The 60,948-nt window shown below is 42.7% G+C and overlaps 4 protein-coding genes across 5 annotated transcripts in view; 3 read left to right on the top strand and 1 right to left on the bottom strand.

Annotated features, from left to right (window-relative positions):
• Positions 1 to 404: 404 nt before the first annotated feature.
• Positions 405 to 20,937, bottom strand: LOC135507658 (zinc finger protein 579-like). Its single transcript, XM_064927247.1, has 6 exons — positions 20,652 to 20,937; positions 20,159 to 20,289; positions 19,865 to 20,029; positions 16,216 to 16,380; positions 4,048 to 4,159; positions 405 to 1,724 (listed from the first exon to the last, which is right to left on the bottom strand). Exons 1-6 carry the CDS (start codon positions 20,935 to 20,937, stop codon positions 766 to 768), a joined length of 1,818 nt encoding a protein of 605 aa, XP_064783319.1. The 3' UTR covers positions 405 to 765.
• Positions 20,938 to 27,895: 6,958 nt separating this feature from the next.
• Positions 27,896 to 42,029, top strand: LOC135507673 (uncharacterized). Its single transcript, XM_064927268.1, has 6 exons — positions 27,896 to 28,422; positions 34,139 to 34,266; positions 34,469 to 34,642; positions 39,112 to 39,273; positions 39,534 to 39,645; positions 39,844 to 42,029. The coding sequence occupies exons 1-6, from the start codon at positions 28,134 to 28,136 to the stop codon at positions 40,698 to 40,700; spliced, it is 1,722 nt and encodes a 573-aa protein (XP_064783340.1). The 5' UTR covers positions 27,896 to 28,133; the 3' UTR covers positions 40,701 to 42,029.
• A 4,935-nt stretch (positions 42,030 to 46,964) lies between these two features.
• On the top strand, positions 46,965 to 58,166 carry LOC135507638 (neurotrophin receptor-interacting factor homolog). 2 transcript variants are annotated; one of them, XM_064927214.1, is made up of 7 exons: positions 46,965 to 47,477; positions 47,889 to 48,019; positions 48,222 to 48,401; positions 53,143 to 53,307; positions 53,730 to 53,841; positions 54,082 to 54,209; positions 55,659 to 58,166. In XM_064927214.1, the coding sequence occupies exons 1-7, from the start codon at positions 47,195 to 47,197 to the stop codon at positions 56,598 to 56,600; spliced, it is 1,941 nt and encodes a 646-aa protein (XP_064783286.1). In that variant the 5' UTR covers positions 46,965 to 47,194; the 3' UTR covers positions 56,601 to 58,166. The 2 variants fall into 2 exon arrangements, with proteins under 2 accessions (XP_064783286.1, XP_064783287.1); XM_064927215.1 differs by lacking the exon at positions 55,659 to 58,166 and having other exon boundaries at positions 54,082 to 55,435.
• Positions 58,167 to 58,556: 390 nt separating this feature from the next.
• LOC135507675 (gastrula zinc finger protein 5-1-like) overlaps positions 58,557 to 60,948 on the top strand; it is a 6,929-nt gene continuing 4,537 nt past the window's right edge. Inside the window, exons 1-2 of the mRNA XM_064927271.1 lie at positions 58,557 to 58,940; positions 60,034 to 60,158. Of these exons, the coding sequence (XP_064783343.1) occupies positions 58,676 to 58,940; positions 60,034 to 60,158 (390 nt within the window). The 5' untranslated portion in view covers positions 58,557 to 58,675. The remainder of the gene's footprint in view (positions 58,941 to 60,033; positions 60,159 to 60,948) is intronic.

The raw sequence follows: 60,948 nt of genomic DNA, 5'->3' as shown, positions 1-60,948 counted from the left end.
AGGGTTTGTGATCATCTGCCTCAAGGGTCTGGTCTCTTCCGCCAGTAACACCAATTATCAGCAGGTGCTCATGAACTGCAGACTGTAAAATACATTTTACATAAGATAATGTAAAGGTTTATGTAAGAAACTCTTTGCTGTAAATACAGAAACATGACATTATAAAATGTTAGGGACAGTCAAGCTCATCTCTAACATTGTGATTCAAGTACCAAAAAATATGGAGCCATTGGAGTTTATTATAAACAAAAATAAAAATGTCCATATGTGTTGATTCATGTAGTATACTGTTTTGGTTGAACTGAGAGAAGGGAAACTCAGTCCCTGCAATGATACAAAAATAACCAAGTCAATCAGCACAGAGTCAATTTTGTATTTAATTTGAACAAAATGGTCATACACTCACATAATGTGAAGCACAGTACTTTTATTGCACAAAACGATATGTGACGAGAAGAAGAACTTTTCTCAATATGGTAACTAGAATACTTTGGGAAAGGTTCAACCTAACATTACACACATTTTCACTACTTCCTGTCAAGTAAACATGAATTAAGGCACTATAATTTCCTCATTATAAAACACCATATCAAACAACATGATAAGGTTGTCACTCTTCATCAGTGAAGCATTTTTACAGACACCATCACACCAAACATCACCATATCGTCTACTCTGCCTCATCATACTCATTCTTTCCTCAGTTCACCTCATCCAGTTCCAAACTACATATACAAACAACATAATTAACTTCATGACATGTCACTATACTCGGGCCGTGTGCATTTTCCGCTGGTGTATCCTGAGGTAGCTCCTTTCTGAGAACCTCTTCCCGCAGTGCATACAGGCAAATGGCCTCTCTCCTGTGTGGACCTTCAGGTGCATCTTCAGCTGGTGCTGGCGGGAGAACCTCTTCTCACACTGGGTACAGCTGTAGGGTTTCTCCCCTGTATGGACTCTCTGGTGCCTATTCAGGCTAGACGATTGAGAAAAACTGGCCCGGCACAGAAGGCAGCCGAATGGTTTCTCCCCTGTGTGCATCCTCTGGTGGATCTCCACCTGTTTGGGGAAACTGAAGGCTTTCCCACAGAACGAACACAGAAAGCGCTTCTCTTTGGCGCTGCCACCTTTACTCATTCCATCTCTACTACTGTCATTTATCAATGGGCTTGTGTAGCCATTTAGTGTTGAGGCACTGGCATTGTCTGAGGTCTGGTTTAACATTAGGAGAGTGTGAGGAGGATGAAGGCCATGGAGTGTCTGTGTTGTCACAGGGTCCATGTTCCAGTTGATAGATCCCATAGAAGGCAGGCTGAAGGAAGCATCTGTCAGGGGGTTAACCTGAGGCGCCATCAGTCTCTCTGAATCACAACTATAGGAGCAGGAAGGAGCATCGCTAGCCGAGTCTGTGTCTGTTCTCATACGGACACCTCCCTGTCCCTGCAGACCAAATCTATGCCTCATCCTGGTTTTGTCCATTTTGTTGTCACGAAGACTAAGTTCGGTTGTGGTTTTGTGTTCGACTGTCTGTTTCTGGTTGCGGTTAACAGTGTTGTTCCCCAGCCCAGAGTTGAGGTCGCTGTCCCATCCACTGACCTCCACTATCTCGGCTCTGGTCCTGGCCTGCTCAGTGATGTTGTCCCCTGGGCCCTTGGTTGCAGCAGTCTGGGTCTGGGAATCCAAGATGGCCGCCCAGTCTCCTCTGTTATCCTCCAACCAATCACCTTCAGGAAAAGGATAAAAAATAGTCTTTACAAACATGGCAGAGAACTCTACATATGGAGTTTTTTGAGTCAATTACATCATCAAGTTTATACATTGTTTGTTGTAATCGTACACTAAGTATACAAAACATTAAGAACACCTGCTCTTTTCATGACAGATTGGCCAGGAGAATCCAGGTGAAATCTATGATTCCTTATTGATGTCACTTGTTAAATCCACTTCAATCATTGTAACTGAAGGGGAGGAGACAGGTTAAATAAGGATTTTTAAACCTTGAGACATGACTTGTGTGCCATTCAGAGGGTGAATGGACAAGACAAAAAAATTGAAGGAGGTATGGTAGTAGGTGCCAGGCGCACCGGTTTGTGTCAAGAACTGCAACGCTACTGTTTTTTTCCAACTCTCAACAGTTTCCCGTCTATATCAACAAAGGTTCACCACCCAAAGGACATCCAGCCAACTTAACACAAGTATGGGAAGCATTGGAGTCAACATGGGCCAGCATCCCTGTGGAACGATTTCGACACCTTGTGGAGTCCATACCATGACGAATTGTGGCAGTTCTGAGGGCAAAAGTGTGTGGGTGGTGCAACTCAATATTAGGAAGGTGTTCCTAATGTTTGGTATACTCAGTTTTATTGATTTAATTTTATGTAGATGCATCACTATTCCTTTTGAAGTATATGTATTATGTTCTGTATACAGTGCCTTGCGAAAGTATTCGGCCCCCTTGAACTTTGCGACCTTTTGCCACATTTCAGGCTTCAAACATAAAGATATAAAACTATTTTTTGTGAAGAATCAACAACAAGTGGGACACAATCATGAAGTGGAACAACATTTATTGGATATTTCAAACTTTTTTAACAAATCAAAAACTGAAAAATTGGGTGTGAGAAATTATTCAGCCCCCTTAAGTTAATACTTTGTAGCGCCACCTTTTGCTGCGATTGCAGCTGTAAGTCGCTTGGGGTATGTCTCTATCAGTTTTGCACATCGAGAGACTGAAATTTTTTCCCATTCCTCCTTGCAAAACAGCTCGAGCTCAGTGAGGTTGGATGGAGAGCATTTGTGAACAGCAGTTTTCAGTTCTTTCCACAGATTCTCGATTGGATTCAGGTCTGGACTTTGACTTGGCCATTCTAACACCTGGATATGTTTATATTTGAACCATTCCATTGTAGATTTTGCTTTATGTTTTGGATCATTGTCTTGTTGGAAGAAAAATCTCCGTCCCAGTCTCAGGTCTTTTGCAGACTCCATCAGGTTTTCTTCCAGATTGGTCCTGTATTTGGCTCCATCCATCTTCCCATCAATTTTAACCATCTTCCCTGTCTCTGCTGAAGAAAAGCAGGCCCAAACCATGATGCTGCCACCACCATGTTTGACAGTGGGGACGGTGTGTTCAGGGTGATAAGCTGTGTTGCTTTTACGCCAAACATAACGTTTTGCATTGTTGCCAAAAAGTTACATTTTGGTTTCATCTGACCAGGGCACCTTCTTCCACATGTTTGGTGTGTCTCCCAGGTGGCTTGTGGCAAACTTTAAATGACACTTTTTATGGATATCTTTAAGAAATGGCTTTCTTCTTGACACTCTTCCATAAAGGCCAGATTTGTGCAATATACGACTGATTGTTGTCCTATGGACAGTCTCCCACCTCAGCTGTAGATCTCTGCAGTTCATCCAGAGTGATCATGGGCCTCTTGGTTGCATCTCTGATCAGTCTTCTCCTTGTATGAGCTGGTCTTGGTAGATTTGCAGTGGTCTGATACTCCTTCCATTTCAATATTATCGCTTGCACAGTGCTCCTTGGGATGTTTAAAGCTTGGGAAATCTTTTTGTATCCAAATCCGGCTTTAAACTTCTTCACAGCAGTATCTCGGACCTGCCTGGTGTGTTCCTTGTTCTTCATGATGCTCTCTGGGCTTTTAACGGACCTATGAGTCTATCATAGTGCAGGTGCATTTATACGGAGACTTGATTACACACAGGTGGATTGTATTTATCATCATTAGTCATTTCGGTCAACATTGGATCATTCAGAGATCCTCACTGAACTTCTGGAGAGAGTTTGCTGCACTGAAAGTAAAGGGGCTGAATAATTTTGCACGCCCAATTTTTCAGTTTTTGATTTGTTAAAAAAGTTTGAAATATCCAATAAATGTCGTTCCACTTCATGATTGTGTCCAACTTGTTGTTGATTCTTCACAAAAAAATAGTTTTATATCTTTATGTTTGAAGCCTGAAATGTGGCAAAAGGTCACAAAGTTCAAGGGGGCCGAATACTTTCGCAAGGCACTGTATGTATGTCTCTCTTACCTTGCTCCCCCATCTTTAGTCCACTCAGCAGGTCAATGCTCTCTGGTCCGTCTTCTATTGTCTCCTCTTTGACCAGCAGCAGGTCAGGCTTCCCATCCTCCATGTCTACTGACTGTAAGAGATACAGAGTGAGATGATGTTGGATCAAGAAATCTTATATGAGCACCCTGCTATGGATCATCTTCTGATTGGGCAATGAGGAATTGCTATGAGTACCATGCAAACATGTTAGGTGATTTGAAATGATGCAAACATGTTTGGTGAATTGCTTACTTGACACTCTTTAAAAGGATAGTTCGGGATTTTGGGAATGAAGCCCTTATCTACTCCCCCAGAGTCAGATTAACTGCTGTATACCATTATTATGTCTCTGCATCCAGTATGCAGGCAGTTAGAGGTAATTTGGAGAGCCTGTGCTAGCTTGCTTAGCGCAAAGAATCAAAGTCTTCGGGTACACCTAGTATGCTAGCTGTACCCAAATACTTCCAGTGTTTACGCTGAGCTAGTTAGCACTTGCTTGCAAAGTTACCTCGAACTTCCTACATACAGAGATGTAAAATGGTTTCCACAACATCATCTGTATCTGGGGAAGTAGATAAAGAGCTTAATTGCCAAAATCTCAAATAAAATCTTTAATGGTTTAATAATTCAAAGTCATGGTCCGAGACTTAAAGGTCCAATGCAGCCATTTTTATCTCAATATAAAATCATTTCTGGGTAACAATTAAGTATCTTACTGCGATTGATTTAAATTAAATAGCTTCTCAGCAAAGAGCAATTTTTCAAGCAAGAATTCAGCTAGGACTGTCTGGGCGTGGTCTGATTGGGGAGGGGAAAATGAAAACTAGCTGTTATTGGTAGAGAGGTTTGGAACGCTATTTCGTATTGGTCTATTAAAGGGATACTTTGGTATTTGGAAATTTCCTACTTAACCAGAGTAAGACGAACTCATGGATACCATTTATTTGTCTCTGCGTGCAATTTGAAGGAAGTTGAAGGTAGCATATCGTTAGCTTAGAGCAATTGCTGGAAATCTATGGGTATCTACTAGCCAGCTCCTCTCAAACGCAGGGAAATAGACCTTCTGACTTCTCCAAAGCTGGGTGGTTGGTAATTTATAGTCTTCCATAGTAATCAATATTTATAAATTTGTTAAAATTACTGATAATCATAAGCAATGAGATTCTATCAACTTCCTGATTTTACGGACTACTTTGGGTTCTGCCAGCGCTTTCTTCCTATGAGACTTGGTGTCGTTTTGAAAACAAAACTCCCGGGGGCAGTCAGCTGTTGTGTACTCTCGTAGCTAAAGTAGCTAACTTGCTTATTGGCAAGTCATCATTAACATTAGATAAATCATGTCAGACTTGGAGGTAGAAGAAGAAGACCATTTTTATTCAGAGACATCTTTATTCGAGACAGAATTTACTGAGGAAGAACATGCGCAGTTGGACGCTGAGCATGCACAGAGGGAGGCTAGACCAGGGGTAGACCAGGGGTTACCAAATTGTTTCACTCGGGGGCCCACATTCCAGCATTGGGGAACATACCGCATATACGTCACGTCTATTTCTATGGGCACAAGCACTGTTCATGACAAACTGCTCACACCCCTCTTGTTGGTGGAGAGAATTGTATAGAATTGCAACAAAATTTATTTTAAAACTGCAACATTTTCTTTGCTCCCCATGACAAAATGTGTAGAATTGCAGGAAATATGCTTTAAACCTGCAAAATTATCTCCACATCTCAATCCTTTCCTTTATTTTCTTTGCATATGACATGAATTCATCCATGAAAAATAAATAAACAATAATGTTGCATACATGGGAGGGCTGCAACCAATTTTCAAAAACAAGAAACAAATAAATAGGTAATTGATCGTATGAATAATGATACATTTGCAGTCACGGAGAAAGAAATGCCAGCATTTCAGTTTCTCATTGTTTACATGATTTGTATGAATTATATTTTATTGATTGGTATAATGATTTGGTATCAATACACGTTTGGTATTAATTACATAGTGTAAATGACATACATTTCCCCCTGTTTTTGTTCACTCTAAGACAGGAGCTTCAAAGCCCAGCATCATCTGATTTACATCTCCAACATTTGCTGACAGTTGTCATTTTTCACTTTATTTATTTATTTCACCTTTATTTAACCAGGTAGGCAAGTTGAGAACAAGTTCTCATTTACAATTGCGACCTGGCCAGGATAAAGCAAAGCAGTTCGACACTTACAACGACACAGAGTTACACATGGAGTAAAACAAACATACAGTCAATAATACAGTATAAACAAGTCTATATACGATGTGAGCAAATGAGGTGAGATAAGGGAGGTAAAGGCAAAAAAAGGCCATGGGGGCAAAATAAATACAATATAGCAAGTAAAACACTGGAATGGTAGATTTGCAATGGAAGAATGTGCAAAGTAGAAATAAAAATAATGGGGTGCAAAGGAGAAAAATAAATAAATAAATTAAATACAGTAGGGAAAGAGGTAGTTGTTTGGGCTAAAATATAGGTGGGCTATGTACAGGTGCAGTAATCTGTGAGCTGCTCTGACAGTTGGTGCTTAAAGCTAGTGAGGGACATAAGTGTTTCCAGTTTCAGTGCTTTTTGTAGTTCGTTCAAGTCATTGGCAGCAGAGAACTGGAAGGAGAGGCGGCCAAAGAAAGAATTGGTTTTGAACCCAAAATATAACTTTTTGGTAAAACCTCAACTCGTCGTGTTGGAGGACAAAGAATGCTGAGTTGCATCCAAAGAACACCATACCTACTGTGAAGCATGGGGGTGGAAACATCATGCTTTGGGGCTGTTTTTCTGCAAAGGGACCAGGACGACTGATCCGTGTAAACTAAAGAATGAATGGGGCCATGTATCGTGAGATTTTGAGTGAAAACCTCCTTCCATCAGCAAGGGCATTGAAGATGAAACGTGGCTGGGTCTCTCAGCATGACAATGATCCCAAACACACTGCCCGGGCAACGAAGGAGTGGCTTCGTAAGAAGCATTTCAAGGTCCTGGAGTGGCCTAGCCAGTCTCCAGATCTCAACCCCATAGAAAATCTTTGGAGGGAGTTGAAAGTCTGTGTTGCCCAGCAACAGCCCCAAAACATCACTGCTCTAGAGGATATTTGCATTGAGGAATGGGCCAAAATACCAGCAACAGTGTGTGAAAACCTTGTGAAGACTTACAGAAAACGTTTGACCTCTGTCATTGCCAACAAAGGGTATATAACAAAGTATTGAGAAACTTTTGTTATTGACCAAATACTTATTTTCCACCATAATTTGAAAATAAATTCATAAAAAATCCTACAATGTGATTTTCTGGATTTTTTTTCTAATTTTGTCTTTCATTGTTGAAGTGTACCTTTGATGAAAACTACAGGCCTCTCTCATCTTTTTAAGTGGGAGAACTTGCACAATTGGTGGCTGACTAAATACTTTTTTTGCCCCACTGTATGTGGGAACTCCTTCAAGACTGTTGGAAAAGCATTCCTCATGAAGCTGGTTGAGAGAATGCCAAGAGTGTGCAAGGCTGTCAAGGCAAAGGGTTGCTACTTTGAAGGTAACTCTGGGTCTTCCTTTCCTGTGGTGGTCCTCATGAGAGCCAGTTTCATCATAGCGGTGGATGGTTTTTGCGACTGCACTTGAAGAAACTTTCAAAGTTCTTGACATTTTCCGCAATTGACTGACCTTCATGTCTTAAATGAATTGATGGCCTGTCAATTCACTTTGCTTATTTGAGCTGTTCTTGCCATAATATGGACTTGGTCTTTAACCAAATAGGACTATATTCTCTATACCACCCCTACCTTGCCACAATACAACTGATTGGCTCAAATGCAAGGAACGAAATTCCACAAATTAACTTTTAACAAGGCACACCTGTTAATTGAAATGCATTCCAGGTGACTGGAATGAAGGAAGCTGGTTGAGAGAATGCCAAGAGTGTGCAAAGCTGTCATCAAGGCAAAGGGTAGCTACTTCGAAGAATCTCAAATATAAAATATATTTGGATTTGTTTCACACTTTTTTGGTTACTACATGATTCCATATGTTTATTTCATAGTTCTGATGTCTTCACTATTATTCTGCAATGTAGAAAACAGTACAAAATTAAAGAAAAACTCTGTAATGAGTTGGTGTGTCCAAACTTATGACAGATAATTTAATTGATCTTCTTAAAGATGGATTGTGGTAGATTGAGAAGCAGCATGCTTAGTTTGTAATTGATTGTTGGAGCCACTGTAATGTGTATTATTTAAATTCTTGTTTAGAACATTCAAAAAAGGGAGGACCATCTCACAAAGTCGGCTTTCAAGGATTTCAAAATAGCTTCCAAGTTCTTTTCAAGCATGAACTTATTATTTGATGATAGGAAAATAGCAAGATAATTCAGACCTTGGTGCCCAAGCTAAATTGAAAACTGAAATTTGGTCTTCAGTGCATCGATAATTTGAGTACTTCTGACTTTTTCTGAAGCCAGCAATCTCTGTATATTCATTGACCAAATTGAGTAGCCCATAATTGACATTTCAGGATTCCTAACAAACATGTCATCTGTGTACATTGCCAGTTGATGCTCATGATTTTCCACCACAATACCTTCAATATCACTTTGTCGTCTTATGGATTCTGCTAATGTTTCTAACGCTAAAACAAAGAGCAAGGGAGTCATCGGACATCCCTACCTTGTGCCCCTCTCCAACATAAAGGAGATATAGAATTTGTTATAACTTCTGCTCTAGGGCTATTTTATATACTGCAGACCCATCTTATACCACTACCAAATCACCCTATACCACCCACCACTGCGACCTGTATGCTCTAGTCGGCTGGCCCTCGTTATATATTCGTCGCCAGACCCACTGGCTCCAGGTAATCTATAAGTCTATGCTAGGTAAAGCTCCCCCTTATCTCAGTTGTACCTTGTCAGCTCGGGGTTTTGCTTCTTGTAAAGCAGATTAATGTGCTTAATTTTAACAAGTTATGTGGCCACTTTTTAGTTGTGATACAAACCTTATTAAAACATATAGGCCTATGGGCTTGACTACATGAGGTGTGTGACTGAATCAAAAAAAGTTGTTAAAAAATGCATTGTTTCTTATGCTAAGGCATCATTCACAAGTGATAGGCTAATATTGTCACCCATCAGACTATTCTTAATTGAATCTTGTCTTTACATATACTAACATCTACATTTAAGTCATTTAGCAGACGCTCTTATCCAGAGCGACTTACAAATTGGTGAATTCACCTTCTGACATCCAGTGGAACAGCCACTTTACAATAGTGCATCTAAATCATTTAAGGGGGGGGGTGAGAAGGATTACTTTATCCTATCCTAGGTATTCCTTGAAGAGGTGGGGTTTCAGGTGTCTCCGGAAGGTGGTGATTGACTCCGCTGTCCTGGCGTCGTGAGGGAGTTTGTTCCACCATTGGGGGGCCAGAGCAGCGAACAGTTTTGACTGGGCTGAGCGGGAACTGTACTTCCTCAGTGGTAGGGAGGCGAGCAGGCCAGAGGTGGATGAACGCAGTGCCCTTGTTTGGGTGTAGGGACTGATCAGAGCCTGGAGGTACTGTGGTGCCGTTCCCCTCACAGCTCCGTAGGCAAGCACCATGGTCTTGTAGCGGATGCGAGCTTCAACTGGAAGCCAGTGGAGAGAGCGGAGGAGCGGGGTGACATGAGAGAACTTGGGAAGGTTGAACACCAGACGGGCTGCGGCGTTCTGGATGAGTTGTAGGGGTTTAATGGCACAGGCAGGGAGCCCAGCCAACAGCGAGTTGCAGTAATCCAGACGGGAGATGACAAGTGCCTGGATTAGGACCTGCGCCGCTTCCTGTGTGAGGCAGGGTCGTACTCTGCGGATGTTGTAGAGCATGAACCTACAGGAACGGGCCACCGCCTTGATGTTAGTTGAGAACGACAGGGTGTTGTCCAGGATCACGCCAAGGTTCTTAGCGCTCTGGGAGGAGGACACAATGGAGTTGTCAACCGTGATGGCGAGATCATGGAACGGGCAGTCCTTCCCCGGGAGGAAGAGCAGCTCCGTCTTGCCGAGGTTCAGCTTGAGGTGGTGATCCGTCATCCACACTGATATGTCTGCCAGACATGCAGAGATGCGATTCGCCACCTGGTCATCAGAAGGGGGAAAGGAGAAGATTAATTGTGTGTCGTCTGCATAGCAATGATAGGAGAGACCATGTGAGGTTATGACAGAGCCAAGTGACTTGGTGTATAGCGAGAATAGGAGAGGGCCTAGAACAGAGCCCTGGGGGACACCAGTGGTGAGAGCGCGTGGCGAGGAGACAGATTCTCGCCACGCCACATGGTAGGAGCGACCTGTCAGGTAGGACGCAATCCAAGCGTGGGCCGCGCCGGAGATGCCCAACTCGGAGAGGGTGGAGAGGAGGATATGATGGTTCACAGTATCGAAGGCAGCCGATAGGTCTAGAAGGATGAGAGCAGAGGAGAGAGAGTTAGCTTTAGCAGTGCGGAGCGCCTCCGTGATACAGAGAAGAGCAGTCTCAGTTGAATGACTAGTCTTGAAACCTGACTGATTTGGATCAAGAAGGTCATTCTGAGAGAGATAGCGGGAGAGCTGGCCAAGGACGGCACGTTCAAGAGTTTTGGAGAGAAAAGAAAGAAGGGATACTGGTCTGTAGTTGTTGACATCGGAGGGATCGAGTGTAGGTGTTTTCAGAAGGGGTGCAAATCTCGTTCTCTTGAAGACGGAAGGGACGTAGACAGCGGTCAGGGATGAGTTGATGAGCGAGGTGAGGTAAGGGAGAAGGTCTCCGGAAATGGTCTGGAGAAGAGAGGAGGGGATAGGGTCAAGCGGGCAGGTTGTTGGGCGGCCGGCCGTCACAAGAAGCGAGATTTCATCTGGAGAGAGAGGGGAGAAAGAGGTCAGAGCACAGGGTAGGGCAGTGTGAGCAGAACCAGCGGTTTCGTTTGACTTAGCAAACGAGGATCGGATGTCGTCGACCTTCTTTTCAAAATGGTTGACGAAGTCATCTGCAGAGAGGGAGGAGGGGGGGAGGGGGAGGAGGATTCAGGAGGGAGGAGAAGGTGGCAAAGAGCTTCCCAGGGTTAGAGGCAGATGCTTGGAATTTAGAGTGGAAGAAAGTGGCTTTAGCAGCAGAGACAGAGGAGGAAAATGTAGAGAGGGGGGAGTGAAAGGATGCCAGGTCCGCAGGGAGGCGAGTTTTCCTCCATTTCCGCTCGGCTGCCCGGAGCACTGTTCTGTGAGCTCGCAATGAGTCGTCGAGCCACGGAGCGGGAGGGGAGGACCGAGCCGGCCTGGAGGATAGGGGACATAGAGAGTCAAAGGATGCAGAAAGGGAAGAGAGGAGGGTTGAGGAGGCAGAATCAGGAGATAGGTTGGAGAAGGTTTGAGCAGAGGGAAGAGATGAGGTTAGTGGAAGAACAGCATCTAGTAAAGATGAGGTCGAGCGTATTGCCTGCCTTGTGAGTAGGGGGGGAAGGTGAGAGGGTGAGGTCAAAAGAGGAGAGGAGTGGAAAGAAGGAGGCAGAGAGGAATGAGTCAAAGGTAGACGTGGGGAGGTTAAAGTCGCCCAGGACTGTGAGAGGTGAGCCGTCCTCAGGAAAGGAGCTTATCAAGGCATCAAGCTCATTGATGAACTCTCCGAGGGAACCTGGAGGGTGATAAATGATAAGGATGTTAAGCTTGAAAGGGCTGGTAACTGTGACAGCATGGAATTCAAATGAGGCGATAGACAGATGGGTAAGGGGAGAAAGAGAGAATGACCACTTGGGAGAGATGAGGTTCCCGGTGCCACCACCCCGCTGACCAGAAGCTCTCGGGGTGTGCGAGAACACGTGGGCGGACGAAGAGAGAGCAGTAGGAGTAGCAGTGTTATCTGTGGTGATCCATGTTTCCGTCATAATAATATATGTGTGAAATTTTGATTTATTAAAATTTTTGTTTTGATTTAGAATGGACCATTATCATGCACCTGTATCAAAACAGGGTCAGCGGGGAAAAATATGTCATCTATACACTTAAAAAGCGAATGGAGGACGCTTTTCCCCGTGGTTTATTTTCATGTCAGCCAGGTAGGCTATACTCCTGTTGTAAATATAAGCAATGTGCTTAATATTAGGAAAGTTGAGAAATAGATATAGTAGGCCGAGCCTATATAAAACTGATCCTCCTCTTTTCAGTAGAGGCCCTCACTCTGTTTTCTCATGCAATTGCAAAGCCTTTTGAAATGTTGCACAACATGAGCTCATGGGCTCTCATGAAGTGGTTTGATTAGATTTTCGAAAAACATTTGCATTGTTTTCAGTGTGATTAGAGGGACAATAGAGTGCTGAGTACAAGGCAGTTAGCAAGTTTGGTAGGCTACTAATGACCATCAGCAGCAGCAGAGCTTGGATTACTGTGACTAAAAGATCACATGGAATTTGACTGCCTTCGTGACTCGTGATTGCCGGTGTGACGGTAATACTGCAACAGTTCTAGGCTTACCTCTATTTCTACAACCAACTTTACCTGAATGTGATCAGATAAAATGTTATCTATTGTCACTGATTGTAAGTTGGACCGAAAAAACTGGAGTAGACCTTGTGGACTGGAGAGTAAAATGTATACTGTCTACTGGATGGAGTATTCACCAGATGTCTACAAGCCCATTGTTATTGATCATATCTAATAGTAATGTTATAGATTTTGTAGCTGGAAAGGCTTTCTTACTTGATCTGTCCTCCAAATTCAATATTTGATTAAAATCTCCTCCTATAATACATGGTATTTCTGGGAAATTGTGTAGTCGACACTGAATATCAGGAAAAAAAGCAAAGACATATCCTCATTATTTTATTTTATATTTTATTTACCTTTATTTATCTCGGCAAGTCAGTTAAAAACAAATTCTTATTTACAATGACGGCCTACCCCGGCCAAATCCTAACCTGGACGACACTGGGTCAATTGTGTGCCGCCCTATGGGACTCCCAATCACGGCCCGTTGTGATACAGTCCAGGATCGAACCAGGGTCTGTAGTGACGCCTCTAGTACTGAGATGCAATGTCTTAGACCGTTGCGCCACTCAGGAGCCCATAAATATTCACAATAAGCACTTCTGCATTGCCCAATATAACATGTTGGAAAATAAACCAACTGTTGAGCTCAACATTCCCAAGACTTTATCTTGTGTTTAATAGTATTCAAAAACTGATTTAGACCAGGATGAGAGAGAACAATGTAATGTGTTGAAATGTGGTGTGTTTTGTTGTTGGTAGAGTGTGGTGTGTTGTAAAAAAAAAGGCTTTTCTCTGAGTAGAAATGCTGATGGAGGATCAGGGCCCAGATTCACAAAACCTTCTTAAGAATAAATGTATTCTTAAAACCTCTACAGGATCGGTGGGTTCCACGTGGGACGTTTGAGCTAATGTAGGCTAATGTGATTAGCATGAAGTTGTAAGTAACAAGAAAATTTCCCATAGACATATCTGATATTTGCAGAAAGTTTAAATTATTTTTAATGTAACTGCACTGCCCAATTTACAGTAGCAATTACAGTGAAAAAATACAATGCTATTGTTTGAGGAGAGTGCACAGTTATTAACTTGAAAAGGTATTTATAAACCAATTATGCACATGTGGGCCGTCTTGATACAACATTTTGAACAGATATGCAATGGTTAATTTGATCACACTAATACTTTGCACATACACTGCTTCTATCTAGTGGCCAAAATCTAAATTGTGCCAGGGCTGGAATAATACATTATGGCCTTTTTCTTGCATTTCAAAGATGACGGTACAAATAAAATACAAAGAAAACATGTTTTTTTCTTTGTATTATCTTTTACCAGATCTAATGTGTTATATTATCCTACATTAATTTAAAATTTCCACAAACTTCAAAGTGTTTCCTTTCAAATGGTATCAAGAATATGCATATCCTGGCATCAGGTCCTGAGCTATAGACAGTTAGATTTGGGTATGTCATTTTAGGAAAACATTTTAAAAAAGGGGCGGATCCTTAAGTTAACTGCCATTTTTTCCTTAACTATAGACTTAAGAAGAAAGTTAAGCAAAGTTTCTATTCCTCAAAAAGGTTATTGGAAATGTTTTTGTGCTATTTCTTATGTTTCTCCTAAGAAGAAAATAGATTTTTGAAAATAAACTTATTGCAAACGTTATTAACTTCTTTGGGACTGGGGGGCAGTATTAAGTAGCTTGAATAAAAAGGTGCCCAGAGTAAACTGCCTGCTACTCAGGCCCAAAAGCAAGAATATGCATATAATTAGTAGATTTGGACAGAAAACACTCTGAAGTTCCTAAAACAGTTTCAATGATGTCTGTGAGTATAACAGAACTCATATGGCAGGCTAAAACCTGAGAAAAAAATAATCCAACCAGGAAGTGGGAAATCTGAGGTTTGTAGTTTTTCAAGTTATTGCCTATCGAATATACAGTGTCTATGGGGTCATATTGCACTTCCTAAGGCTTCCACTAGATGTCATCAGTCTTTAGAACCTTGTTTAAGGCTTCTACTGTGAATGGGGAGAGAAAGAGAGCTGATTCAAGCAGGTGTCTGGCAGAGTGCCATGAGCTGATCACGTGTGCGCCCATGAGCTGATCACGAATGCGCCCGTGAGAGGTAGCTGCATTCCATTGCATTTCTAAAGACAAAGGAATTCTCCGGTTGGAACATTATTGAAGATTTATGTTAAAAACATCCTAAAGATTGATTATATACATCGCTTGACAAGTTTCCATGAACTGTAATAGAACTTTTTTGACATTTCGTCTGAACAAGTGATCGCGCATTATGCATTTGGATTACTGGGCTAAACGCGCGAACAAAAAGGAGGTATTTGGACATAAATTATGGACTTTATCAAACAAAACAAACATTTATTGTGGAACTGGGATGCCTGGGAGTGCATTCCGATCAAGATCATAAAAGGTAAGTGAATATTTATAATGCTATTTCTGACTTTTCTGACACGTCTCCTTCTTTGGAAATGGCTGGATGTATTTCTGTGACTAGCGCTGACCTAACATAATCGCAAGGTGTGCTTTCGCCGTAAAGCCATTTTGAAATCTGACACAGCGGTTGCATTAAGGAGAAGTTTATCTATATTTCCATGTGTAACACTTGTATCTTTTATCAATGTTTATTATGAGTATTTCTGTAATTTGATGTGGCTCTCTGCACTTTCACCGGATGTTTGTTTGAGACAATGCATTTCTGATCATAACACAATTTCAAATGAGGTTTTTGGACATAAAGATGAACTTTATCGAACAAAACACACATCTATTGTGTAACATGAAGTCCTGTGAGTGCCAGCTGATGAAGATCATCAAAGGTTAGTGATGAATTTAATTGCTATTTCTGATTTTTGTGAGCCCTCTCCTTGGCTGGAAAATGGCTGTATGGTTTTCCGTGACTAGGTGCTAACCTAACATAATCATTTGATGTGCTTTCGCCATAAAGCCTATTTGAAATTGGAAACTGTGGCTGGATTTACTAGAAGTTCATCTTTAAAATGGTGTAAAATACTTGTATGTTTGAGGAATTTCAATTATTGGATTTCTGTTGTTTTGAATTTGGCACCCTGAAATTTCACTGGCTGTTGGCGAGGTGGGACCCACATATCGCAGAGAAGTTAATTCCAAGATAGCTAAACCCTTGTCTTAAACTCAGGGCAGTGAGAGAAAAAACTAATGAAAGCAATTGAACATGTTTAATTCACTCAAACTTCATCGGAAAGTGAATATTTAAACCAAAGAACATGTTTTGGTGATCTCAGTACAAAATATGCTAACATGATTGCCACTAAAATGGTTGCCTAGCAACAAACATCTTAAGAGGATTCCTAAGAAGATATTTGAGAAACTCGTCAGAACATCGTGATTTCTTAAGATATTGTTGAGGAATTGCACCTACTATCTTATGAACTTTAATTATTTTTTCTTAATAAGACAGTTCTTAAGTTTTGGTAAGTGTTTTGTGAATCTGGGCCCAGGTCCCCACCAGTCTATATATTAATATTCATTATGATCTAAAAGGCACAACTGATCTTAGACCAGGACTACTACTCTAAGAGGTTTTGTGGATAGGGGCACTTACCTAATAGCATTCAGGCATTAATTCACAGTGGACTCACCTCAGTGTGACTGTGTGTGGTCATATGCTGCTCAGCTGGTTCCTCTGTGGGTTCAGGAGGTGGTGTAGTCTGGTTGTCCTCCATGACCATGGTCCCCTCAGGGTTCCCCAGACCCTCCTCATACCCCTCCTCCTTCACCAGCAGCACCTCTGGACTCTCCTCCTCCTGGAAGAGACAGGTGATACAGATTACACAGACATACACTCCCTCAGGTACATACACAAAGATAATAAACACACTTTCAACATGGTGTTTACCCATCCCAACGTTGTTTGAGTCCTATACTGTAGAATGACTTCATTGTTTTTAAACCCATCTTCTTGAACTGCACTGTTGGTTAAAAACTTCTTATGGCTGAAATCCCGCTACCGGGATCGATATGACAACAGCCAGTGAAAGTACAGGGCGCCAAATTCAAACGACAGAAATCTCATATTTAAAATTCCTCAAACATCCAAGTATTTTACACCATTTTAAAGGTAAACTTGTTGTTAATACCACCACAGTGTCCGATTTCAAAAGTGCTTTACAGCGACAGCACACCAAACGATTATGTTGGGTCACCACCTCGTCACAGAAAAACACAGCCATTTTTCCAGCCAAAGAGAGGAGTCACAAAAAGCAGAAATAGAGAGAAAAATTAATAACTAACCTTTGATGATCTTCATCAGATGACACTCATAGGACTTCATGTTACACAATACATGTATGTTTTGTTCGATAAAGTTCATATATATATCCAAAAATCTCAGTTTACATTGGCACATTATGTTCAGTAGTTCCAAAACATCCAGTGATTTTGCAGAGAGCCACATCAATTTACAGAAAAACTCATAATAAACATTGATAAATGATACAACTGTTATGCATAGAATTATAGATACACTTCTCCTAAATGCAACCGCTGTGTCAGATTCCAAAATTATTTTACGGCGAAAGCACACCATGCAATAATCTGAGTTCATCGCTCAGACAACAAAACAAGCCAAACAGTCACCCGCCATGTTGTGGAGTCAACAGAAGTCAGAAATAGCATTATAAATATTCACTTACCTTTGATGATCTACATCAGAATGCATTCCCAGGAATCCCAGTTCCACAATAAATGTTTGTTTTGTTCGATAAAGTCCATCATTTATGTCCAAATACCTCCTTTTGTTAGCGCGCTTAGTAAACAAATCCAAACTCACGAGGCGTGGGCAAGTCCAGGCGAAAGTTCAGATGAAAAGTTATATTACAGTTCGTAGAAACTTGCCAAACGATGTATACAATCAATCTTTAGGATGTTTTTAACATAAATCTTCAATATTGTTCCAACCGGAGAATTCCTTTGTCTTTAGAATTGCAATGGAATGCAGGTCGCTCTCACGTGAGCGCACGTGATCAGCTCCTTACTCAATCAGCTCTCATTCGCCCCCACTTCACAGTAGAAGCCTCAAACAAGGTTCTAAATACTGTTAACATCTAGTGGAAGCCTTAGGAAGTGCAATATGACCCCATAGACACTGTATATTTGATAGGTAATGACTTGAAAAACTACAAACCTCAGATTTCCCACTTCCTGGTTGGATTATTTTTTTCTCAGGTTTTAGCCTGCCATATGAGTTCTGTTATACTCACAGACATCATTCAAACAGTTTTAGAAACTTCAGAATGTTTTCTATCCAAATCTACTAATTATATGCATATTCTAGCTTTTGGGCCTAAGTAGTGGGCAGTTTACTCTGGGCACCTTTTTATCCAAGCTACTTAATTCTGCCCCCAGCCATAAACTTTGTTTATGTATTAAGGGCTTGTAAGTAAGCATTTCACAGTAAAGTCTACAACTGTTGTATTTGACACGTGACAAATAAAGTTTGATTAAATTTGAAATATGTTGAGGGTAAATATGATAAGCTATGATTAGTCAAAAGGCATCATCAGACAAACCTGACAACTCTTTTGATGTGTAGAAGTGTTCGGTATTGGTTGTCCCTAATTAACTCAGCCACACAATAAGAATTGGCTATATAGTAAACGTTAATGAAAACAAAAATGCGCTTTTTGGTTTTATTTCAAGATTAGGGTTAGGCATAAGGTATATCAGTGTAGTTAAGTTTAGTTTTAAAATCACATTTTAAGAAGATACATTTTTGAAATAGGCAGGGTTTAGTCATAATAATGAAAGTCTTAGAATGAAATGTCCCATTTTGTGTTTATTAAACATAAACAAGTTTTAAATACACCATATGAAAACCACACATACACACAATTGCATTCAATTTCTCATTACAAGTGTCTTAAGAAAAACATTAAGTAGTTGAATAGAAGTAATGAAACAGGCATTTGTGAAAATTATATAGGCTACACAGTACAAACACAACATCTAACAGATTTTTTTAGGCTGAAATATGCCATATATAACACAATATTCAACCCAGAAATATTCAACACTGAAATCTATTACTCTTGTTATCTTTATGCTGACAACAATGAAAATGAATCTGTCTTTAATGAAGAGTTTGATCTAAACGTCAGAAGCTATCGAGTGGAAGGGTTACTTTCTATGCTATTGAGTGGAATGGTTTTTCTGCTGGTGTATCCTGAGGTAGCTCCTCTCTGAGAACCTCTTCCTGCAGTGCGTACAGGCGAATGGCCTCTCTTCCGTGTGAACCTTAAGGTGCATCTTCAGCTGGTGCTGGCGGGAAAACCTCTTCTCACAGTGGGGGCAACTGAATGGTTTCTCCCCTGTGTGGACCCTCTGGTGCCTCTTCAGGTCACCAGCCTGAGCGAAGCGCATTTGACACTGGGTACAGCTGAAGGGTTTCACCCCTGTGTGGACCCTCTGGTGCCTCTTCAGGTTGCCAGCCTCGGCAAAGCACATATGACACTGGGTACAGCTGAAGGGTTTCTCTCCTGTGTGGACCCTCTGGTGGATCTCCACCTTCTGGGGGCAGCTGAAACCTTTGTTACAGAACATGCAGAGGAACCGTTTCTCTTTATTATTGCCAGATGTGCCCCCCCCTCCCTGAGCCAGGGCTATAACCCTGTCATTTGAGTTCAATGCCTGATCGAAAAGAACGCTGCCATGTGAATCGGAAAGTGCCTTCGACGTGAATACGGCATTGTGATCCCTGAACGAGTGTAAAGGAGAGTGGGTCGCGACATTTAGACATTTTGTATCTAAGCTTCCCCTGTAATCAAAGAAATCCCTGTTCTGTGAGTGTCCATCTTCTAAGTGACTATCTGCATTCCATGTGGGAGGAGCGTCGCCCTCCACTTTCACAGTCACCTCATCTACCACTATAACCTCCCCTTTCTTATCTAGACACCCTTCAGAGTATACACTACTACTGTCCCGGTTCAAGTCCCCTCTAGACAGATCAGTCTGTGTCTCTAAACCCAAGAGCATGTTGCCAGGGTCCATCTCTGTAGCGTAAGAACAAGATGGATCACCGCCAGTGTCTAACGTGTCACCATCTCCACGGGAATTAACTGTCCCCTGGCTCTGGTGAAATACCAGAAAGTATTCTGAGCCGGGAACAGGTGGACAGCCCAGTCTCTCTGGGTCTGATCTGTGGTCAGATCCTGGTTTTAAGGGCCTTTGTGTTACAGTTAAAGTCTCGGTGTCTGACTCTGACTTGAGGACGGCGTTCAGCGTTCCACTGACCTCCGTGATTCTGCGTCGGGTCTTGGCCTTCGGCGCAGCGGCGAGTTCCTCACAGGCTACAGAAGGCGACACTCCAAACATTGCTCCAGTCTGGTGCCGTGGGTCCTTCTCTCGTTCAGTCCTCTCCAGCTTGACCCCAGGACCTGCTGCATTTTCATCTGCAGACTGACAAGAAAAGGAGTGGTTATTAATGTTGTTGGGATGTGAGCAAATGAATAGCTGAGGGAAGCATTTCTGAAATAAACAGGCCACATTTGATGTACTGTAATTTTTATGTAATACTATGACACTTACCTCTATCACAATAACATGCTGGGTTGAGGTTCCACTCCCCTCATCAATGGTGATTGGTTGGTCATCTCTCCATGTATTATGTCCCGCTGGTTTCACAGAACTCCTGTAGCCTCCTGTGAGATGGGCTTCACCTGAGAGGGATTGGGGGAAAGGGGATGGTTAGCTACTGTTAATGCTGAATGCTATATTATACACTATTGACATTTTTGACACTGTCTACAATTGGCAAGGATGTGAGGTAACACTTCTTGATTTACTATGTATTGATCATTGTATTAAGTTCCATGCCTCATATTGTTTTCAATTAGTAAATAATAGGAAATGCCAGTAAATCAAGAATCTGGATAGAATATGATAGTGTCTTTCTGCAAGTTTGCTAAGTAACCTGGGGAATTATTGCATACAATTCCAAAACTGACCAAGACTCAATTCTGGTTAACCATATGTGATCGGGACGACAGGCCCCGTAGCCTCCGCCTTCTGCAAAATGTACCTCTTGCCATTCCTTTGTATCGGTCGAGAATCTTGACACTACTGGGACGACTGGCGAGTGCGCGCTCTCGCGTTCTCTCTGCGCGCTCCCGTGTCACCTTCATTTCAAGTAGCTGTAGTTTCCTCCGCAATGCCCTGCTTTCATTCTGGCTTTGAGTTATTTCCAAACGAAACACTGCATAGTCGTCGTCTACGAGTTTACAGATGTCTGCCACGGCTGCATTCGCTAGCACCTCCATGATGGAGGCTATTTGAGTGTGAAAACCCATAGGCCTACTGTTAGCCATTGTTGTTAGCAGCTAGCTAACGTTCCCTTGATAACATCTATCAACCAAGTCCTGTCTCCAACGCGAATTAAACACTGCCCGAGGTAAGTATGTTATGCTGTGCAGTTATAAGTAATATTTTAAGTTCCAAGGTGATAAATGTCTAAATAACATTAAAAACGCTGCCGCGGATATTGTTCTTGGTTACTGTTGACTTCCGTTTACACTTCTTCAGTGGTTTTTAAATGGCGGTTGGCAACCAACTTTAGTGATGCATTACCGCAACCAAATGAACTGGAGTGTGGACCAGAGACAGAGAAGGTCTAAAGCCTCGTTCACATCTGTAGTGTCTTAACACTTAGTACTTATTTATATAATAAGAAAGACTCTGAATTACAAGCAATTGAACTGGAGCTTCATATTTACTCAAACGAGTTAGTACCAGAATAACATAGAATAACACTGCGCATGACCAAGGGTGCTCCATCCTTAAAGGGGACATCAGTAATTAACATAACATTCCTTCTCTTATACAATCAGAGTTACTTTTACCAAACCACAACTGAAACATTTCCCAGAACTTGTTGTAGTTATTTTGCATCTTTTAATTTGAACTTGAACAGTTCATTTTTGTTTGTTTGTTTATACGTTTAGTCTGTCTGGTGGACGGTGCCTTCGTTCTGGGTAGCGCCTCGGATTGTCTGGAGGCTCTTGAACATCCTCAGTGTGTGCTTGTTCCATTATAGCTTCTGCTATAGCAGCACCTTCATCAACACGTTCCCTTCTTTCAGCCTGGGGTCTCTCTACTGCCCCACCGTCCTCTACAGTTCCCTGTGTGTCACTCTCAGGATCTCTCTGTGCCTGTTCTCTCTCGATTGTTGTGCTGTTTTCCGTGGAATGCATTTGGTTAATGTGACGCCGCCACATTATGTCTGGACTCACTTGAACCTGGTAAGTTCTGGGTCCCGTTTGTGTGTGTACGGTCCCTCTTGTCCATTTCCCTCCTCTTCTGTAGTCTCGCACCATCACTTCCTGTCCTGTTTGGAGATGGCGCTCCCGGCCACCAGAGAGCATCTTGGCTTGTTTGTTCAGCACTTCATTACGCCTGTTTGGCTTCATGATGTCCAGCTGTGTGCGGAGAGGCCTCCCGAACATCAGTGTGGCTGGGCTTTCATTTGTCGTGGCATGTGGGGTGTTTCGGTAGGAGGCCAGGAACTTGGCCAGTTTTGTTTGGAAAGTCCCTTCGTCTCTTTTTGCTGCACGGAGTCCTTGCTTTAGGGTTTGCACAAAGCATTCTGCCAGCCCATTGGTGGCAGGGTGGTACGGAGCTGAGGTTGAGTGTTTGATTCCATTTACTGACATGAATCTTGTAAACTCGTCACTTACAAACGCTTGCCAGCTGCAGCGGCAAACCGAAGCTGTCCTGAGACACTATCGTCTGAGCTGAGGTGGAGGAGTCAGTGCAAAACACCTCTAGCCATTTGGAATGGGCATCAACTATAACCAGAAACATGTGCTTTTCAAAAGGACCAGCGTGGTCTATATGAATTCTCTGCCATGGCTCTGTGGGACATTCCCATGGGTGGGCTGGGACTGGAGCAGGCATGTGAAGGGTTTCCAAACATCTGCTACAGTTCTTTGCCATGTTTTCTATCTGTTGATTCAGATCTGGCCACCAGAAGTGGCTCCTTGCGAGCAGCTTCATTTTGACAATTCCAACATGACCTTCATGTAGTTGCTGCAAAACTAGATGTTGGCATTTCTGGGGTATCATGACTCTCATTCCCCACATCAAACATCCTTGGTACGTTGTAATTTCGTTTCTCCGCTGGAAATACGGAGTCAGCTCCTTTCTGCCAGTAGCTGGCCATCCTGACATGGTGTAGGTGTACACTTTTGACAAGGTCACATCTTTCCTTGTCTCCTGTTTGGTAACTGTGCTTGTGACTGGTAGTGCCTCGACCTGAGCGGTATGGAACATGTCCACTGCATCCACCCTCCTTTGTCTTTCTCTTGCCCACGGCAGTCTGGATAATCCATCTGCATTTGTGTGGAGGGATGACGGCTTAAACTCAATGTCATACATATGACTGGCAAGGAACAGGGCATATCGCTGTAACCTGGCTGATGTTATTGCCGGAATGCCTTCCTTTGGACTGTAATTGGAAAGCAATGGCTGGTGATCTGTAACCAGTGTGAAACGCTTGCCATATAGGTATGGGTGGAATTTCTTGACGCCCCACACTAGTGCCAGTGCTTCTTTGTCGATTTGTGAGTAGTTTTTCTCTGCATCATTCAATGTTCGTGATGCGAATGCAACTGGCCTCTCTGACCCATCTTTCAGTGTGTGTGAAAGGACGGCCCCTAAGCCATAAGAGGACGCATCACAAGCCAACTTCACTGGCATTTCAGGGTCGTAATGCGTCAGGACCTGTTCAGATGTTATGAGCCGTTTTGCCTCCAAAAAATGCATTTTCAAACTGCTCTGTCCACCGCCATGTCCTATTCTTTTCCAGGAGCTGATTTAGAGGCTGGAGTACTGCTGAAAGGTTTGGGAGGAATCTTCTGTAGTAATTGATCAGTCCCGTGAAAGATCTCACTTCTGTGATATTTTGTGGTCGTGGTGCCTGTACCACTGCCTCAATTTTGTCCTGTGTTTTGTGCAATCCATTGCAGTCAATCTCATGTCCACAGAAGATAATCTTGTCTTTGAAGAACTCACACTTCTCTAAGTTTGCCTGTAGACCATACTCTTTCAGTCTTTTCAGGACCTCTTCCAGGTTAGCCAGGTGCTCTTTGTCGGTGCGTCCTGTTATGATCATGTCATCCAGGATACATTGGGTTCCTGGGATTCCTTGCAAAATCTGGTCAATAGTTCGTTGCCAAATGGCTGGGGCTGATGCAATGCCAACAACCAGGCGCTTATACCTGTATAGACCTTTGTGTGTGTTTATTGTCAGGTACTGTTTGGAGCTCTCTTCAACCGGTAGCTGCAGGTAAGCCTGTTTCAGATCGATTTTACTGAAGTGTTTCCCACCAGATAGTGCAGCAAAGATATCATCTAGATGTGGTAGGGGGTATTGGTCCACATGCAACATTGAATTCACAGTTACCTTGAAGTCCCCACACATTCTAAAAGACCCATCTTTCTTCACAATAGGAACTATGGGTGTGGCCCATTTGCTTCTGTCCACTTTCGTCAGGATCCCTGTATCCTGCAAGCGATCGATTTCCGCTTCCACCTTTGGTCTCAGGGAGTATGGAACAGATCTGGCTTTGCAGAATGTCGGGTTGCGTCATCTCGCAGTACAAGTTTGGCTGTGAAGCCTTTTACTGTTCCCATCTGATCACTGAATACTGTGTTGTATTTCCTCCGCAAGTGTTCCAGTGTTTGGTCTGTGCCATTCTATTTGGACTGGAACGTGTGAAGCATTTTCAAGTCACACCAGTTCAGCTTTATTTTTGAAAGCCATTCCCTGCCCAAATAATGGGGGGCCAGTTCCAGGCACCACATACAGCTGTAACTGCTGTGTTTGCCCCCCATACCGCACTCTGACCTGCAATGCCCCCATTGGGCTCAATCTCTCTCCTGAGTAGGTCTTCAGCAACACATTTGTGTTCTTCAGCTTGATAGCCTTGAAGTGCTCATTGTAGACAGTAGTGGAAATTATAGACACTGCAGATCCCGTGTCCAGCTCCATTTCGAGGGGTTTGCCTTCGATGTCTGGTGTCACCCATATTATGCTACTGCTGGGAGAAGTCACTGTGTTTAACTACATTGTACCAATTAATCGTTCATCTGAAATACTGCCACTGTTCTCTGCTAGTGCATTCACAGACCCTTTAATTTTTTCAGTTTTCCTGTTGTGACTGAATTTAGCTCTGCATGCTCTTTGAATGTGCCCCCTTCTACTGCATTTGTGACAAATTTCGTCTTTAAAACGGCAGTCCTCTGCTCTGTGACCATCTCTGTCACACTTGACTGTGGTTAACATTGTATTATTATCATGTTTCTGTGTGTACAGAAAATTGTTTCTTATATAAACCATTATACATCTCTGTACAATTTGTGTTTACAGTCTGCAGTCCATGAAGACCTGCTGGTATCCGATGTTGCTGGTGGGAGAGACTGGACCTCTGAAGTGGCTGGTCACAAACCCGGGCCCCGGAAAAGGACACTGGATCAGGAGCTGTCACTCTTCCTACCTGAGTCGGAACCGGCACTGTGCCGCTAGGGACATAGACTCCACCACACAGATCACAACCAGTGTACAGGGGGACTGAACACCCTCAGTCCTGGTGGTCATGAGAGAGACAGAGGCTCCAGTCAGGGATCCAGTCTGCAGCCCAGACCCTTCTCTTTACAGTCTCAGTGCAGGGATGAAGCAGGGCCTGAGGCTGATAGAGATAGACCGTCCTGTTCCTATGATACAAACACCGCAGTATCCATGATGAACAGAGCAGGTCATCCTGGGCTTCAGCCTTCACAGAGAGTGGTGGGAGATTTCCCTGGTGGTGGTCCATCAGGAAGTCTGTCTTCTCCTTCAGGTTCTCATCTAATGCCTTGTTACTGGGTTCATAGAAGGGCCTGGACCTAGATCTAGCCTTCCTCAATTACAGTACCTCATGGTTACCCCACCAATACAGACAGTGCCAGGATGGGCTTTCACCACAAGAGGTACAGTGCATTCGTAAAGTATTCAGATCCCTTCCCATTTTCAACATTTTATGTTGCATCCTTATTCTAAAATGGATACAATTTAAAATTGCAATTATCAATCCACACACAATACCTCATAATGTCAAAGTGAAAACAGGGTTTTAGACATTTTTACACATTTATAAAAAACATGTACCTTATTTACATAGGTATGTATCCATTTTTGTATAAGGCTATAACGTAACTTTTTCCACATTTTGTTAGGGGGTCTGAATACTTTCCGAATGCAGTGTACCTAGCCTATAACACAGCTCGCAATCCCAACAACACCCAAACAAGAGGTCTAACGGTCAAGGAGGGAGCTCAAAGACCAATGCTGCGTTCGTAACCAATTTTGAGGTGGTGTTTTGTCATGCACCGCACAGGTGCAGTGAAATGATTTTGTTTTATAGGGTCAGCCATAGTAGTATGGCGCCCCTTGGATCAAATTAGGGTTAAGTGCCTTGCTCAAGGGCACATCGACAGATTTTTCACCTTGTCATCTCTGGTATTCGAGCCGACCTTTCGATTACTGCCCAACGCTCAAATCGCAAGGCCACCCGCCGCTCTTACCAGTTGTGAAGTCGTTAATACGAGTTGGATACATTCACGTGCTTTGAACTCATTGATAAACACTCATTGGCTAATGGACAACAATCTGCATCAACCATAAACCAAAAGTACAGCTAGACAATTGACAAAAGACAATTGAATATTTACCTTATTGAGGTGATGTAGATGGAATAAAGTCATTCTATTCTTTTCTACTCTATTCTTGCTAACGCACTGTTCTTTCTAAAGTAGTCTGCTCGTTAGAAAGAATAGAGTATAAAATAATAGAATGACTTTATTCCATCTACATCAGTTAAGTATTAAGTAAATATTTCAAAAGATACTGATCATAGATTGGAAGTGTTTTGTAATAAGCAGTACTGTATTTCAAAGAACAGTGTGCATACATTTTTAATTTAACCACACTGTTTGAGTTTCAATCAATAAGATCTGTTCTCTACAGTGTAATTGTAAGTAGAGGTGCAACCATGAACAGTAATAATATGGAATGGCTTGTATTCATGGATGCCAAGGGAAGCTAGGCTTCCTCCAAAAAATTACCAAGAAATAAAGAAAAATACATACAAAACAATTTATTTTGTCTCTCTGTGTTCCATACATTTCCTTCAATTCGCAAGAGGCTGAATGTATCTCACCAGGATAAAGCATCCAAGGGAACAAAATCGTGCCCTCTCTGTCTCTGTATGTGTAGCCCATCTATGCTGTCTAGTCAAAAAGCTCATGACGTTGTTGCCACCATAGCATTGAAGCAAGGGAAGGGCACCAACAAACAAAAAAAGTCTCAAGGGAAGTCAGTGTTGATTTGGCTTCAGATCAATCACATCACATTACAAGCCAAACATCATTGACAGAACTTGAATTGTTGCATCCTTAAGGTAACTGGCCCAACACTAACCACTAGGCTACCTGCTGCCCCGAAATGTGGAGGCTTTGTGATTTACGAGGAGTAGTTGAAGCATGCCGTGTACTGGATGGGGGAAAGAAGAAAGCCTGTCGGTTTTATTGATGTTTGACGAAGAGTATCTCCCTTCACATGTGAAAATGGGATATGTTATGTCTGCAGTGAGAGCTTCTGTCTGTATCCAAGCCTCTGTTTTTCCGGAATTGCAAAAGGTATGGACATATATCAAGTGTGTGCCGAAGGAATGTTGAAGAATCTGAGGGTGGACGATGTTGTAATTGTGATGGCAACCACGTTCCCACTTCCCTGGAGTGCCCAGTTAGGGTAAAGGTGTATGAAGTGGCAAGGGTCAGGGCTATACAGCAGGTCATCTCCAGTGACACGTGAAGTAGTTGAATGAGAGAGCGGAGCTGAAGGCATGGCGGTGGATGCTCCGGAGACTGTGGAGACCGAGTGTTGTTCAACAGTTGAGGGAAACTGATATGCTGATTGTGAAGGTGGATTTTAGGGTGTTTATCTCATATATGATTAATTGTACTGCATAAACAAACAGAGTCAAAGAAACTGGAGCAGAAATGTTTTGGAGTTTCCAGGACTTCACTGCCGATACATTGCAAAAAATACTGTCCTAAAATGCTCTTCCTTCTCAGGGCCCAGATCCCGAATTAAGGAGTAAATTGAGTTTTGTTCTTGTTTATTTGATTTAGTTAATTACTTGGGCTGATATACATCCAAAACAGTAGGTGGCAGCATGGACCTTTAGCATTTGTTTTCGGACAACCATAATATCAAAGAAGACAGTAGGTGGCTGCAATACACCAATAGATGTAGTCGGCCATAAAACTTTAAAGAAGAAGAACGGAAGTGAACAGTGACCAGAAACAAGCGTTTATATTGATGTTATTTAGACGTTTATTAACACCCTGGAACTAAAACGGTGACACTTTTAACTGCACAGAATCGCATAATTACCCCAGGCAGTTTTTAATTCGCGTTGATCACGGGGCTTTGTATCGATGCTAGCTGGCTGCTGGTTAGCTAAAAATGGCTAACGTTAACTGTATGGTTTTTCACACTCAAATAGCCTCCATCATGGAGGTGCTAGCGAATGCAGCCGTGGCAGAGATCTGTAAAGTCGTAGACGACGACTATGCAGTGTTTCGTTTGGAAATAACTCAAAGCAAGAAAGAAAACAGGGGATTGCGGAGGAAACTACAGCTACTGGAACTGAAGGTGGCACGGGAACGCGCAGAGAGAATAATGCGAGAGCGCGTCCTCGCCAGTCGTCCCAGTAGTGTCAAGATCCTCGACCGATACAAAGGAATGACAAGAGGTACATTTAGCAGAAGGCGGTGGCTGTCGCCATTCATATATAGCCGAGCCCAACCGGCCTTTTACATGGTTTGTCATCTTACGTCCGACTTTAATGTATTCCGTTCGCAATAAACTTGGCCCCTATGGACCGGCTGGTACATAAAACATCCTCCATTCAGGCTGCAAATGCTTCAGTTTCTTCCGTAACTTGATTTAATGGCTCGTCAGTGGGGAAAACACGGACAAAATGTGCGTGCTGGTCATATAAAAAATCCACCACCATTTTCGGACAACTTTCGGATGTTGCACACCAAGTGAGTCTGTCTACTCCTGGCAACATCAGGAAGTAGCATTAGCCACCCTAGAATGGTAGTGATATATATACACTGCTCAAAAAAATAAAGGGAACACTAAAATAACACATCCTAGATCTGAATGAATGAAATATTCTTATTAAATACTTTTTTCTTTACATAGGTGAATGTGCTGACAACAAAATCACACAGATTATCAATGGAAATCAAATTTATCAACCCATGGAGGTCTGGATTTGGAGTCACACTCAAAATTAAAGTGGAAAAACACACTACAGGCTGATCCAACTTTGTAATGTCCTTAAAACAAGTCAAAATGAGGCTCAGTAGTGTGTGTGGCCTCCACGTGCCTGTATGACCTCCCTACTACGCCTGGGCATGCTCCTGATGAGGTGGCGGATGGTCTCCTGAGGGATCTTCTCCCAGACCTGGACTAAAGCATCTGCCAACTCCTGGACAGTCTGTGGTGCAACGTGGCGTTGGTGGATGGAGCGAGACATGATGCCCCAGATGTGCTCAATTGGATTCAGGTCTGGGGAACGGGCGGGCCAGTCCATAGCATCAATGCCTTCCTCTTGCAGGAACTGCTGACACACTCCAGCCACATGAGGACTAGCATTGTCTTGCATTAGGAGGAACCCAGGGCCAACCGCACCAGCATATGGTCTCATAAGGGGTCTGAGGATCTCATCTCAGTACCTAATGGCAGTCAGGCTACCTCTGGCGAGCACATGGAACCCCCCAAAGAAATGCCACCCCACACCATGACTGACCCACCACCAAACTGGTCATGCTGGAGAATGTTGCAGGCAGCAGAACGTTCTCCACGGCGTCTCCAGACCCTGTCACGTCTGTCACGTGCTCAGTGTGAACCTACTTTCATCTGTGAAGAGCACAGGGCGCCAGTGGCGAATTTGCCAATCTTGGTGTTCTCTGGCAAATGAAAAACGTCCTGTACGGTGTTGGGCTGTAAGCACAACCCCCACCTGTGGACGTCGGGCCCTCATACCACCCTCATGGAGTCTGTTGCTGACCGTTTGAGCAGACACATGCACATTTGTGACCTGCTGGAGGCCTCCATGCTCTGGACACTACGCTGACAGATACAGCAAACCTTCTTGCCACAGCTCGCATTGATGTGCCATCCTGGATGAGCTGCACTACCTGAACCGCTTGTGTGGGTTGTAGACTCCGTCTCATGCTACCACTAGAGTGAAAGCACCGCCAGCATTCAAAAGTGACCAAAACATCAGCCAGGAAGCATAGGAACTGAGAAGTGGTCTGTGGTTATCACCTGCAGAACCACTCCTTTATTGGGGGTGTCTTGCTAATTGCCTATAATTTCCACCTGTTGTCTATTCCATTTGCACAACAGCATGTGAAATTTATTGTCAATCAGTGTTGCTTCCTAAGTGGACAGTTTGATTTCACAGAAGTGTGATTGACTTGGAGTAACATTGTGTTGTTTAAGTGTTCCCTTTATTTTTTTGAGCAGTGTGTGTGTATATATATATATATATATATATATAGATATAGATATAGATATAGATATAGATGGATATCTATCTATCTATCTATCTATCTATCTATCTATCTATATTTATTATTCAGACAGTTCTGCCTCCCGAGGCGAGACAAATCTTCCCCTCCCCCAATAGGTTTGGCCTTGTTAGTAGGCTATATAATCAGTTCAATGTCAATAACAGCGTAATATTTTCAATCTGATTACATTGATAAAATCACCAATGCTCTGTACGTTCTGCCACCCGAGGTGAGACAAAAATAATGACATCTTAGACATCCGTATGAATCTAAGCATTGCACTTTCAAAAATTACTTTTCCACCCAGACAGAGGTTCTGTTGATGCAGAAAACTGTAAGCTTCAACTGCTGGCTACTCGTCTATGGTATAACCCAACAACAGAAGTGCTTCCCTAAAAGCTGCCTAAGTTTAAACAAACATATTCTCTTTTCAGAAAGAGAAAAGCTCAATAAGGACAGAATAGCAAAGTCACATTTTTAAATCTCCTCGAATATTATAGGCTGCAGTTTAGCTTCAGATTGTCATAGAGTGGAATCAATATATCCACATATGCATCGGTCAACTCTTTCGCTGGCATTTTTGAGCTTGTTTTTACCATAAGGCATCAGAGTTGAGCATTGTTATTGAACGCTTGATATAATCTGGATACGTTTTGTATTTGTTTCAAAATATAAAGCAAACAATAGATAGCCTTTGTTAACGAAAAGGGCACAGGGGATATGTGATAACCTCACTCAACTCGAGCCCTGGTTTTAGTCAAACACACCAAGCCCTTCCCAGACAGAGGTATTTAATCAGTGCATGCAACAGTATTGGGAGTATTTGGCTATACCGACATCTATGGATAGGATAATTGTGTCTGTCAAACAGGTAGGCTCACCACTTATTTTTTTGGGAGATGAAGAAATAGGCTCCAATTATATGTCATTCTATGTTTATGCCCATAACATTTTTTTGGAGGTCCCTCACCAGGCAGAAGAGAATTTGACTTTAAACCCTGCATCGGAGAGTTGCAATGTTGCAATCTAGTAGGAAACTGAGTTTCTTATAATTATCTGTTATTTTACCAGGTAAGTTGGCTGAGAACACATTCTCATTTGCAGCAACGACCTGGGAAATAGTTACAGGGGAGAGGAGGGGGGTGAATGAGCCAATTGTAAACTGGGGATTATTAGGTGACCGTGATGGTTTGAGGGCCAGATTGGGAATTTAGCCAGGTCATCAGGGTTAACACCCCTACTCTTACGATAAGTGCCATGGGATCTTTAATGACCGCAGAGAGTCAGGACACCTGTTTAACATTACAGCTGAAAGACAGCAGCCCTCACGGGGCAGTGTCCCCATTCACTGCCCCCAGGCACTGGGATATTTTTTTAGACCAGAGGAAAGAGTGCCTCCTACTGGCCCTCCAACACCACTTCCAGCAGCATCTGGTCTTCCATCCAGGGACTGACCAGGACCAACCCTGCTTAGCTTCAGATGTAAGCCAGCAGTGGTATGCAGGGTGGTATGCTGCTGGCAAATAGTAATCCACCTGTTATAACACATGGCACCGCACCATAATTGTTACAATTACAATTTTAAAAAATGTGTAACATATTTAACATATTTTAATATTCCTGTAGAACTGTAAAACAGTAAGAGCATTTGAGCTTTGGAAACAAGTGCTTTCATAAATGCATGACGGGCCTTGTTTCGCTGGAGCAGTGTAAAATAAGCTTTGTCAATGACCAAATCGAATTTTATTGTTCAACCTCAGTTTCAGCATTTATGTATTTCGTCTCCGCTTAGAGTGGCCTCTTTCCTCTGCTGTGGTGCTGCATTGCAGTCTGCTATGTTTTCTCTCAGTAGCTGTCCATGGGCCTCAAATCATCTAAATTTGCCTGGACACCAGCCTCCAGCTCCTTCCACCTCTAGAAACTATCTAGGTGGTCATGCGAGTTATCATGCGAGCTGAGGGGGTGTCACTGATTTTTCCAGTCCCTGATTCCATCCCTGACCAGCTCAGATTTGCACTCCTGTGAATAAAGTTTGCAGCAAAAACAGAAGGCTGCATCTCTCTGCTTGAAATAGACAAGCCATGGTCTCTCCACTCTCTCCCTGTTCGCCATCCTCCTATTGTAGTGGGCCACCGAAAACTTTCGTTGCCCTTCATTTCTTGGGAAATTCCCCTCCTCCTCCTGATGTGGCCCAGCCTGCACTAGCATATCCCGTAAAGATCCATTCATATATTTTGGCCACTCACTGGGATCTTTTCTATTTATTTTGCCTGGCAGTCGGATTTATCAGCAGCACCACCACTCTCATCCGGAACGGGTAGCGACAAATCTGAATCCGGGTCCAAGATAGTAGGGTCTCCGCCGGCATTGTTTGGAGGTGTGGCTGGGCCTGGTGCGACCACCTGTTCTTGTCCAGCCAGAGAGCTGTCATCATTGGTGGAAGTGCATGGCTCGGACTCCTCCAGTTTGCCGTCTTCGCTGCAAGAATCAGCAAACAGGGGCTCGTCGTTCTCGGCGAATGAATGGCCTGTCCTCATAGGCTTGTCATTCTTCACACCGGCTGATGGACATTGCTGCACGTTTATCAATTTAACCAGCTAATTTCTGTGGTTTAGAGATTGTGCCTCATCTAATTTTTTAATTTGTTTTGAAATATTCGCTTCCTGATAGTTTTTGTCTCTTAGACATGGTGCAAATTGTTTCAAATCTCTATAGATTACTTTTAGCTAAAATTATATTCACTAGTAGTAGCGAGCTAACGTTAACAGGCTAGGTTAGGCGACTGCCTTAATCACGAATCGTCTTCGTCACACACAAACATAAAATAAAATACCGATGCCTTTGCAGCCTGGACAGGAGTGTATTACAGGCTGGCATTGCTGAACGATTAGCGCTATGCATCATGTGGGTTGAACGCTATAACAGAGATTAATACGATTAATAAAATACCCACAACGGTAGACTGCCTTTACTGCTTATTAACCATTTATTCACATTACTTGAATAACATGTTTTATTTGATGACTTTATTTCATTCAACCTCTATAGAGCTGCTGTCTATGCTGTATGACAAAATCAATTTGAGTAGTTCTTCAAAGTAAATAAGTCATACTTTGACTGCTGAATACCAATTGTCAATCACTTAGATCATGTATTTTCAGGATAGCGAAGCAACTGCTTTCTAGCCCTCTCGATTGCGCCTTCTCGCTTCTCTCAAAAGGTTCTTCGTGGTCAATTCGTCACCTGAAGTGGCAGTACAGCATTTACTGCGATGCATTGTCTGCCGAAATCAGGGCTTTCATACATACCTCTTGCGCTTAGCGGAGCAGAGCTATTGTTCATACAGGACATACCGCCCCCACCTTCTGTCAACCAAACATGTCAATGCAGAGCTATATGGAGCCCTCCGCAATGCAATATGGAGCTTGCTTTGGCCTAAGCATGCGTCTGAAGCCGCCGCAAATGCGTCAGAACTTACAACATTTACAGATCAAGCATAAATTGTCTTTCAGTCTCCATGCCTGCTCCGCAGATGTTGGTCAATTAGTTGTTTAGAAACCGAAAAACAACTGACATTTGGGTTAATCACTCAGCACTATCGGCTGGGCTGACGGTGTCACCTACAGGTAATACACATCAGGAAGAATTATGCCCTCCAGGGGTCCAATTACAATCCCAAGGTAGTGTAAAATGCACTCAAAAGCAACATGTGAAATGTTTTTTTTCTTTCTGGCATTCTATGAGAACTCCCTGTGTTCTGCAACCAAATTACACCCTGCGCCCTCATGCGACAATGTTTGCAAACACAGACAAGGATCTATACCGTTGAGGAGACAGTAGCTAACCTACCAATCTCTTTTCCCCCAATCACTTTCTCAGGTGAAGGACATCTACCTGGAGGCCACAAGAGCTTTGTGAAGCCAGTGGGACACAATACATGGAGAGATGACCAACCAATCACTGTTGATGAGGGGAGTGGAACCTCAACCCAGCATGTTATCGTAGAGGTTAGTGTAATAGTGCTGCATTAAAAATGTGTTACTTTGTAAATCAAATGTGGCCCATTTATTTCAGAAATGCAAGCTATTCACTTGTTTACATGTACATCCTTATTTATCTGCCATAGGGCAGCTTGTGAGACTTCCTTACGACATTGTTATTCGATTCAACTCATTTTCCCGGTAATAACCTCCACTCTTCTTGTGTCAGTCTGCAGATACAGAGGCTGTAGCTCCTGGGGTCAAACTGGAGAGGTCTAAAGGAGAGGAGTACCCACGGCGCAGTGATGACATTGAGACTGGACTGGCTGGAGTGCCCCCTGTAGCCACGAAGGACCCCACAACCGCCTCAGGGCGGCCCAGAACCCAACACAGCATCACGGAGGTCAGTGGACTCCTGAACACCGTCCTCAAGACAGAGACAGATACCAACACTTTAACTGTAACACGCAGGCTGTTACACACAGGATCTGACCACAGATCAGACCCAGAGAGGCTGGGGCCACTGGGCTGTCTTCCTGCTTCTAGCTCAGAGTGTTTACCGATATTTCGCCAGAGGATAGTTCATTTCTGTAGGGATGGTGACGCGTTAGACACCGGAGGTGATGATCTGTCTTGTTCTTATGCTACAGAGATGGACCCTGGCAACATATCCTTGGGTTTAGAAACACAGACTGATCAGTCTAGAGAGGATTGGAACCAGTACAGTAGTAGTTTATACTCTGAAGGGTGCCTAGATAAGAAAGGGGGGTGTATAGTGGTAGATGAGGTGACTGTGAAAGTGGAGGGCGATGCTCCTCACACATGGAATGCAGATAGTCACCTAGGAGACAGACACTCACAGGGCAGAGATTTCTTAGATTATAGGAAAAGCTTAGAGACAAATCCAAATGTCGTTACTCACTCCCCTTTACACGTGCTCGGGGATAGCGACCCAGTGTCCACGTCGATGGGGCCTTCCGATTCACATGGCCACGTCCTTTTCGATCAGGTATTGAACTCAAACGACAGGGTTAGAGCCCAGGCTCAGGGAGGGGGAGCCACATCAGGCAATAGTAAAGAGAAACAGTTCCTCTGCATGTTCTGTAACAAAGGCTTCAGCTGCCTCCAGAAGGTGGAGATCCACCAGAGGATCCACACCGGGGAGAAACCCTTTAGTTGTACCCAGTGTCATATGCGCTTCACACAGGCTGGCCACCTGAAGAGACACCAGATGGTCCACACAGGAGAAAAACCCTACAGCTGTACCCAGTGTCACATGCGTTTCGCCCAGGCTGGTGACCTGAAGAGGCACCAGAGGGGCCACACAGGGGAGAAACCCTACAGCTGCCCCCTGTGTGAGAAGAGCTTCTCAGAGAGGACCTACCTCAGGATACACCAGCAGAAAAAACATTCCACTCAATAGAAACATAGAAAATTACCATTCTACCTGATAGCTTCTGACTTGAGATCAAACCCTTCACTAAAGACTGATGCATTTTTATTTTTGTCAGTAGAAAAGACCCACAGATGCATTTGGAATAATGAGATTCACAGATTTCAGTGTTGAGTATTCCTGGATAGAATAATGCATCCAGACATTGTGTGATATATAAAGACATATATAAGCCTAAAAAGTCTGTTACATGTTGTGTTTGTACTATGTAGGCCAGGGCTGGGCAATTGGCAGAAATGTCTCCACCAAATGTAAAATTGTGTAGAATTACAGAAGACTTGCTTTAAAGCTGCAACATTATTTCTACGCCCAATGGCAAAATGTGTAGAATTGCAGGAATTTGAGATTTGAGTCAGATTTCTTCTGGACCCCACTCCCGTCAACGTTGCCCATCTCTGGTGTCTCCACCTATGAGTAGCTTGCCAAACATTTCTGAAAGTACATGCACTTTTCATGTGTTCCAACAAATCTCACAAGTATCAGACACAGCAAGCTCCCAGCTACTATCTAGTCAACGCTGCATTGACATTATCCCACCCCTGGTTAGTCACTATTCGCTTAAAAAAGCCAAACTTAACACAATATCTGCCAATTCATTTTCAGCAATATTGCCCATCTGGCTGTATGGTGCAGGCATTTGTCTCCCTCTGTGTAGCCAGTTGATGTGATAACTGCCTTATGAGTTTCCCCAAAACCTTCTCAATTAAATGTTGTGTTTGTATCTATTATTTGCATACTTTGCCATGAAATGAGCAGCAGCATTACAGAACCATCGCTAGACGCACAATTAAAGGGGAATTTGTTTTTTTGTTTTCTTCCAGACAGACCAAAAAAAGTGTTCTGATGTGATTTAAGCATTTGATTTCGTTGTTTCTCAATTGTAGTTTTAAGAGTGAAAAACCTGGAAAAATATAACATTACATAATTGGGGGGGGGGGATCTCAGATTTTATAGGGCCCCCTTAGTTGTTTGTTAACCATGAATTTACCAGTATATTGAGAGAACACAACTTTCTCTCATACACTAAGGACCTAGGGAAGAGTTGCAGGGCAGAAGAACGTGCCAATTTGAAAGCTAGAAAAAAAAATAGTAGCTTGGAACATGTTTCATTTTTTTTAAAGTAGCTCTTATGCTAGAAAAGGTTGGAAACCGCTGCTGTATGATGTTCTCAAATGCATGTTTCATAACTTCCATTCAAGTACTTATTTTGTTTCCCCCAATGACACTTTTAATGAGAAAATGAATGCAGTTTATCAAGTTCATGAAGATATTTTTTTTTAATGCCTTTTCAGCCAATTTGCATCTTTACAGTTGAAGTCGGATATTTACAGACACCTTAGCCAAATAGATTTCAACTCAGTTTTCACAATTCCTGACATTTAATCCAAGTAACAATTCCCTGTCTTAGGTCAGTTAGGATCACCACTTTATTTTAAGAATGTGACATGTCAGAATAACAGTGGAGAGAATTATTTATTTCAGCTTTAATTTCTTTCATCACATTCCCGGTGGGTCAGAAGTTTACATACACTCAATTAGTATTTGGTAGCATTGCCTTTAAATTGTTTAACTTCGGTCAAATGTTTCAGGTAGCCTTCCACAAGCTTCCCACTATAAGTTGGGTGAATTGTGGCCCATTCCTCCTGACAGACCTGGTGTAACTGAGTCAGGTTTGTAGGACTCCTTGCTCGCACAAGCTTTTTCAGTTCTGCCCACAAATTTTCTATAGGATTGAGGTCAGGGCTTCAATATATCAATATATATATCAACATCATATTCCATCCTCATGATGCCATCTATTTTGTTTAGTGCACCAGGCCCTCCTGCAGCAAAGCACCCCCATAACATGATGCTGGCACCCTCGTGCTTCACGGTTGGGATGGTGTTCTTCAGCTTGCAAGCCTCCTCCTTTTTCTTCCAAACATAACGATGGTCATTATGGCCAAACAGTTCTATTTTTGTTTCATCAGACCAGAGGACATTTCTCCAAAAAGTACAATCTTTGTCCCCATGTGCAGTTGCAAACCATAGTCTGGCTTGTTTTTTATGGCGGTTTTGGAGCAGTGGCTTCTTCCTTGCTGAGCGGCCTTTCAGGTTATGTGGATATAGATACTTTTGTACCCGTTTCCTCCAGCATCTTCACAAGGTCTGTTGCTGTTGTTTTGGGATTGATTTGCACTTTTCGCACCAAAGTACGTTCATCTCTTGGAGACAGAACGCGTCTCCTTCCTGAGCGGTATGACGGCTGCGTGGTCTCATGTTGTTTATAAGTGTATACTATTGTTTGTACTGATGAACATGGTACCTTCAGGCGTTTGGAAACTGCTCCCAAGGATGAACCAGACTTGTGGAGGTCTACAATTATTTTTCTGAGGTCTTGGATGATTTCTTTTGATTTTCCCATGATGTCAAGCAAAGAGGCACAGAGTTTGAAGGTAGGCCTTGAAATACATCCACAGGTACACCACCAATTGACCCAAATGATGTCAATTAGCCTATCAGAGGCTTCTAAAGCCATGACATCATTTTCTGGAATTATCCAAGCTGTTTAAAGGCACAGCAACTTAGTGTATGTAAACTTCTGACCCATTGGAATTGTGATACAATGAAATTATAAGTGAAATAATCTGTCTAAACAATTGTTGGAAGAATTACTTGTGTCATGCACAAGGTAGATGTCCTAACTGACTTGCCAAAACTAGAGTTTGTTAACAAGACATTTGTGGAGTGGTTGAACAACGAGTTTTAATGACACCAACTTAAGTGTATGTAAACATCCAACTTCAACTGTATGTGTGGTTTTCATATGGAGTATTTAATTTTTTTTTCTGTTTAATAAACACAAAATGGGACCTTTCATTCTAAGACTTTCTTTAGTATACATCACCTCTGATCTCACCCTATTCTGCATAAACCCGACAGCACTTTATAACCATCATACACTTACTAAGTATACCCACACACTAACAAACACCTACTCTACACGTCCAAATAGTTTAGTCTGACTTTTGACTTATTATAGCCAACATATTTTACCTACAACATCATATGTATGTCCAACATGATGGGTTTAACAACAATGAAGTCATTGTATCGACAGTATATGACTCAAACGTAGTGGGGATGACTAAACACGTTAAAAGTGTGTTTATTTTCTGTGTACATACCGAGGGAGTGTAATTTTATTTGACCTTTATTTAACTTGGCAAGTCAGTTAAGAACAAATTCTTATTTTCAATGGTGGCCTAGGAACAGTGTGTTAACTGCCTTGTTCAGTGGCAGAACAACAGATTTGTACCTTGTCAGCTCGGGGATTCGATCTTGCAACCTTCCGCTGACTAGTCCAACACTCTAACCATTAGGCTACCTGCCGTCCCAAGTGTATGTCTGTGTAATCTGTATCATCCTGTCTCTTCCAGGAGGTGGGTCCAGAGGTGCTGCTGGTGAAGGAGGAGGGGTGTGAGGAGAGTCTTGGGAACCCTGAGGGGACCATGGTCATGGGAAACAACCAGACTACACCTCTTCCTGAACCCACAGAGGAACCAGCTGAGCAGCACAGGACCACACACAGTCTCACTGAGGTGAGCCCACTGTAAACTACTGTCTGAATGGTATTAGGTCAGGGCCTGTATCCACAAAGCTTCTCAGATCAGTTTAGCCTTTTAGATCATAATAAATAGCAGCACTCTTACTCAGACTATTTGTAGATATGGGTCCAGGTCTTGATAAATTTAGTCGTAAGTGTGGGACCATGCCTTTTGAATTATCAAACCATTAAATAGGGTCAATAAATCAAATCAACTAGCAGTTTGCCTAGTACTAGTACTAACATATCTTACAGTCAGTAGACATGGAGGATGGGAATCTTGATCTGCTGCTGGTCAAAGAGGAGACAATTGAGGACGAACCAGAGAGCACTGACCTGCTGAGTGGACTAAAGATGAGGGAGCAAGGTAAGGGACAAATACATATAGCCTACATACAGTAATATATCATCAATGGGAGTAGTGATGCGCCTGGCAATTGTTTTTCTCTTCATTCATAAAATGAAATCAGTAGAACACACATTGCAATGTACAAACATGACCAAGTTATTGACAACAACAAAAAAGCCATGTTTGTAAAGTCTGTTTTCTAACCTCTTCCTGCAGGTGGTTGGTTGGAGGCTAACAGAGGAGACTGGGCAGCTAGCTTGGATTCCCAGACCCCAACAGGTGCAACCAAGGGCCCAAGGGACATCACCACTGAGCCGGTCAGGACCAGAGGCGACATAGTGGAAGTCAGTGGATGGGACAGCGTCCTCAACTCTGGGCTGGGGAACAACACTGTTAACCACAACCAGAAACAGACAACCGAACACAAAACAACAACCGAACTTAGTCTCCATGACAACAGACTAGCTGAGACCAGGGCGAGGTGTAGATTTGGTCTGCGGGCACGAGGAGGTGTCTGTCTAAGAACAGATTCGGCTAGCGATGCTCCGTCCTGCTCCTATAGTTGTGATTCAGAGAGACTGATGGCGCCTCAGGGTAACCCGCTAACAGGTGCTGCCTTCAGCCTGCCTTCTATAGGATCCATCAACTGGAACATGGACCCTGTGACAACACAGACAGTCCCTGGCCTTAATCCTCCTCACAGTCTCCTAATGTTAAACCAGACCTCAGACAATGCCAGTGCCTTAACACTAAATGGCTACACAAGCCCATTGACAAATGACAGTAGTAGTAATGCTATCAGTAGATCCGGTGGCAAAGAGAAGCGATTCCAGTGTTCGTTCTGTGGGAAAGCCTTCAGTTTCCCCAAACAGGTGGAGATCCACCAGAGGATGCACACAGGGGAGAAGCCATTCGGCTGCCACCTGTGCCAAGCCAGTTTCTCAGACTCGTCCAACCTGAAGAGGCACCAGAGAGTCCACACAGGGGAGAAACCATTCGGCTGCCACCTGTGCCGAGCTAGTTTCTCCCACTCCTCCAGCCTGAAGAGGCACCAGAGAGTCCACACAGGGTAGAAATCCTTCAGCTGCCCCAATTGTGAGAAGAGGTTCTCCCACCAGCTGAACATGCACCTGGAGGTCCACAAGGGGAAGAGGTTCTCAGCGAGGAGGTACCTCAGAATATGCATAGTGATATGTTGTACATTTATATTTACATTTTAGTAATTTAGCACACTAGTTAGTTTGAAGGTAAAGTGTTTTATACACGGATCTTTACAGGAAACCTACTGACAGTTGTCACCCACTTCCCTTGAAAAATAGTTTTCCCTACAGCCAATTCTGTCGAATCAAAAGAATTTGCAAAAAACAATCAGATTTCAACAGAAATATGGCTGAGACGCAAAGAAAATTCAAGGAGAGGGGGTACAAAAATGATCAGATTAATATTGCCGTTGAGAAAATCCAAAACAAAACGAGACATTCTTGCATTCTAACTACCAGCTATTCAAAGTGCTCTGAACAAATTAAGGGAATCATTCAATCATTGGCACATTCTAAAATCCGATAATAATCTCGGTAATGTGTTTTCGGACCTTCCTTTGGTCATATTCTCGCGGGGCAGAAATCTCAGAGACCAATTGGTACACTGATTTACCACCCCAAGATATTCCCGAACAATGTCTATTTGCGCCCGTACTGGATGGAAATTACAAGTGTAATGGCTGTGCTCAATGCAATGGCACTTATAAATGTTGATCCTTCAAACACCCAAAAACAGGGAAATAGATCCCAATCAAAGTTGTTATTATGTGCTCCACTAAGGCAGTTATTTATCTGATAACTTGTCCTTGTGGTAAAAATTATGTGGGTAAGACAAAGCGCAAATTAAAAGTACGTATCTCAGAGCATCGTAGCACCATTAGGTGCAAAAACTCGACTTACCCAGTTGCGGCCTACTTTTTGGAAGCAAACCACTCGATTTTGTCTCTGCATTATATTGGCATCGAACATGTCACCCTCCCTAGGAGAGGGGGTGATCTTGATAATTTATTGTTAAAACGAGAGGGTGCCTAGGTCTTTAATTTAAAGACCCTTGCTCCCTTCGGTCTCAACGCAGACTTTGATCTGAAGCCATTCTTGTGATTATTGTAACTTTTGCCACTGTAATCGTTTGTAAGCTTGTGTAGTCTAAAATGAATCTATGATCGCATGCTATCCATTTGTTTTTTGTATGCTGATCTTTGTATGCCATTTTAATATGTGAGAATTAACCAATGATAATAGGCCACACTTGGCCATGATTACAGACACCAGTGTGTCTTTTGACACTCTATAAACGAGTCATCCCGCAGTGTTTGATTACACCCTGATGAAGACGTTGGATATTAAATGTTTTGCATCTGAGCTCCTAGAGTGTGCGGCTCTCCTTTATTTTCAAGTTTTCTACTCCATTAGCCAGCACCTCGCCTATATAGGTGTGCGTTTCTTTTTCTTCTTGAAGGTAAAGTGTTAGCAAAGTTATTCAACAGTCATTGCCAAAAGTTTTGAGAATGACACAAATATTAATTTTCAGTCTGCTGCCTCAGTTTGTATGATGGCAATTTGCATATACTCCAGAATGTTATGAAGTGATCGGATGAATTGCAATTAATTGCAAAGTCCCTCTTTGCCATGCAAATGAACTGAATCACAAAAAAACATTTCCACTGCATTTCAGCCCTGCCACAAAAGGACCAGCTAACATCATGTCAGTGATTCTCTCGTTAACACAGGTGTGAGTGTTGATGAGGACACGGCTGGAAATCACTCTGTCATGCTGATTGAGTTCGAATAACAGACTGGAAGCTTCAAAAGGAGGGTGGTGCTTGGAATCATTGTTCTTCCTCTGTCAACTTTTGGAGGATGGCCTGGTGTCAAGAAGGGCAGCAAAGAAGCCACTTCTCTCCAGGAAAAACACCAAGGACAGACAGATATTCTGCAAAAAGTACAGGGATTGGACTGCTGAGGACTGGGGTAAAGTCATTTTCTCTGATGAATCCCCTTTCCGATTGTTTGGGGCATCCGGAAAAGACAAGGTGAGCGCTACCATCAGTCATGTGTCATGCCAACAGTAAAGCATCCTGAGACCATTCATGTGCGGGGTTGCTTCTCAGCCAAGGGAGTGGGCTCACTCACAATTTTGCCGAAGAACACAGCCATGAATAAAGAATGGTACCAACACATCCTCCGAGAGCAACTTCTCCCAACCATCCAGGAACAGTTTGGTGACGAACAATGCCTTTTCCAGCATGATGAAGCACCTTGCCATAAGGCAAAAGTTATAACTAAGTGGCTCGGGGAACAAAACATCGATATTTTGGGTCCATGGCCAGGAAACTCCCCAGACCTTAATCCCATTGAGAACTTGCAGTCAATCCTCAAGAGGCTGGCGGACATCGATAAACAAAACCCCACAAATTCTGACAAACTCCAAGCATTGATTATGCAAAAATGGGCTGCCATCAGTCAGGATGTGGCCCAGAAGTTAATTGACAGCATGCCAGGACAGATTGCAGAGGTCTTGAAAAAGAAGGGTCAACACTGCAAATATTGACTCTGCATCAACTTCATGTAATTGTCAATAAAAGCCGTTGACACTTATAAAATGCTTGTAATTATACTTCAGAATTCCATAGTAACATCTGACAAAAAATATGTAAAGACACTGAAGCAGCAAACTTTGTGACAATTCTCATTCTCTCAACTTTTGGCCACGATTGTACTTATCAAATGTATCGTTTTGTGCAATAAAAGTACTGAACTTCAAGTTGTGAGTGTATGACGATATTGTTGAAATTAAAAACAAAAGTAACTCTGTGCTGACTGACGTAATTATTTCTGGAGCTCTGAAGCGGCGGGTCACAAACCGTGGCCCCGTATCAAGGGCCTCATTTGTAATTGTTGGGTACATTTCATACTATCTGTGTGTCGCATGTCTGAAAAGAGAGCGCACATACAAAAAATATTTATAAACAATATGCATGTTTCCCATTATAAATCAGACCTGTCTTGAAACTGAGCGCACGTGAACAAGCATTAAAACTCTGCCTGAAAAACGCCCATCAATGACCTTTTATGGTGTGTACTTTAAGTATTGGAATTAGGCCAAGGCCATTTATAAAGGAAATAGCAATGGCAAACTTGATCAAATGTCTCTGGAGGTGTTGGCAAAATATTTTAAACATTTGCTGTATTTAAAGTTTCCGAAAGAGAAAAACTTGCAAATTGTTGTGGACCTGTAAACAGATATTTTGAATTAAATATTATTTTGCATTTACTTCTTCCTGAACCTAAATATGCTGCACTGCCCGCAAATAATTCTAAAACCTTGTCTAATATCTACTTAGAAGCAAAATATCAGCTTTCTGTTAATCTTTTAAATCCCACTGTACATTATAAACCGCGTTCCCTTTTGGATGCGTAAAATACTTATAATAGCCTCTCTAATAGGCCCAATTTCACACTAAGGAGAGGCCCTTCAAGTGTAAGCTGTGTTACAAGAGCATCTCCTTCCTGACTAGCCTGATCAGACACAGGAGTGTCCACAACGTGGAGAAATCGTAGCGGTGTAGCTTGAGATGTACACAATCTGGGGAACCATTCTTTAGCTGACATATTATAGTTATGTGAAGTGTCGTTGAAAGGAGTGATAACTGGAATGGTGTTAAGTGTTTAGGAGGGTCAACTGAAGTAGAAGATTCCCGGGGTCTGTGGCGCCCACCGTTTGGTGCGATGCAAACCCGGCGGAGAGCGTGGTGAAACAGAAGACACTGTCTGTACTACTGAGTTTTGATGTAGAGTCTTGACCAGATAAAGACAATGTATCAGTTATCCTGTGAGAGCTTTTGTACCGAACCCATTGCAGTGTTTTAGGTGTCAAGCTTAAGGTCATGTGGCAGCATTGTAAAGGAAAGAGATTCCTAGATTCATTTTTTTGGTGTTCATGCCCATGTTTGTCAACTGTAACGCTAGAATGGAACTGAAATTACAGAGGATAGATGTGGTGCCAGCTGCAGAGAAGTACTTGGGTGTACAAGGTTTTACTGCAGAGGAGTTACAGGGTGTTTTCAACGATAGTGTCTTGTCTTCACAGGCTACAGGCCTGGTGTAGGATCAGATAGGGCTAAAGTGGTGGAATAATTTAGTTTTTAATGGGTGTAGGGTTAGTTTGTAGGGCAATTTTTTCACAAAATGTAATGAATTCACACTAAAGTAGGCGAGACATAGCCAATACAGTAGGCGGCAGCATGTACCTACAACTTTTATTTGCAGTCCGCCATTATGCCAAATAGGAAGAGTAAAAATCCCTTCTCTTCAGCCCCCACCAGGGCGTGAATGCTGTCTAGCGTAGTTTGTTTCATTGACATTTGAAAAGTGTTCTGTTTCCATCAAGCCTGTCATGACATTTTTTTATCTGACATGTACTTTAGTGGCATAAAAATGTTAGATGGAAACCTGGTTAGTCATCAAAAATGAACCATGAAAAAATAAATAAAATGAAATGACCAATTCACCATATTAGAGATGGAGGAAGAAAGATGGTGGAAACCAATGTATTGTTTGAAACTGTGGGGGAAGAGAGCATGGAGAGTGATAATGAGTGAGTTACAGTGGAGAAAAAGAAAGGAACGAGAAGTAAAGTTGAGGTGGAAAATTGGAAACTCAGACACATTTTTAGTCGGTGAGGGTTTTGGATCAATGGAACCTGGGAGATCCTTTTGAAATCTCGATAAATGTAATGTTTGCGTTGGGTGAAGTAGCATCAGTGAGGGTCACAAGAAGTGGACTTATTTAGATGTTTTGTGTGTCCGCAGTGCAGAAGCAGCACGATTTGAACCTCAAGAAGATATGAGTGGAATGTTTTGTGTATGTATCTTCAAAGCCACCCCCTTATCTCTGGGGTGGTGCATAAAGTACGAGCAGATGTAATACCTGAGGAAGTAGGAGTGGTTGGTGCACTTTGACTGACCCGTATGGTAGATGAAGTGAATAAATTAATTTCATCCACACTTTTGTTCTTTGATGACAAGTCTCTCCCTTATGTAAAGTCGAACTATATGAGATACTTTGTAAAAGCCTAAATGCACAAACCCCGTCAGTGCCATGAATGCAAAAGGGAAGAGTATCGATATGCCAGCGGAGGTTAGATGCTGCAATTGTGGTGGCAAACATGGCCTGAATTCCAGGATTGCCCTGTTAGAGTGAAGGAGACAGGTGGTAAGAGTAAGGTCTGTCCAGTGTGTGTCCTACATGGAGGCGGTGAGAAGAGTTGAAAGAGCAATAGTAGTAGAGCCTACACCAGTGAATGTTCCCCGGCAACCGAGGTATCCAGATATATTGCATGTTAAAAAGGTGGACTAGCATTTATTGCAACGGTCGTAAACTGCACAGCACAAATCTTGTCAAACAGTGCTTGACTTGGACAGAAATATGTGCCTAAACTCATTTTGGGTGCCGGTATTGTTTATATTTAGGTGCATGAGCTCCACAATACTTATGAACTAATATTATATAAGAGGTACAGGAGCTCTTGCAGTAGAGAAACTGAGCCGCCAGTGCTCAGCTACGGAAAGAATATGGATATACTGACAAGATACATGTCTCTCCGCCCTAACAATAGGAGTCGTTGTTGTCAAGCTCCCATCTATCTATTTGTATTTGTGGATAATTCATTATTGTAATACTTTTTTGAATAATCGATGAGGGTTGTTGACGTCAACCGCCTGTATTATATGGAGAGAGATGCTATGCTATTAGCCTCATTCCATGAATATGCAAAGAAATCTTGAGACAACTCTGAAATAAAGTTGCCGGGATGTCACGTGTCCTACTTATATCAGTACATTTAACGTTAGCATTACAAAAATTATATTTGATCAAATAAACCTAATGTAGCAAATACGCCAATTTACATTTTTTTGTAGACCAAATTCGACACCCTCATTGACCTCCACACAAAAACTCCTTGCTTGGTGGGTGAAACGAAAAAAACGCCTCCTGTTGGAGGGAGACAGATTTTCCGCAGAGTTGGGCCTCTCGTCCTCTTTGGCTCCGGTGAGCTCCTGCAAGTCGAGCACTGCTGTCAAAGGATCCCTCCTCACAGGCCCCTGAGCCTGTGTATATCTGTGTGGCGATGTGGCTTGAATTTGAATGTTGTTTTTTTTGGATGATGTCGGCTCCCCCCCCCACAATGGATTTATTTTATACTTGTATAGTTTACCACCCGTACAGTAAGAAGCGGTATGCACCTCTAAAGATTGTTTGCGGACAGCCATAATACCGTAGAAGAAGAACGAAACATACGCGAACTGCGTGTCACTGTGAGCGGAAGTGAACAGTGACCAAGAATAATTTCCACGTTATCGTTTTAATTGTTATATAGACGCGTATTAACACACTGGAACTCAAAATATTAATAATTTAACTGCACAATATCACATACTTATCTCAGATATTCTTTAATTCGTGTTGGAGACAGGACTTGGTTGATAGTTATCTAATAGGTAATGCTATATAGCTGTTAGCTAACAATGGCTAACTGTATGGTTTTTCACACTCAAATAGCCTCCATCATGGAGGTGTTAGCGAATGCAGCAGTGACAGAGATCTGTAAACTCGTTGACGACGACTATGCAGTTCTTCGTTTGGAAATTTCGCAAAGCCAGAAAGAAAACAGGGGATTGCGGAGGAAACAACAACTATTGGAACTGAAGGTGGCACGGGACCGTGCAGATAGGACAATGAGAGAGCGCGTCCTCGCCAGTCGTCCCAGTAGTGTCAAGATCCTCGACCGATACAGAGGCATGGCAAGAGGTACATTTTGCAGAGGCTGCGGGGCTCCCCTCTGCGCATATGTTAAGATGTGTTACCCAGAATTGGGTCTTGGTCAGTTTTTGGATAGTATGCCATACTTCCCCTAATTACTTAGCTATCTTGTAAAAACATTTATTTACCAGGCAGGTCAATTAAGAACAAATTCTAATTTCACAAAGACACTCATTTTCTCACCAGATCCTTGATTTACTGACTTTCCTATTTTCATACTCAATTAAAATAACGTGAGGCATGGAAAAAAATCTATCAATAAATAATATATCTAGAAGTGATGAGTAGTCTTACCTTCCATCCTTGCCAATTGTAGACAGTGTCAATAGTGGACAATATAGCCTTGCGCATTGACAGTAACTCACTTAACCACCACTTTCCCCCCAATCACTCTCTCAGGTGAAGGACATCTCACTGGAGGCCACAGGAGCTTTGTGAAGCCAGCAGGACACAATACATGGAGAGATGACCAACCAATCACTGTTGATGAGAGGAGTGGAACCTCACCACAGCACGTTATTGTGATAGAGGTTAGTGTCATAACATAATAGTAAAAATGACAGGAGATCAAATGTGGCCTGTTTTATTTTAGAAAGGATTCCCTCTGCTATTAATTTGCTTACATGTACATCTTCATTTATCTGCTACAGGGGAGCTTGTGAGACTTCCCTACGACATTGTTATCCAATTCATCTCATGTACCGGTAATAACCTCCTCTCTTCTTGTGTCAGTCTGGAGATGCAGAGGCAGCAGGTCCTGGGGTCAAGCAGGAAAGGACTGAAGGAAAGGACCCAAGACACAACAGAGACATCCAGACTGGAGCATCGGCTGGAGTAGCGCCCCCTGTAGCCACGGAGGACCTCCCCAACGCCGTCGCCCCACAGGCCAGGCCCCGACGCAGCATCACGGAGGTCAGTGGAACGCTGAATACCATCCTCAAGTCAGAGAGACACAGAGACTATGACTGTAACACACAGGCTCTTACACACAGCAATTGACAACCGATCAGAACCAGAAAGACTGGGCCTGTTGCCACTGGGCTGCCCCACTGCTAGAGGTCTTCACAGGTCCCAAAAATTAAGCCTGTTCCAAAATGGAACTGGGGCTTTACCACCCTGTCCCAATATGCAAAAATACATAAAAAAAATATGGAGACCTGTTTTGAACGGACCTGAGGACAACTAGACCCGTTACGTATAGACTTGGTCAAATCCAGACCCCTTTTGTTTTAAACTACTTTATTAACGGAAGCTGATAAAGCAGGGGAGGAAGGATGAGAGAGGTGTCACTCAAGCAGGCGGGGGAGGGGCCGTACTGTGAGCGAGTGACAAGTGGAGGAGGGAGGAAGAGGTGAGTAGGCAACCAACCAAGCCGACTCGCGCTATAGTAGACTAATAGCTGCCGTAGCTAGGTTATTTATCATTAAATATGATTATGTAGTATCTATGACTGCATCAAACTGGAAGAAGCCAGTTAGCGAGCTAGGCTAATTAAGGCGGCAGTGCGTGCTTTCTCATCCAACAGGTACAAATAACAAAAACTCCATTCAGAATATTAAGTAGCAGCCTATCCTTGTCCTTCAACATTTAGTTCCGTTATTTTAATTCCATCTTCCATTGATTAGATATCTCCTAACTTTTGTCACGTAGTGAGGCCCTACGACTGTAGCCTGCATCTGCCTTGATGACTTATGATTGGCCAACAACAACCAGCTACACGCTCCACTCTCATGAAAAGCAAGAGCAGCGTCATAAATAATCACATTTTTCTCTCTCTACTGCAGCAGTTGCGTTCAGATCTGTATGGCTCATTCCAGTTAAGTCAGTTAAAATTACATATAACCAAGACCCGTGATATTATTTAGAATTCTGGATCCAAACCTGCTTAGGTCCCGGGTAAAGGTGGATACGTGAAGACCTCTACCTACTGCTCAAGAGTATTTACTGGTATTTCACCAGAGCCAGAGGACAGTTCATGGTGACGCATTAGATACTGGCGTCACCTGCCAAATGCAGGTAGATTTTGGCATTGTTGGGTAAGATGTCTATTTCACCAGCCACGTTGACGGGTGGTCAGTGCTCCACAGGGCGAGCTTTTCACTCGCTTTTGTGAATATAAATAGTCAAGTATGATCACATTTATAGTAAAATAAATGCTGCAGTAGTTGAAGTATTTCCGACGCTTTGTTTCATAGCTGCTAAATTAATCGCACAAAGTCAAATAACTACGAATCCTATATAGCCTATTCCAACTCGCGCTGCAACACTGCCTTGCTGGAGGCTGTGCGCACGTGAAGAGCTGAGTGAAATGTACAATTTTTTAGAAGAGCTGTGCACTGGCATAAAAGTTGGTTTAATTTACTTGAAACGAAAGTATTGAAGTGAGACTTTGTCCTTGTGTTTCTTGGCTATTTACATTTTGTTCACAAGCTAGGTTGTTTTTCTATGTTTGAGTTTCAACTGCTAGAGAAGAGAAGACAACGCTTCTACTCGTCAGACTCAATCTCAAAGTCGCTACCACGGTAACCTCCCGCCCTCAAAGGGGAAGGGGAAAATGTTTGTCTCATCTGATATTTTTGATTTATGTCACATAAAATGTTATTATTCAATGTACCACATTACGTACGTCTTACTAGTAATACATACAACATTTTTAGAAACATTACAAAGCATCTGTTTTTTTTGTTGTGTTTTGTTGGTGTAACTTTACTGGCCCAAAAAATATTTAAGGGTAAAAAATCTGAGTGGCTGGTGGACCAACATGTTTATTCCCTGCTGAAGGTGATGATCTGTCTTGTTCTTACGCTACAGAGATGGACCCTGGCAACATATCCTTGGGTTTAGAGACAGACTGATCTGTCTAGAGAGGACTGCAACCAGTACAGTAGTAGTGTGTACTCTGAAGGGTGCATAGATAAGAAAGGGGAGGTTGTAATCGTAGAGGTGACTGTGAAAGTGGAGGGCGAGGCTCCTCCCAAATGGAATGCAGATAGTCACCTAGGAGACCAACACTCACAGGGCAGAGATTTTAGATTACAGGGGAAGCTTAGAGACAAATCTAAACATCCCGACCCACTCCCCTTTATACTCGTTTAGGAATCGTGACCCAGTTTCCACATAGATGGCACCTTCCGATTCACACGACCGCGTCCTATTCGATCAGTTATGGAACTCGAAGGGCCAAGGTGCGGGGAAGGGGTGCAACAGTAAAGAGTTGCGGTTCCTCTGCAAGTTCTGTAACAAAGGCTTCAGCTGCCTCCAGAAGGTGGAGATCCACCAGAGGGTCCACACAGGAGAGAAATCCTTCAGCTGTACCCAGTGTCACATGCACTTTGTCCAGTTTGGTGGCCTGAAGAGGCACCATAGGGTTCACACGGGAGAAAGCCTTGCTTGCGAAAGTATTTACCCCCCCCTTGGCATTTTTCCTATTTTGTTGTCTTACAACCTGGAATTAAATTAGATTTTTATTTTTGGGGGGGGTGTATCATTTGATTTACACAACATGCCTACCACTTTGAAGATGCAAAATATCTTTTTGTGAAAAAAAGAGAAAAAAAACTGAACTTGATCATGCGTAACTTTTCACCCCCCCCCCCCCCCCCCAAAACTTTGTAGAGCAATCTTTTGCAGCTGCAAGTCTCTTGGTGTATGTCTCTATAAGCTTGGCACATCTTGCCAATGGGACTTTTGCCAATTCTTTTGCCACTGGGACTTTTGTTCCTTCAAGTTGGATGTGTCCTGCTGGTGTACAGCAATCTTTAAGTCATACCACAGATTCTCAATTGGATTGAGGCAATTCCAAGACATTTAAATGTTTTCCCTTAAACCACTCAAGTGTTGCTTTAGCAGTATGCTTAGGGTCGTTGTCATGCTGGAAGGTGAACCTCCGTCCTAGTCTCAAATCTCTGGAAGACTGAAACAGGTTTCCTTTAAGAATCTCCCTGTATTTAGCGCAATCCATCATTCCTTCAGTTCTGACCAGTTTCCCAGTCCCTACCGATGAAAAACATCCCCACAGCATACTGCCACCACCATGCTTCACTGTGGGGATTGGGTTCTCAGGGTGATGAGGTGTTGGGTTTGTGCCAGACATGATGGCCAAAAAGCAAAAATCTTAGTCTCATCTGACCAGAGTACCTTGTTTCATATGTTTTGGGGGTCTCCCAGATGCCTTTCGCAAACACCAAAGTGTTTGCTTATTTTTTTCCTTAAGCAATGGGTTTTTTCTGCTCTGTGGAATGTACGGCTTAAAGTGGTCCAATGGACAGATACTCCGATCTCCGCTGTGGAGCTTTGCAGCTCCTTCAGGGTTATATTTGGTCTCTTTGTTGCCTCTGATTATTGCCCTCATTGCCTGGTCCGTGAGTTTTGTTGGACGGCCCTCTCTTAGCAGGTTTGTTGTAGTTTCATATTCTTTCCATCTTTTAATAATTGATTTAACGGCGCTCCGTGGGATGTTCAAAGTTTTAGATATTTTTTTTAAGCCAACCCTGATCTGTATGTCTCCGCAACTTTGTCCCTGACCTGTTTTGAGAGCTCCTAGGTCTTGGTGGTGCCACTTGCTTTGTGGTGTAGCAGACTCTGGGGCCTTTCAGAACAGGTGTGTATATATACTGAGATCATGTGACACTTAGATTGCACACAGGTGGACTTTAATTAACTAATTATGTAATTGGTAATTGGTTGCACCAGATCTTATTTAGGGGCTTCATAGCAAAGAGGGTGAATACATATGCACGCACACACCACTTTTCTGTTGTTAAAAAAAAAAAAATTGAAACAAGTTATTTTTTTCACTCCACCAATTTGGACTATTTTGTGTATGTCCATTACATGAAATCCAAATAAAAATCCATTTAAATTACAGGTTGTAATGCAACAAAATAGGAAAAATGCCAAGGGGGATGAATACTTTGCAAGGCACTGTATAACTCGATAGCTTCTGACGTATCGATTAAATCCTGCATTAAAGACAAAGATCCTTTTAGCAGAAAGATCCACAAGGGCAACTGATTTCAATGTTGAATATTCCTGAGTAGAATATTGCGTCCAGATATTGTGTGATTTACATATTATGTTTGTACTGTGTAGGCTATATGATGTTCACAAATGCCTATTTCATTACTTTCATTACTTCCATTCAACTACTTAATTTTTTCCCCAAGACCCTTTAATGAGAAAATGAATGCTGTTCATCAAGTTCATGCATATTTTTAGTTTAATCTATGTGTGGTTTTTAGATGGTGTATTTAAAATTGTTTGTTTCATAAATACAAAATGGGATTTTTCATTCAGACTTTTATTGAGACTCTCTTTAGTATACATCACATCTGATCTCACCCTATTCTGCATACTCCCGACAGTGCTTTAGAACAAAAACACACTTACTAAATATACCAACACATACTCACACACTAACAAACACCTACTGTACACGTCAAAATAGTTTAGTCAGGTTTGTCTGACTTTTGACTTATCATAGCTGACTCAAATGTACCCAAAACATCATATTTATCTCCACCATGATGGATTTAACAACAATGAAGTCATTCTGTAACTACAGTACAGGACTCAAATGTAGGGGGAATGGGTAAACACTCCATATGGAAAGTACCTGTATGTCTGTGTAATCTGTATCACCTGTCTATTCCAGGAGGAGGAGGGTCCAGAGGTGCTGCTGGTGAAGGAGGAGGGGTGTGAGGAGGTTCTGGGGAACCCTGAGGGGACCATGATCACGGAGGACAACCAGACTACACCTCCTCCTGAACCCACAGAGGAACCAGCTGAGCAGCACAGGACTACACACAATCTCACTGAGGTGAGCCCACTGTGAACCTCTGTCTGAATGGTATTAGGTCAGTGCCTGTATCCACAAAGCCTCTCAGAGTAGGAGTGCTGATTTAGGATCAGTTTTTCCTTTTAGATCATGTGAAAAAGACTATGTAGACAGGTGAGGACCTGGTCCTCGATCAGCACTTTTACTCTGAGACTCTTTGTAAATACAGGCCCAGGTCTTGATACATTTTATCTAAAGTTTGGGACCATGCCCTTTAATTATCAAACCCTTAAAGAGTGTCAAGTAATCAAATCAATTAACACGTTTACATAGTATCACATCAACTAACATGTTTGCATAGTATTCATAGCAATCCCTCATTGCCCAATCAGAAGATGTTCCATAGCAGGGTGTTTATATCAGATTTCTTGATCCAACATCCTCTCACTCTGTATCTCTTACAGTCAGTAGACATGGAGGATGGGAAGATTGATCTGCTGGTAGTCAAAGAGGAGACAATAGAAGACGAACCAGAGAGCATTGATCTGCTGAGTGGACTAAAGATGGGGGAGCAAGGTAAGGGAGAAATACATATAGCCTACATACAGTAATAGATCTTCTGGGAATAGTGGGAATAGTGACCTTGCTATTATTATTTATTTATTTTCTTCATTCAGAAAGTTAAATCAATACAATTTATGTTTACATACGAAATACACAATGTATGAACTTCACCAGGTAATTGACTCCAAAAAAATCCAGATGTAGAGTTCTCTGCCATGTTTATAAAGTCAATTTTCTAACCTCTTCCTGCAGGTGGTTGGCTGGAGGCTAAAAGAGGAGACTGGGAAGCCATCTTGGATTCCCAGACCCAGACGGGTGCAGCCAAGAGCCCAGGGGACAACGTCATTGAGCAAGGCAGGACCAAAGGCGACATAGTGGAGGTCAGTGGATGGGACAGCGTCTTCAACTCTGGGCTGGGGAACAACACTGTTAACCACAACCAGAAACAGACATTCGAACACAAACCAACAACCGAACTTAGTCTTCATGACAGCAGACTTTCTGAGACCAGAGCGAGGCGTAGATTTGGTCTGCGGGGACGGACAGATTTCCAAATGCGGCAGAAGAGAACAGACACAGACTTGGCTCTCGATGTTCCTTCCTGCTCCTATAGTTGTGATTCAGAGAGACTGATGGCGCTTCAGGTCAAACCCCTAACAGGTGCTGCCTTCGGCCTGCCTTCTATAGGATCTATCAACTGGAAGATGGACCCTGCGACAACACAGACACTCCCTGGCCTTCATCCTCCTCACACTCTCCTAATGTTAAACCAGACCTCAGACAATGCCAGTGCCTCAACACTAAATGGCTTCACAAGCCCATTGACAAATGACAGTAGTAGTAATTCTATCATTAGATCTGGTGGCAAAGAAAAGCGCTTCCCGTGTTCGTTCTGTGGGAAAGCCTTCAGTTTCCCCAAACAGGTGGAGATCCACCAGAGGATGCACACAGGGGAGAAACCGTTCAGCTGTACTCAGTGTGATATGCGCTTTGCCCAGGCTGGTCACCTGAAGAGACACCAGAGGGTCCATACAGGGGAGAAACCCTACAGCTGTCTCCAGTGTGAGCAGAGGTTCTCCCACCAGCACCAGCTGAAGAGGCACCTGAAGGTCCACACGGGCGAGAGGCCGTACACCTGTACTCACTGTGGGAAGAGGTTTTCAGAGAAGAGCTACCTCAGGATACACCAACAGAAAATACACACAACCAGTGTATAGTGACATGTAATGTTGTACTAGTTAGTTTGTAGTTAATTCTATTGGGTTTGTATGTATCGTATGATGAGGCAGAGTAGATGATATGGTGATGGTTGGTGTGATGGTGTCTTTAAAAATGCTTCACTGATGAAGAGTGACAAACTTTGTCCCTATAGGATGAAACTGGTGATACATGTTTACTTGACATAAAGTAGTGAAGCTTTGTGTGATGTTTAACCTTTCCAAAGTATTCGACAATACATTTTTTTTAAATGAGGAAACCATTTTTTCAGAAAAAGTACAGAGAAAAGTTATTGTACTGGTCATGTATCGTTTTGTGCAATAAATTTACTGTACTTCAAAGTTGAGTGTATGACCATTTTGTTGAAGTTAAATACAAAACTGACTGTGCTGACTGACTTGGTTATTTTTGTATCATTGCAGGGACTGAGTTTCCCTTCCCATTCAAACCAAAACAATATACTTAATTCTTGAGTCAACACACATGGACATTTTATATAATACATTTGTATCCGTGTTAGAGATGGGCTTGTCTGTGGAGAAGATTTTATAATGTCATGTTTTGGTGTGTACAACAGAGTTGATTATAAAAACGTATATTTGTGTTTACAGTCTATAGTCCATGAGGACCTGCTGATATCCAGTGTTGATGGCGGGAGAGACTGGACCTCTGAAGCAGCTGGTCACAAACCCTGGCCCCAGATCAGAACCCTGGATCAGGAGCCGTCGCTCTTCCTTCCTGAGTCACAACCAGGACCAAACCATGAGGGACAGAGACTCCACCACCACACAGAACACAACCAGTGGACAGGTGGACTGAACAACCTCAGTCCTGGTGGTCATCAGAGAGACAGAGGCTCCGATCAGGGATCCAGTCTGCAGCCCAGACTCTTCTCTTCACAGTATCAGTGCAGGGATGGAGCAGGGCCTGGGGCTGATAGAGAGAGACCATCCTGTTCCTATGATACAAACACCACAGTATCCATGATGAACAGAGCAGCTCTCCCTGGGCTTCAGTCTTCACAGACAGTGGTGGGTGAACCCCCTGGGGGTATTCTAACAGGAAGTCTGTCTTCTTTAGGGTCTCGTCAAATGCCTTGCGACTGGGTTCATGGAAGGCCTGTGCCTGGACCTGAGTCTAGCCTTCCTCAGCTACTTCAGGGTTACCCCATCAATACGGACAGGTTCAGGATGGGCGTTCACAAGACGTACCTAGCCTATAACACAGCACACAATGCCAACAACACCCAAACAATGGCTAGATTTCAAGGAAGGAGCTCAAAGACTAACCACCTGAGGGTGGTGGCTCCTGCCTCTGCCACCTGTGGTGTCATTGGGTCACAACGTGGGAGGCCGAGTGTTAAGACGGACGCAGACAAGCCATACGCCTGCCCCACTTGTGGGAAGCGATTTACTGAGGCGAACTATGTGAAGAAGCACCAGACAGTTCACACCAAGGAGAGGCCCTTCAAGTGCAAAGTATGTTACAGGAGCTTCTCCTTCCTGAGTAGCCTTATCAGACATAGGAGTGTCCACAATGGGGAGAAATCGTAGCAGTGTGGCTTGAGATTTACACAGAGGACATCTCGGAACCATTCTGTAGCTGACATACAAGGCATTCGTAAAGTATGCAGTCCCCTTGACTTTTTCCACATTTTATTACATAACAACATTCTAAAAATGGATTAAATAAAAAAAATTCCCTCATCAATCTACACACAATACCCCATAATGGCAAAGCAAAACAGTTTAGACATTTATGCTACTGTATTAAAAATAAAAATAACTGTACAATTTTACTTAAGTATTCCGACCCTTTGCTATGAGACTCGAAATTCAGGTTAGGTGCATCCTGATTCCTTTTATCATGCTTGAGATATTTCTACAACTTGGAGTCCACTTGTAGTAAATTCAATTGATTGGACATGATTTTGAAAGTCACACACCTGTCTATATAAGGTCCTACAGTTGACACTGCATGTCAGAAAAAAAACCAAGCCATGAGGTTGAAGGAATTGTCTGTAGAGCTCTGAGACAGGATTGTGTCGAGGCATAGATCTGGGGAAGGGTAGCATAAAAATTCTGCAGCATTGAAGGTCCCCGAAAACTCATTGGCCTCCATCATTCTTGATTGGGAGAAGTTTGGAATCGACAAGACACTTCCTTGGGCTGGCCAAACTGAACAATCGGCGGAGAAGGGCCTCGGTCAGGGAGGTGACCAAGAAACCCAATGGTCATTCTGACAGAGCTCCAGAGTTTGTCTGTGGAGATGGGAGAACCTTCCAGAAGGACAACCATCTCTATAACGTTCCACTAATCAGGCCTTTATGGTAGTGGGCAGACAGAAGCCACTCCTCAGTAAAAGGCACGACAGCCCGCTTGGAGTTTTCCAAACGGCACCTAAAAGACTCAGACCACAATTCTCTGGTATGATGAAACCAAGATTTAACTCTTTGGCCTGAATGCCAAGAGTCACGTCTGGAGGAAACCTGGCACCAACCCTACGGTGAAGCATGGTGGTGGCAGCATCATGCTGTGGGGGTGTTTTTCCAGCAGCAGGGACTGAGAGACTAGTCAGGATTGAGGGAAAGATGAACGGAGCAAAGTACAGAGAGATCCTTGATGAAAACCTGCTCCAGATCGCTCAGGACCTCCGACTGGGGCGAAGGTTCACCTTCCAACAGGACAACAACCCTAAGCACACAGCCAAGACAACGCAAGAGTCTCTGCATATCCTTGAGTGGCCCAGCCAGAGTCCGGACTTGAACCTGATCTAATATCTTTGGAGAGACCAGAAAATAGCTGTGCAGCGACGCTCCCCATCCAACCTGACAGAGCTTGAGCAGATCTGCAGAAAATAAATGGGGGAAAACTTCCCAAATACATGTGTGCCAAGCTTGTAGTGTCATACTTGAGGCTGTAGACTTGAGGCTGTAATCACTGCCAAAGGTGTGTCAACAAAGTACTGAGTAAATGGTCTGAATACTTATGTAAATGTGATGTTTGAGTTTTTATTTGTTATAAATGTGCAAACATTTTTACATGATGGGTTATGTTGTGTAAATTTGAGGGGTGAAAACAATTGAATCATTTTAAGAATAAAGCTATAATGTAACAAAATGTGGAATAAGTCAAGGGGTCTGAATACTTTCCTAATGCACCGTAGTTATGTTGAGTGTCTTGGGCTAAGAGGGTAATTAACAACATACCACTCATTAATCCTTTAATTTACCAATTGAAACAGGCTTGTTGTGTAAATACATATTTTTAGAGAGAGTAAACCTAGGCTAGAACAAGGACAATTTAATATTTAACTTATTGAGGTAATATAGATGGAATAAATGTATTCATTGTAATTTTCTCCTCTCGACTTGAAAGACACTGATCATAGGAGATTTGACGTGTTGCGTAATAAGCCGAAACCGTAATTCACTGAACAGCGCGCATCACTTTTTCATTTAACCGCACCCTTTGAGCTATGACGCCGAACAAACGGAAGTGACCAATAACAATTTCCACGTTAAGGTTATTGTCATTTAGACGTTTAATAACACACTGGACCATTGTTAATTTAACTGCATAGCATCACATACTTACCTCAGGTTGGGTTTAATTCGCGTTAGCTAACAATGGCTAACTGTGACGGTATGGTTTTTCACACTCAAATAGCCTCCATTATGGAGGTTCTAGCGAATGCAGCAGTGACAGAAATCTGTAAACTCGTAGACGACGACTATGCAGTGTTTCGTTTGGAAATAACTCAAAGCCAGAAAGAAAACAGGGCTTTGCGGAGGAAACTACAGCTACTGGAACTGAAGGTATCACGGGAGCGCGTCCTAGTGAGTCGTCCCAATAGTGTCAAGATCCTGGACCGATACAGAGGAATGGCAAGAGGTACATTTTGCTGAATGCCGAGGCTGCGCGGCCTGTCGCCCTGTTCCCCTCTGCTCGTGTTCAGATGTGTTGACCAGATTTTGAACTTGGTCAGTTTTTGGATAGTATGCAATACTGCCCTGACAGCCATCTTGCACCATTATTGTTATTTACCAGGCAGGTCAATTAAGAAAAGTATTATTGCACGAAGACATAATTGCCTTGTCCAAATACCTATATTTGCTTTCTAAATTGTAGGTATTTTAGGTATGTGAATTTTCTAAAAATGGAGTATGCTTTGAATGCTAGTATGTTATAGTCATGTCGGCTTTTCATCTAGTAGAAGTCAATGCTCACTTTCGAGTAAGACTCACTTGTGTTTGACAACAGCTGATGAGTTTGACAACAGGAATGAGTGAATGAACGAATGGCGGGAAACGTCGAAAATTAGATGACGCATTATCAGTATTATGCGGAGTCCATAACGATTCAGGATAAGAACATCTCAGACTTCTCTGTATTCAAGACAACTGGGAACTGGAAAATTGACTGGAAATTGCAAGTCGGAAAATCGGGCATCTTTCTAGAGCTCCGACTTCCCTTACCTGAAGATCACTGATGTCATTATTTGACCTCGGTTATTTCCGAGTTCCCAGTCTTGAAAGCACATTGAGCCCCACTGTCTCACGTCACGTGGCGTCGTCCCTTAACGGGGTGCAGGCAGAATCGACACACTATCTCATGTAAGACAATGGATTAGCCTTGTGTGTTGGCATTTGTTGCTTACTGTATTATTTTTTTACTAACCAGTAGGTTCTAAATAGTATGTAATACGATTATTACACAGTATGCAGTAAGTATTAGGCAAGCCAGATTTCGGACACTGCCATAAAGTATCATGTTCTGACCAGATTCTTTATTTACTTAATTTCTTATTTTCATACTCAATTAAAATAATGTGATGCATGGAACATAATCAATCAATAAATAGCATATCAAGAAGTTATGAGAAGTGTTACCTTGCCAATTGTAAACTGTCAATAGTGTACAATATTGCGTTGAGTATTGACAGTACCTGCCTTAACCACCACTTTTCCCCCAATCACTCTCTCAGGACATCTTGCTGGAGGACACAGGAGCTTTGTGAAGCCAGCGGGACCCAATGCGTGGAGAGATGACCAACCAATCACTGTTGATGAGGGGAATGGAACCTCAACCCAGCATGTTATTTTGATAGAGGTTAGTATCAGTGTTACATCAAAAATGATAGTACATCAAATGTGGCTCGAATTGGCACCTCATCTCATAGGAAAAGACACGCAAGACTGACGGAAACATCCAGTCACACATTCGGATTTGTCACCTCAAGCCCAAATATATCATACTTTGACTAAAATGATGACTTATTGACTTATGCCGTTGTGCAACATCACGGGTAAGCTCTGGCCATCATCTTTCAGCTTGAAAAAGCGGATTTCTACTGGTGCCCGATTCACAAAGTCAAATCCAAATTATATTTGGGCTTATGAGCCCTTCCCAGCGATGAAGAGTAAAAAAATATATTATAATTATAAAAAAGAAAATTATAATAATAACAAAACAAATAAGAACACGAGGAATAAAATACAAGAGTGGAGCTATATACAGGGAGTACCAGTTCCAGATCAGTGTATGAGGTATTAGATATGTATGTGAAGGCAGGGTAAATTGACTAGGCATCAGGATAGATAATAGGAGTAAAATAAAGAACAGAGTAACAGCTGCATATTTTGAGTGTAAAATGTTGTGTGTGTGTGTGTTTACACTGAGTGTACAAAACATTAAGAACACCTGCTCCTCCATAACAGACTGACCATGTGAATCCAGGTGAAAGCCATGATACCTAATAAGGGATCAGAAAGGTATTGGGATGTTCAGAAAATCAGGCAATTTTGTATGATCTTCTGTGTAGAAAAGAACATCATCATTGATGATATTTTTTCTTCCCCAGTCTGACTTAGTGACTGGTCGAGTCCACTCTGTTCTATTG

The sequence above is a fragment of the Oncorhynchus masou genome, chromosome 21, assembly GCF_036934945.1.
Source record: "Oncorhynchus masou masou isolate Uvic2021 chromosome 21, UVic_Omas_1.1, whole genome shotgun sequence".
NCBI lineage: Eukaryota > Metazoa > Chordata > Actinopteri > Salmoniformes > Salmonidae > Oncorhynchus > Oncorhynchus masou.
This window is presented reverse-complemented; position numbering and strand designations above follow the sequence as displayed.

What these genes read in the sequence shown, in the direction of transcription:
- LOC135507658 (XM_064927247.1), bottom strand. Translation starts at nt 20,937, where the DNA reads ATGGCTAACAGTAGGCCTATGGGTTTTCACACTCAAATAGCCTCCATC. An exon ending in AGCATGTTATTGTGATAGAG is followed by an intron (nt 20,030 to 20,158) that starts GTAAGTGTCATA and finishes TTTTCTTGTCAG; the next exon opens with TCTGCAGATGAAAATGCAGC. An exon ending in CCCGACGCAGAATCACGGAG is followed by an intron (nt 16,381 to 19,864) that starts GTCAGTGGAACG and finishes TGTCTCTTCCAG; the next exon opens with GAGGAGGAGAGTCCAGAGGT.
- LOC135507673 (XM_064927268.1), top strand. Translation starts at nt 28,134, where the DNA reads ATGGCTAACGTTAACTGTATGGTTTTTCACACTCAAATAGCCTCCATC. An exon ending in CCCAACACAGCATCACGGAG is followed by an intron (nt 34,643 to 39,111) that starts GTCAGTGGACTC and finishes TGTCTCTTCCAG; the next exon opens with GAGGTGGGTCCAGAGGTGCT. An exon ending in ACTAAAGATGAGGGAGCAAG is followed by an intron (nt 39,646 to 39,843) that starts GTAAGGGACAAA and finishes CTCTTCCTGCAG; the next exon opens with GTGGTTGGTTGGAGGCTAAC.
- LOC135507638 (XM_064927214.1), top strand. Translation starts at nt 47,195, where the DNA reads ATGGCTAACTGTATGGTTTTTCACACTCAAATAGCCTCCATCATGGAG. An exon ending in AGCACGTTATTGTGATAGAG is followed by an intron (nt 48,020 to 48,221) that starts GTTAGTGTCATA and finishes TTCTTGTGTCAG; the next exon opens with TCTGGAGATGCAGAGGCAGC. An exon ending in CCAAAGGCGACATAGTGGAG is followed by an intron (nt 54,210 to 55,658) that starts GTCAGTGGATGG and finishes TTGTGTTTACAG; the next exon opens with TCTATAGTCCATGAGGACCT.